This window comes from Geotrypetes seraphini, chromosome 4 (assembly GCF_902459505.1).
Source record: "Geotrypetes seraphini chromosome 4, aGeoSer1.1, whole genome shotgun sequence".
Lineage (NCBI taxonomy): Eukaryota > Metazoa > Chordata > Amphibia > Gymnophiona > Dermophiidae > Geotrypetes > Geotrypetes seraphini.
In genome coordinates, this window is record NC_047087.1 from 7,398,174 (window position 1) to 7,459,895 (window position 61,722).

The following is a 61,722-nucleotide window of genomic DNA, read 5'->3' on the forward strand; positions in this document are numbered from 1 at the left end:
TGCCATCGCTCAGACCTTATGTCCCGTTACCCGACCATGAAGCGCGAGACCAGCCTGAGCGTAGCAAAAAGAAATACAAGCAGCCAACCAGTTGGACAAGGTGCGCTTGGAAACAGGACGTCCCAACCGATTAGGGTCGAAGGACAAAAATAATTGAGGAACCTTCCGATGAGACTGAGTGCGTTGAAGATAAAAAGCCAACGCCCTCTTACAGTCAAGCGTGTGAAGCGCCACCTCGCCAGGATGCGAGTGGGGCTTCGAGAAGAACACCGGAAGAACAATGGACTGATTGAGGTGGAAATCAGACACAACCTTTGGCAAAAATTTAGGATGGGTGCGAAGAACCACCTTGTCATGATGAAACACAGTAAAAGGCGGGTCCGCAACCAAAGCCTGCAGCTCACTAATCCGACGAGCGGACGTGAGCGCAAGTAAAAAGATCACCTTCCAAGTGAGAAACTTAAGATGAGATTTGGCAATAGGCTCAAAAGGAGGCTTCATCGGCTGAGCCAAAACCACATTGAGATCCCAAACTACAGGAGGAGGTTTCAGAGGAGGATGAACATTCATAAGACCCCGCATGAAACGAGTCACCAGAGGATGAAGAGAGAGAGACCGACCCTCAAGATGCCGATGGAAAGCAGCAATAGCACTAAGATGCACCCGAATGGAAGTCGTCTTCAGCCCAGACTTGGACAAATGCAACAAATATTCCAGAACCGAAGACACCGGAACCGAACTCGGATCCAGATGGTGCGAGGAACACCAGGATGAAAATCTGGTCCACTTCTGGGAATAACAAAGCCGAGTCGAGACCTTGCGCGAGGCTTCCAAAACCTCCCTGACAGACTGAGAAACAGAAACCGAAGTCAAGGGGAAAGGAACCAAGCCGTCAGATGTAAGGACTGAAGATTGGGATGCAACAGCGAACCCAGACTCTGAGACAGCAGAGAGGGAAAAACAGGCAGAAGCAGAGGCTCCCTGACACTGAGTTGAAGGAGCAGGGAGAACCAGTGCTGACGAGGCCAACGAGGCGCAATGAGAATCATAGTGGCTCTGGACGATTTGAGATGAACCAACGTCCTCAAGATCAGAGGGAAAGGAGGAAACGCATAAAGGAACCTCCCTCCCCAGTCGAGAAGAAAGGCATCGGCCTCGAGACGGTCCGGGGAGTACATCTGAGAACAATAGAGGGGCAGTTTGTGAGTCTCCGGGGAGGCAGTCAGATCCACCTGAGGAGTCCCCCAGCGGTCGAAGACCTCGTGCAGAAGTCGGGAGTTTAGCGACCACTCATGCGGCTGGAGAAGCCGACTGAGTTTGTCGGCCAGACAATTCTTCTCTCCCTGAATGTAAACCACCCGAAGGAAGATGTTCTGGGAGACCGCCCATTCCCAAAGGTGCAGGGCTTCCCGGCACAGGGACCAAGAGCCCGTCCCCCCTTGCTTGTTCACATAGTACATTGCCACTTGGTTGTCCATCCACACGAGGACTACCTGATCGTGCAGCAGGTGGCAGAACGCTCGAGCGGCCAGAAAAATGGCACGAAGCTCCAACACATTGATGTGACAAAGACGGTCCTCCGCTGACCATAGACCTTGAGTCCGCAGACCGTCGAGATGAGCCCCCCACGCGTACTCCGAAGAGTCCGTGGTCAGGACCTTGCGATGCAGAGGGACGAGAAAGAGCAAACCCCTGGAAAGATTGGAAGAGTTGGTCCACCAACGGAGCGAGCATCTCAAGGAAGGAGTCACTGTCACAGGAAAGGAGAGAGGGTCCCGATCTTGACGCCACTGGGAGGCCAAGGTCCACTGAGGGAGTCTCAGGTGCAATCGGGCGAACGGTGTGACATGAACCGTCGACGCCATGTAGCCAAGTAGAATCATCAGACGGTGCGCGGAGACGGAGCGCTGCAGCGAAATCTGACGGCACAGTCGAAGCAGAGCCTCCAACCTCGGAGGGGGGAGGAACGCACGAAGGTGAACCGTGTCCAGCACGGCCCCGATAAACTGAAGGGATTGAGCAGGGCCTAGCTGAGATTTTGGAAAGTTCACTTCGAACCCCAGACGTTGAAAGAAGATGATAGTCTGTTGGGTCACTGAGATAACCCTCTCCCTGGATGATGCCTTGATCAGCCAATCGTCCAGGTAGGGAAAGACCTGTAGCCCTTGAGATCTCAGGGCAGCCGCGACTACCACCATACACTTCATGAAGACTCGAGGCGACGACGCCAGCCCGAAAGGGAGGACCCGATACTGAAGGTGCAACTCCCCCACCTGGAACCGTAAGAACTTGCGGAAGGCGGGATGCACCGGAACGTGAGTATACGCTTCCTTCAAGTCCAGGGAGCACATCCAATCCCCTTCCTCCAACAGAGGGTAGAGAACCAGAAGCGACAACATACGGAACTTCTCTCGGACCAGGAACTTGTTGAGCTTCCGGAGGTCCAAAATGGGGCGTAAGTCCCCGGTCTTCTTTGGGACCAAAAAGTAACGGGAGTAAAACCCCCGCCCCCGTTGGTTTGGGGGGACCGGCTCCACCGCCCAAAGGCTCAACAAGGCCCTGGCTTCCGAGAGGAGAAGAGGAAGCTGGGCTCGATTGCAAAGAGATGCCCCCGGCGGTTGTTCTGGCGGCGTGGCTGAGAAGTGCAGCGAGTAACCCTCGGAGATGAGACGGAGCACCCAAGTGTCTGACGTGATCATAGCCCAGGCCGAATGAAAGGCCCGCAGCCGGCCCCTGATGGGCAGGGGGTCCGGCGAGAGTGCGGAGGGGGCCCGCCCCCATCCGCTCATCACGTCAAAAAGACGGCGCCGGCTTAGACGCCCCTTGCGCCTGAGGTTTTGGTTGGCCCGCTCTGCCCTGCTGCGGGGGGCGCCGGGGCGGAGGCCTAGAGAATGCCGGTGTAGACTTTTGAGGGTATCGCCGCGGTGGAGGTCTGAACGGCTTCTGCGGCGGTACCCGGGGTTTCGGACGGACCAAGGAGGCGATGGAGCGCTCATGTTCAGACAGGCGTTTGGTCGCCGCCTCCAGGGTCTCATCGAACAATTCCGACCCAACACATGGCAGATTGGCCAGGTGCTCCTGCAAGTTCGGGTCCATATCAACCGTTCGGAGCCATGCGAGACGGCGCATCGCTACCGCAAAGGCGGAGACCCTGGAGGCCAACTCAAATGCGTCGTAAATGGCATGAAAAAGGTATAGACGCAGCTGTGACAAGTTGGCCATAAAATTACCAAAGTCCCCCTTATGGGAATCCGGCATGACCCCATGATAACGGGGTAACGCCTTCACCATCTGCCTCAAATAGGATGAAAAAGTGAAAGCATAATTAAGGACCCTGGCCGCCATCATGGAATTGGAGTAGAGGCGGCGACCAAACTTGTCCAGGGTCCGCCCTTCCCGTCCGGGAGGTACCGCAGCCGAGACCCTAGAAGGCTGGGACTTCTTCAACGCCGACTCCACCAGCAACGACTGGTGAGACAGTTGTGCTTTCTCGAAGCCCTTGCATGGGATGGTACGGTACTTCGACTCCATCTTCGACGGAACCGCTGTGACCGTAAGAGGGGAGTCCAAGTTTCTCAGGAAGGTCTGATGGAGAACTTTATTGAGAGGCAGACGAGGAGTCTCCCTCGGGGGAGAAGGCAAATCCTGCTCCTCCAAAAATTCCTTCGTATATTGAGAACCGGACACCAGATCAAGGTCCAAGGCCCTCCCCATATCAAGCACAAATCTCGAAAAGGAGGAGGGTTTGGAAGGCGGGGAGGGAGATCGAGAAGCCCGCGCCGCCAAAAAGGAAGGGGAAGCCTCACGGGAATACCGAGGTTCCCTACCCGTGCCAGACCCCGAACCCCACGACGCCGCACCAAGCGACCTCGACGGGGTCGGGGACCGCCTATGCCCTGAGGAACCCATGTGGGAAGTCCCCGGGGTACGAGGCACCGAGGCATGCCCCTTCCGTCTCGGCGAGGAGTCTCTCGATAACCCTCCCTCGGAGGAACGTAAAAGCCTCGGATTGTCGAGGCGGAGCTCCGAGACACGTAGCGTCTCAGCCCCGGTCGGCGAGGAGCGACCGCGTCTCCGAGGAGAACCCCGAGGATGTTTGGGCTTCCTCGGCCGACGCTTCGCCCGAGGCCGACCCGAGGGCGAGGAGCCCCGGGAGGACCTCGACGAGGAAGAAGTGGTAGAGATCCTCCTAACCCTACGCACCTTGTCCCGAGGCCGCACACTCCGCTCAGGCTGGTCAACCGAGGTCGAAGGCAAGGTCGGGGTCGAGGCCGGAATCACCCCGGGGGTCGAAGCCGAGGGAACTGAGACCGAGGCCACCGAAGCCGAGGCAGTCGAGGCCGAAGCCGGCTGCAGCTGCGCGAGGGCGCCGGACAGCTCCGAGGCAATAAGCGCTCGGAGCAAGTCCTGAAAAACAGGAACCCCCATCATGGCCGGTAGATCCGGGGCCGGCGGGTGCTCCCTCGAGGGCGACCTCGGTCTCGAGTATTCCCGCGGGGCACCCGACTTCGACGCTCGGGGCGGGGCCGAGGACGACCCACCCGCCCCCGTCGAGGAGCCCGAGGACGGCTTCTTCGCAGACCCTGGAGTCAAGGAAGGAAGTGAGGACTTACCCTGGGCAGGCTTTGTCGCCGAGGTAGGTTTGGACGAGGAAGACATCCGCGGCGAGGTCGAGGGAGTCGAGGTCAAGGCCGGGGCCGAAGCCGAGGCCGACGTCGAGGCCTTCCCCGCCGCGGGGTCCACAGCAAAGAGCTCCGCCATTCGGGCACGACGGCGGCGGAGAGCTCTCGGCTGAAACGTCGAGCACCTGGTACAGGAGTCAATCGGGTGCTCAGGACCTAGGCACAATAAGCACCACCGGTGGGGATCGGTAATTGAAAGCAACCGATCGCACCGGGTGCACTTTTTAAAGCCCGTCAAGGGACGGGACATGAACTCAAAAATGGCCGGGAACGAACGAGGTCCCGCGGCCGCGGCTACCGGGAGCCCCCGGAGCCGAACGAAAAACCTTTTTTTTTTTTTTTTACGATAACTAACACACGAACTAATAAAAACAACAAATCACGCACAGCGACCGAGAAAACACACTCAGCCGCGGTGTCAGAAGGCAAAAGATATAGAGCCTGCAGGGCTTCTGGCTCCGCGGAAAAAACTGAACTGAGGACCACGAGGTGGGGATGCGCCCTCTAGTGGGCAAGAAGGCATGCACATGCATGGTGCAGCATAGCAAACTTGAAACTTCAATCAAGTTTGCTTGAAAAGCTGTCCGCGCTGGGGCTCCGTAGATGACGTCACCCACATGTGAGAATATGCTGCCTGCTTGTCCTGGGATAAAGAGTTTTACATAGGGCATTTTTTTCACAAGTACAAGCATTTCATGCAGGATTAGTTAATTCTTCTATTTGTATCAAATGTGAGAAGGATTCCAATACTTTGTCTCATGCATTTTGGAAATGTCATCTGATCAAATCTTTCTGGTCTGCCATCCTATTATTTTTGGGGTCATTATGGAATTATCAATTGGTTGAATCTCCAAAAGGTGTGTTGTTTGGTAAGGCAGCAGCTTGTGGGGTTTTTGGACATGAAAGATGTATTCTTTTTCAAAAAGCATGTATGATTGGTCATAAATGCATATTACAATATTGGTTACAAAAAGATCCTCCAAATTATAGGCAATGGAGGAATCAATTCCATCGTTTAATTTTATTTGAGGTTCGTAAATTCCTAAAAGAACATGATTATTTTTAAAAATCTGGGATCCTTATATACAAAAATTATCCTCGAAAGCTAGAAGTATGATTCTTAATACTTTATATTAGATTTAAATAAATGTGTTTTTAAAAAAATTTATTTATTTTTGTTTATTTGGTGTTTTGTGTCGCCTTTCATTCTGGGGTAGGGAGGGAAATTGGAATGATTTTAATATATATGTATGGTAGGTCACGTGACGCTATGAGCCAGTGAAGACGTGTCTCACATCGGCTCCGGGCCCCAATCCGCTAAAATCAGCTTCAACGAGTAAAAAGTTCATCCTGGCCGGGTCCCCTGGAGATGCCTAGCATCGGGCTTCTATGGATCAATATTTGACCCGGTCGCAAGAGACGGCGCGCTCAAAAACAGTGCGCGCTGGAAAGCAAAAACTAAATTTGGGCGCGACCAAAATGGCGGCCGCATCGGGAACGGCGGTGTCAGAGTTTTTGGACACAGCGCTGACCGAACTTAAGACGGCGGTGGCTCAGGCGCTGGGACCGCAGTTGGAGGCCTTGGCTACCAAAATGACCCGCCTGGAACAACTATTAACGGATACAGCAGCCCGCACAACAGAACTAGAACACCGGGTGTCTGCGACAGAAGATACTATAAATTCCCATGAAATGGACATAGCTACACTACAAGAAACAGTGCATCGGCAGGCTGAAAAAATTGATGACCTGGAAAATAGGTCGAGACGCAGTAACTTGCGTTTTCTGGGCATCCCAGAATTGATTCCTGATGCGAGCTTACCTGCGGAGCTGGAGGGCTGGCTTGAGTTGGAATTCCCGGATGCTATGGAATCCAGCACACTATGTCTGGAAAGGGCCCATCGCTTGGGAAGGAAGCCTTCTCAGGACGACAGACCGCGAGTGGTGATAGCTAAATTCCTGAACTACAGACATAAAGCAGCAATTTTGCGCCAATACCGGGCTAAAAAAGACACCTTAAGGATGCGAGGATCAGCTATTCGCATTAGCCAGGATTACTCGACGACCCTTACTGAAAAAAGAAAAGGATTTTATCCACTTTGTAAACGTCTGGTAGAACTTAAACAGCGATTTTTGTTTCTTTATCCGGCTACCCTGAAAATACAGCATGAGAGGGCTTGGCATTCCTTTTCAGAGGCTTCTGACGCAGCTGACTTCATCAACACCCGACTGGATTCTCCGGGAGACCCTCCTTGAAGATCATAGCACGTAACTGTATTGGGTTATGGCTGGAATGAACTTTATTGATTCTAGGTTAGAATATGTTGTTATGTTGAGGCTTTCACTTATGTAAGTATGTTCTGGTTTGTTAGAGGATTGGGGTTCCTTTGGTGTCTCTCCGGGCCTCTTGCATATACCACAGGGATATGCTAGTTGGGAAATTTGGGAATATGGGGGGATGGGCTGGGCTAGATGGGAGGGGATGGGAACAGCCTAGGAGGAAAGAAAATGTTTCAGTTTTGTTTTTCTTTTGGGTCAGTTTAGATATCTCTACACTATATTTGAAACTGCTTTTGCTGCAAGATAATTGGTTCTCTGTACTGAACGCTTGGGGGAGGCTGGGCACCCGGGCGCGGTTTTGGAATATAATTGTCAACATGCAAACTATAGTGGGTGCCCATGGGAGATAGCACACTTCGAATCATCTCCTGGAATGTTGCCGGTATAACATCACCGGTAAAAAGGTCTAAAATCCTGCAACAATTGAAACACCACAAGGCGGATTTAGCCTGTTTACAAGAGACTAAATTAACTGCTGAGGAGCATGAAAAATTAAAGCGGGGATGGGTAGGATCTGTTTTTTATGCCTCCTCCTCCTCGGGTAAGCGGGCTGGAGTTTGCTTGCTGATTCGCAAGGGTTTGAAGTGTGCTGTCACTTACTGTCATCGAGACACTCAGGGTAGGTCTTTACTATTACATATCACCTTACATGGTACTGACTTCCGATTATTGATTACATATGGGCCCAACACTTACTCATCCACTTACCTTAATTCTTTGATTACTCTAGGACTTATAGACACTTCAGTTCCTCTTCTGATGGTTGGGGATTTCAATCAGGTCCTGGATGCTTCCCTTGACCGCACTAGAACATCTGGATCTCCAACTGCAACTGATACTAAGGGGTTACCCTTTTTGTGTAAATCGCTGGGCATGGTAGACCCTTGGCGTCTACTTCACCCGTTCGAACGAGACTATACTCACCAATCTCGAGCTCATGGAACTTTTTCCTGACTGGACTATATATTGATAACAGAATCCTTGTTCTCTCGAGTAACAGAGGCGACTATAGGTCCATTAGCCATTTCCGATCATTGTCCTATTTGGTTGGATATATCCTGGAATGTTCCCCCTTCGGGGAGCTTCCGGTGGCGATTTCCCTCCTATCTGAAAGACGATCCTTCTTTCCAAGCATATCTACATTCTTGCTGGGAAGACTTCTTAAAAACCAATGGACAACACATAACGACCCCGGATCTATTTTGGGATACGGCCAAAGCAGTACTAAGAGGGGTGATAATTTCTTATGTATCAGCTCGCCGCAAAAGAATTTCCCAAGGTATTATTAGACTAGAGAAACAATATACACAATTGAAAGCCCGATACATTAAAAATCTGTCTCGTCTGCTCCGTGAGGACATGCATTCAGTACAGGTAGCCTTGAATGCATTGTTACATGATAGGGTCAAGCGTTCGCTGTTTTATAGAAAATACAGGTTTTATCGTTATGGAAACAGAACCGGTAAGTTGTTAGCCACGCTGACTAAGAACTGGCAGGACGACCGCTATATTTCCCGGGTAAAAACAGGGTCTCATTCTTATCATACTAAACCAACAGACATAGCTGAGGCGTTTTATCAACACTTCTCTAAATTCTATGCTAGCCCTGATGTCCTAGATTATTTGGAAGACGCGGGTATGCCTAGATTCACAGACCTGCAGAGATCAGTGTTAAACGGACCCATTCAGGGCATAGAGATACAAAAAGCAATCAAACATCTAAGCTCTTATACTGCCCCGGGGCCAGACGGGTTTTCCACTGAATTTTACAAAATGATGTCTGTGCAGGTGTGTGACTCTCTCCTGGGATATTATGTAGTGGCATTGGAGAAGGGCTCCTTTTCATCACATGCCAATATGGCTACCATAACTTTGATCCCCAAACCGGGCAAACCTAAAGATGAAGTTGATTCTTACCGTCCAATATCCCTCCTTAATGTCGATATAAAAATATTGGCTCGTCTGTTGGCCAACAGATTAACTCCTCTCTTGCCACATGTGATATCTCATGCTCAGGCTGGATTCGTCCAGGACCGCCACTCGGTGGTGAATGTTCGGAGGGTATTGTTGGCAATGTCCAGAGCCCAACTTGCATCTACTCCGGACATACTGGTCAGTCTAGACGCGGCGAAGGTTTTCGACCAAGTAAATTGGTCTTATTTATTTAAGGTATTGGAATACATGGGAGTGGGGGGCTGGTTCTGGTCATCTTTGCGGGTGTTATACTCTTCCCCAAAAGCTTCTCTTTTAGTAAATGGCATTTTGACACGACCGTTTGACATAGGTCGGGGCACTCGTCAGGGATGTCCATTATCCCCACTACTTTTTCTTCTTTATCTAGACCCTCTTTTACGAACTATATTGAGGGATGATGTCTTGGTCGGGTTGACGGAAGGCTCCTCTCAGCTACGAGTGCTGGCATTTGCAGACGACCTCTTACTTACACTAGCTCAGCCACATAGTTCCCTGAAGCGTGCTTTGGAAATCCTGGATGAATTCCACATATATTCTGGACTGACGTTGAATAAACAGAAATCTCTAGTACTTCCTCTACAAACCTCACTTTGCGACTCTTGGCCAGGCCCATTTCCTCTAGTATGGGCCCCATCATCTATTCGATATTTGGGTATCCACATACCAAGGGATTTGACCACACTCTATTCACTTAATGTTATACCATTGCTCACCCGAACTACACAACGGTTGCAGGCCTGGAGATCCTATCCATTGACACTAATGGGCAGGATTGCCCTGTATAACATGATGATGATTCCACAGTGGCTCTATGTTTTACAAACTTTACCAATTTTTTTGTTACACAAACATATCCGGCACCATCACCGTACTTTATCACGATTCTTATGGGGGGGCAAGAGATCCCGGATCACCCTACACAATTTAACTCTACCTATCTCTCAAGGGGGTCTGGGTCTATTACACCTGGGGAGGTTTAATGAGGCTTGTTTGTTGCGGCATTTGAATGATTGGTTCTGTGACACATCCTACTTTACGGCCACAGAGGTGGAATGTTTGGCATTTGCCCCCTACCACTTCAGTTATATGCTACATGTTAGGTGCCTTCCTAAACGGGAAAATAATTATGGTGATGTGTTTCTCCTTCCCCTACGTAGGCTTTGGAAGACTCTCTGCCGGAGTTTGGCCGTTAGATCTGATATAACCCCATATCTCCCGGTGGCTGGTAATGGAGATTTTCTTCCGGGTATGGATCTGGGTGCACAGGCCTGGTGGACTGGGAGGGGACTATATTATTTGTTTCATGTATTGCAATCCAATGGACATTTACAGTCTTTCCAAACATTATGTGATTCTTCTGTGATAAAGCCTGCTGACTGGTTCAAATATAAACAGCTACATCATTATGTTAGTACTTTGTCGGGCACCGCATTGACTGGTACTATCCAGGACAGATTGTCAGAAGCCTTTTGCTTAACTGCTCAGGAACCCATACCATTACGTTTCCACCACAGATTTCTACAGGAATTGGCTGGAGAATTGGACTATGCCTCATTGGCCTCTAAATGGACCCAAGACTTGCAGATTACTATTTTGGTGGACATGCTAAAACGGAGTTTTTCAATGGGTATGAAACTATTGCTATCAGTAGCAGAAAAAGAACGATATTACAAGTTCCTAGTCCGGGCATATTTTGCCCCAGTCCGGGCATTTCGGGCACATGTAAGTCCTACTGATTGTTGCCCGAAATGTGCGGCCCCAAGAGCTTCTTTGGGCCATATGTTTTGGCAATGTCCGGGCATACAGGCTTACTGGAAACGTGTTTGGTTGCATATTCAATCCATCTGGAACTGCACTTGGCTGCCTACAAATACATACATATTCACGTTAAAACTTACTTTGAAACCCATCCGTCCAGGTGCTGCGGCGTTTGCTCGAAAGGCTATCTTCATGGGACTTAAAACTATTCTTCAATGCTGGCTGTCTCCACACACGCCAACGGTTTCCCATTGGCGCACGCAAATGATCCAGTTGGCAGGCTATGAACGTTTGTCCATTGCGAACATGAACTCTAAAGCTGGTTTATTATATTTACGTTGCTGGTTGCCCTTCTGTTATACACTAACACCGGTTGTACGCAGTAGATTGTTAAATTGACCTAACTCCAGTAGAGGCTGTTCCCATGGGAGGGTGGGGGGATTAAGGGGGGATAGGGGGGTTGGGGGGAGGATTCCTTGGGCTCTGTAGTGCTGATTGGGTAACCTGCTTGATGGTCTGGCTGATCTTGTTTCTGTTCTATATATGAAAACCTAATAAAAATGATTTAAATATATATATGTATGGAGTGGTTAGGGGGATATAGGGGAAAAGTGGTTTAGATATATTAAAATATATTTTGGAGGAATGATAAAATGTTTATGCAAATGTTTTATTGCAAAGAATGTCTTTTTGTATCATATTGTTGTATATTTGTTTGATTCCTTCAATAAAATGTTATATAACATAAAAAAAACAAAAAGCAAAAACACTATGAATCCATTCTAAGAGTTGCCCTTCCAGGCCATATTTACCTAACACCCAAAAAAAGACATTGCCAGGATATGCTTTTGAAAGCTTTTTCTATATCTAGTCCCACAATAGCTGCTTGGCCACCTCCCCCTCATCTGGAGTATAGCGCCTCCCTCCTGTAGTCTCAAAATCGGCCCCTCTGTGTTCAGCAAATCAGCAATGTCCTGACGAGGAGGTCTCTTGTCCTCCCTGGTGACCTTTTCTGTCTGCTGTGTTCTATACTTACAGAAATCAGGGGTGGATGGGCTGCGTTAAATATCATGTTACTTCTGTACAGATGTGTCTGCATCACCCTGTTACAAGTCAAGTTTTGTTTTTCTTGGATTTTTTGGTATGCATTAGATGGAAATTTCTTTTTTTTTCCAACTGGATTTTAAGAAACCAAACAAGTGCCTTCTCACTGATGTAACTGGAACATACAATTGCATAGCTGGAAAGTTTTCTTTAAAAACACACATTTCCGGAAGAGAGAACAGGCAGCACAAATTAACCACAGCCAAAACCTCAGACAACGTGCACAATTCTGGGAGATATTATTGTTTCCTCTTTCTTCACTACTTAAACTCACAGCTCCAGTGCTGCGTTGGAGCAGCAGAAAATGGATAGAATAAATATTACGGAAACATTTGCAGGTATCAGCTACCCTGGACATCTCCACACCAGGGAATCCCTCAAGCTGGCTCAGGACTTTCAGTTCCAGGACACAGACATTGTTATCTCCACTTTCCCCAAATCAGGTAACCGCAGGGCACTTGTCTTCATTCATTACCAAGTTTCAGGCTATAAATGTGTCATAGTTAAAGCTTTAGACTTGCATGCAAGTGATGTACCGCTGCTTTATAGAACCTCATGGAGCTGGCCTGCTCTCCTGCTGCTAGTCAGCTTCATCTGTCTGTGCTTGTGGAAGCAGAGGCAGCTCCTATGGAACTGTCTTTACTCTCTCTAGTTTCTTGTGTTCAACATTTTTTTAGAAACCCCCCCCTCTCTTTCTTCCCCAGGCACTGTCTGGATGCAGGAGATCTTGACTCTCATTTGCAGTAAGGGAGACTCACTGGTTGCTGAAACTGTCCCCAACTGGGTACGAGCGCCCTGGCTGGAGCACACCTACTTCAGGGAGACGGTGCAGGAAAATGGGGGGCTGCGGATTATCACCACCCATCTCCCCTATGACATTCTGGCCCCTGCACTTAAGAACTCCAAAGCAAAGGTGAGTTCTGATGGGCTGCACTAACTGACGGGAATGGAAAATGGGAAAAAATCCTCTTAGTACCTAACTTTAAGCACCATTACTTTACTAAGGGGTTTGGGGTGGATTTATTACTGCTTTGTATAAACAAAAACAGTAATAAGAAAATATTATACAATGCAACCTACAAGTTTCAAGTTTATTTAAAATTTGATTAAAATGCTTATAAAAATTTCTCAGCGATGTACATAATAAAATTAGGGGATGCAAGAGTTAAAAATACGAACAAAACAAAGAGCAACAAACAAATAGGAATATGGTGGAACTAAACTAAACTAAACTAAACTAAGCCTTAAGTTTATATACCGCATCTTCTTCACGGAAGTGGAGCTTGGCATGGTTTACAAAGCTTAAAAATATAAGAAGAGAAAGGAGAGAGAATTACAGGAGCATATAAATAGAGGGAATATAAGCAGGGAAATAAAGTTATATGTTAGAGAAAAGCCAGGTTTTCAGTTGTTTGCGGAATAATTGGAGGGAGCCCAGGTTCCGCAGCGGGGTAGTGAGCTCATTCCAAAGGCCCGTGATTTTGAAGAGAAGGGATTTTCCCAGTTTGCCTGCGTAGAGAATACTGTGTAGAGAGGGGAAGGATAGTTTCTGTGGGTGGATCTGGTGGTAGCAGGCCTCGAGGCGTTAAAGGATAGTGGGATTAGGAGAGGGAGGATGCCGTGAATGATCTTGAAAGCCAGGCAGGAGCATTTGAAATGAATTCTGGGAATCACCGGGAGCCAGTGAAGGTTGGTTAGGAGTGGGGAGACATGGTCAAATTTGCGTTTTGCAAAGATCAGCCTGGCCGCAGTATTCTGGATAAGCTGGAGTCTTTGAAGACTTTTTTTTGTTAGGCATAAATAAATGGCATTATAGTAGTCGAGTTTAGAGAGGATGATGGATTGGACAAGGATGGCGAAATGTTTTTGGCGAAAGTAGGATCTTACTTTCCTCAGCATGTGGAGGCTGAAAAAGCAAGATTTTGCCAGGGAATTGAGGTGATCGTTGAGGGAGAGAGAAGAGTCAATAATGATGCCGAGGACCTTGCTAGAGAACTCAAGATGCAGAGCGGATCCTGTGGGTAGTGTGAAGAGGGTGGGCAGGTATTCTAATTTTGGGCTGAGCCAGAGTAATTTTGTTTTTGATTCATTTAATTTCATCTGTACCGAGAGGGACCAGGTGTGAAGTCTCATTATGCATGAAGTAATGTTCTCATGGAGGTTTGTGAGGTTCTGGTCTGTTTCAAGGAGGATAAGGATGTCGTCAGCATATGTGTAGATTGTTTCAAGGGGGGAAAGTTTGAGGAGCTTCAGAGAGGTCAGATAAATGTTGAAGAGAATAGGGGATAGGGGAGAACCCTGTGGGACACCGCAAGATGGAGTCCACGGAGTGGACCTGGAACCATTTGTGTTGACGATGTAGGAACGAGAGCGAAGGAAGCTTGAGAACCATTTTAGGACGATGGAGTCTATTCCTATCTCAGAAAGTTGGTAGATTAGTATGTCATGGTGGATGACGTCAAAAGCCGCATAGAGATCGAATTGTAGCAGAACAGCGAATTTGTTTCGGGAGTGTAGTTGTTGCACCTTTGAAATTAGGGAAACTAGGAGGGACTCGGTGCTGAAGTTGGATCTGAATCCGTTTTGGTAGTGTTGGAGAATGGAGAATCTCTCTAGGTAAGAGGAGAGCTGAGTAGCGACTATGGTCTCTAGCAGTTTAGTTAGAAGAGGGATATTTGCTAGGGGGCGGTAGTTCGATGGTAAGGTAGGGTCGAGATCGGCTTTTTTCAGAAGAGGGGATAAGAGGGGAACTACAGTGTTTAAGGAAAGATAACTATGGTGGAAGATTGTGGGACACAAATAGCAATCATAGTTTCATTGACGCTAGAGAGGTTTTAAATCAGATCATCACTGATCCATTTAAATTTATTTTATTTTTACTCTTTTATATTTTCTAAATAAGTACATTTTGTATATTTTTATTATCTCTATTTATGCAATGTATTAGTGCATAAAGTGCAAAAATTTAGCTTATTTCCAGTTGGTAAGGGAGCTCATTCCACCGACAATTCACATGTTTCGTTTTCGCTGTCTCAAGGTAAGACCCCCCTCTTTTTCACAGCGCCACAGCCACTCTCTCGCTCTATTTCAGCATTTGAAATGTATGAGACAGTAGCATGGGTCTGCATTACTGTCTGCCAAGCAGTAAATCTACTTTATGTAGATTAGTAATATGGCCCCTAAGTAATGTATTTGGATCGTTTTGTCATATTCTGGCAAGCATGAATTCTAATGAAGATAAGGTTTACATGACTAACGAATAGTGATTAAGCAGTGGCACAATAATCGTATTTTGCCACAGAATAATTTACTGCGTGGGCTGGTCATCTGCAGTACCTGAACACTGAGGATTATGAAATTGTGCAATAAATTAATTTTTGCATTGAAGCAGCTGGAAATAGTGCTCACTCCTGGTCACAACAATGCAAAGACAGCGCTTCCAAAATCAAGCCCACTGGTGAAATAAATTAACTTTCCACCAATTGAAGAATCTTGCTTGTATAACTTCCCCATATCCTCGCCTCCCTCAATTCTCCACAACCAGCACCTACTAAGGGCCACTGTGATATCTAATTGTATGTAACTAATTATTTACAAAGATGCTTTAGTTAGATTGTGAGTCTGTTGGACAGATAGGGAAGTTTCAAGGGATTCAAGACAAGGTTTGATAAGTTCCTACTGGAACAGAACATACGCAAGTAAGGCTAGACTAAAATAGTGCACTGGTCTTCGACCTAAGGGCCGCCATGTGAGCCGCCATGTGAGCGGACTGCTGGGCACGAAGGACCACTGGTCTGACCCAGCAGCGGCAGTTCTTATGTTCTTAAGTAGAGGAGGGTTAAGGATTAAACGTTGTACTGTTTAGATAAGCTAAGACTAATGATTTTATGATTCAAATGCGTCCTTAAAGAGAGGTTTTTAAGGAACTCTTAAATCTATCTAGTCAGGATTCTTCTCTAAGATGAGCTGGGAGTGAGTACCATAATTGGGGTGCAGTGATTGAGAAAATTTCATTACGTCTAGTGCTAATTAATGAGGGTACTGAAAGAAGATTTTGGTTACTTGAACATAAGGCTCTTGGAAGGGAGTGAGGATGTTAATAGTCTGTCTAAGAAAATATGAGTAGGATGGTTTGTGTGTTGAATCTTGAATGATAAAAGGGCAATTTTATAAGAGATGGAAAAGAGGAGACTTAGAGGGGATATGATAGAAACTTATAAGATCATGAAGGGTATAGTGAAGGTAGAGAGAGACAGATTCTTCAGACTGGCGGGGGCTACAAGAACTAGAGGACACTCAAAAAAATTGAAGGGAGATAGGTTTAGAACAAATGCTAGGAAGTTCTTCTTCACCCAGAGGGTGGTGGACACCTGGAATGCGCTTCCAGAGGGGGTGGTTGAGCAGAGTACGGTTTTGGGTTTCAAAAAGGGATTGGACGAATTCCTGAAGGGTAAGGGAATCCAGGGGTACAATTAGAGGGTTACTATACAAGACAAAATGCTCTTGAGTAATAGATCACTACAGGTCATTGACCTGGGGGGCCGCCGCGGGAGCGGACTGCTGGGCATGATGGACCTATGGTCTGACTCGGCAGAGGCCATGCTTATGTGCTTATGCCATGAGGAATTGGCAACCAGTGAGGATGTTTCAGAAGCGGTGTTACATGGTCACATTTCTTAGAATTCATTATGATTTTTATTGCAGTATTTTGAATTACTTGTAGTCACCTTGTTTCTGAGAAACACCTTTAAGTAATCAATTACAATAATCCAGTTTTGATATAACGAGAGAGAGAATAAGAATATTAAGAGCAGATGGTTCAAGAACCTTTGCCAGAGATCTAATCATATGTAATTTATAGAAACAGTTCTTTACTACATGGCTTATCTGATAGATAGTTTTTGGTTTAGGATAACTCCAAGGATTTTAATGCTCGAGACCTGTTGTAGGGGAATGTTGTTTATCTGAATAGGTGTGGTTAAAGATAGACCATCTTTCCAAGGAAATAGAATACTTTGGGATTTGTTGATATTCAGGGATAGCATATTATTCCTAAGAACATAAGAACATAAGAATTGCCACTGCTGAGTCAGACCAGTGGTCCATCATGCCCAGCAGTCCGCTCACGTGGCGGCCCTCTGGTCTAAGACTAGCATCCTAACTGAGACTAGCCCTACCAGCGCACATTCTTGTTCAACAGAAACTTGTCTAACTTTGTCTTGAGTCCTTGGAGGGTGTTTTCCCCTATAACAGCCTCTGGAAGAGCGTTCCAGTTTTCCACCACTCTCTGGGTGAAGAAGAACTTACGTTTGTACGGAATCTATTCCCTTTCAACTTTAGAGAGTGCCCTCTTGTTCTCCCTACCTTGGAGAGGGTGAACAACCTGTCCTTATCTACTAAGTCTATTCCCTTCAGTACCTTGAATGTTTTGATCATGTCCCCGCTCAATCTCCTCTGTTTGAGAGAGAAGAGGCCCAGTTTCTTTAATCTTTCGCTGTACGGCAGCTCCTCCAGCCCCTTAACCATCTTAGTCGCTCTTCTCTGGTTAGAGCTACAGCCTCAGTACCTTGTGACCCTGGGTAAGTCACTTAACCCTCCATTGCTCCAGGTACGTTAGGTAGATTGTGAGCTCACCGGGAAAAATGCTGGAGTATCTGAATGTAAAACCGCTTAGACAACCTCCTTTGATAGGCAGTATATAAATAACTAATAAACTTCAAAGCAATTTAACTAGTCAGAAATAGCTCCTGGCTGGTTAAATTGTTTGTTTGGGGCTATCCGCTAACTTTCTATGCCAATTAACTGTTTAGTACTGCAGAAACTGTCTGTATGCACTGAGCTCAAGATCAACTCTTTTGGGGGCGTTCCAGGGGGCAGAGTTGGCACTTGGCTGGTTAAATTCTGATATACAGAAAGGATGGAAGATACATGGAAAAATCTCCTGGTAGAAGTGGTGGAGACAGAGACTGTGTCTGAATTCAAAAGGGCCGGGGATAGGCACGTGGGATCTCTTGGAGAGAGAAGAGAATGGTTACTGCGGATGGGCAGACTAGATGGGCCATTGGCCTTTATCTGCCATCATGTTTCTATTCAGCACTTAATCAGCCAGGGTAACTGAGAAAATAGGACCTCTTAAAAGTCATCTTTGGAAAGTACTGAGTGAAGTAGGAGTACCTGTACACCTGATCAGGTTAATCAGATTGCTCTACTACGATCAAGAAGCTACAGTGCGAACCAGGTATGGAGATACAGAATGGCTCAAGATCAAAAAGGGTTCAAGACAAGGATGCATCCTCTCTCCTTTTCTTTTCAACCTCTATGCAGAAGTAAACATATGGAAGCTGGACTTAGATGATTCCAGTGTTGGAATGAAAATAGGCAGAAGAATCATCAGCACTCTGCTTGCAGAGAGTGAAAAGGACCTCAAGAAGTTGATCCTGAAGCTAAAAGAAGAAAATGAGAAGATGGGACTTTACCTGAACATCAAGACGACCATAATCATCACTACTGCCAACAAGAAAGTCCATAAAGATCAACAATGAAGAAATAGAACTGGTTGATAGCTTTATTTTTCTTGGGTCCCTCATTGATCACAGTGGTGGTTCGACAACAGAGATCAAGCGTCCATTAGCACTGGGGTGTGCAGCCATGGTGAGCATGGACCAAATATAAAAATGCAAGGACGTCTCAGTCACCATCAAACAAACACTGATCACTGCCATTGTTCCCAATCGCAACATGTGGCTGTGAGACATGGACACTCATGAAAGCAGATAGAAGAAAAATCAATGCCTTTGAGCTGTGGTGCTGGAGACTTCTACGAATCCCATGGACAGCTAGGATCACCAACAAAGGTGTTCTTGATGATATAAACACCACCAGAAATCCAACAGGACATGAACCTACAAAAGTAAAGCAGTCGAGGAAAACAGTGGGAACGGACAATGGACAATCCACAGGAACAAGCAGGATAAAATAATGCTTGTTTATTTCAGTCCAAGATATACAGTAAAGTGGATCCGACACAGTACTGTGTTTCGGTGAGCCAAACTGCCTGCACCGGGGGTCACTGTATTTTAGGACTCAAATGAATATAACATCACAATTGAAGTGAAAGGCTGCTTACTTTACCTCACCGGAGATACGTTGTGAAGGAAAAGAAAACCCAAAAATAAAAATAAAAAACAACAAGATTACATTGTATATTCCAAAGCAAATAACTTAGTAATTAGTATTATAGCAGCAATAAATCAGAAATAAATCAGTTTGGACATATACAATGGAGAGAAAAAACCTCATACGAACAGTACCAGTATTTTTTCTGTAGGCATGGCGCAGTCTCTCTAAGGAAACTCTGCCACAGCATGGGGGTTTTATACAGAAAGTATCTTTTTCTTGCAAGACCTTCCCCTAGCTATTATGTACCACCCTATTGGATAAACCAAATGCCTATCTAACCCTCTCCTAGTCCACGCCTCTATTCTTCCCTGGGGGGCCCTGGACAGGCATAGCTTCTAGAACTTTCTTCTTCTTGAAGTTTACATTCTTCACACAGGTACAGCATCACTTTATCAGTTCTTAGGTTCCTGGATGATGGAGTGTCTTGCTGACTTTCCAGCACTGGTTGGTGTCCTTGAGAGACTTCACAGCAAGAAATCCACACACTCACATGCCGCACATTAGCATCTCAGCATCTGAACTGAAACCAGTTTGCACAAGCCCGTGACTTCAGCAACATGTAGGAATAAGTCTCACAACCTGTAAAATTCTCTCACAGGCTCCTGTCATCTATCTCACAATGATGAGATTTAAATCTTTTCACTCCATGCCCTGTTGAGGACGATCAAAATTTTGCTTTCTATCGATATTCTACCACAGAAGTCAGCTGCTGTTAGAAATACCTACTCTTATGTTTTTGTTTTTTTTATTGCTCTTATGTTCAGCTACAACATAATTTTCTGGTTGTCTGGAGTCGTTCTCCTAGCAGTTGGATTTTGGGCATGGAGTGAAAAGATTGAAATCTCATCATTGTGATGTTATATTCATTTGAGTCCTAAAATACAGTGACCCCTGATGCAGGCGGTTTGGTTCGCCAAAACACAGTATTGTGTCAGGTCCACTTTACTGTATATCTTGGACTGAAATAAACAAGCATTATTTTATCCTACTGGCTTCTGTGGATTGTCCATTGTCCGTTTCCACTGTTTTCCTTGTCTTGATCATAGAAACCCAGAGTTGTCAGGTTTCAGGTTTATTTAAAAATTTGATATACCGCCTTATCAAAATTCAAAGCGGTTTTACATAATATATAAAAACAAAGAGTAGAAAAGCATAAATTAAAAACAAATTATAATTATTAAACAGACAATCAAACACATAGACGAACATTAACTTACCGAAACAAAATGAAAAAGGGTAGAAATACATTTGTGTAATGAAAAAGAGAGGGAGAAGGATCAAAACAGAAGGGAGGAGAACATAAAATAAATAATCTAGCACTTTGTAGAAAAGATTAAAATGAATAAGAAATGCAAGGAGCGAAGTTCCATTACAGTCCTTAAAAGGACTATTGTCCCTGGAAAGCAAGATTACCAGACAGAAACTGACTTATTTTGCACATGTGATGAGAGGGAATTCACTAGAAAAGGAGGTGAAACGTGGAATGGTCAGTGGGAAAAGGAATCAGGGGAGACCAAAGGCCCATTGGCTGGATACCATCAAGAATGGCATGGGAATGAACATCAAGCAATTGAAAGAAGCCGTGGAAAACAAGGAAGCATGGCGAGGATGGGCCTACAGAGTATCCAAGGGTTGGACATCACTGAAAGAATAGTAGCAGTAGTAGTAAAGGTCAGTCACTGGCTCTGGAAACCCAGAGATTCAGTGCCAGAGCCCAGACACGACCCAGCATTGAATTTCCGGACATGGTCAGCAAAACACTGAGCACCGATGGCTGAATGTCAGGCCCGAAGATTATAGACTCCTGTCACTTTCATACATGAATGTAGCAGTCACATGATTAAGTCTACGCACGCACTCAGCAGGCTCTGGGTCTTTGGTGGTGCCTTGAAAGTTATCTGGATATGCCCACTATTCGGGGCCAAGTCTGCATTACTAACTGGACAAAGCTGGTGTTGCTATTAAAACAGTATAAGAACATAAGAATTTCCGCTGCTGGGTCAGACCAGTGGTCCATCGTGCCCAGGAGTCCACTCATGCGGTGGCTCTTAGGTCAAAGACCAGTGCCCTAAATGAGACTAGCCTTACCTGTGTACGTTCTGGTTCAGCAGGAACTTATCTAACTTTGTCTTGAATCCCTGGAGGGTGTTTTCCCCTATAACAGCCTCGAAGAGCATTCCAATTTTCTACCACTCTCTGGGTGAAGAATTTCCTTACGTTTGTATGGAATCTATCCCCTTTTAACTTTAGAGAGTGCCCTCTCGTTCTACCTTGGAGAGGGTGAACAACCTGTCTTTATCTACTATCATGTCCCCTCTCATTTGCAGGCTTTCTCTTGTAGGCCTCCCTTCCTGGAGTTTTTTAGGGAGCGGGTTGTACTGCGGCCTGTTTCTTCCTTTCTGCCAAGGGTGGTCTTGCTGTTTCATGTCAACCAGTGCCTGGTCCTCCCGTTCTTGGGTAGTTGGCAGGGTTCCTCAGAACAGAGGCAGTTGCGCAAATTGGATGTCTGTAGGGTCCTTTGCTCTTATGTTCAGCGACCTCAGGTTTTCCGGAAGTCGAATCATCTATTTGTCCTCTTGGCGGGTCCTCGTAAGGGGGATGGTGCTTCCGAGGCTACCATTGCTTGCCTAATTAGATCTGAAGGTATCACCAGTGTCCACATAATTCTCAGCTCTGCCCACCTCCACCTCTGAGCACTTGGCACCCCTACAGTGGGTCAGAATGAATATTCTGCAGCAGTGTTGGTTAAATATAATTGAATATCTCTCCTGACCCACTTAGCACAATTTAACTAGTTAAATTGTTTTGTCTCTCGACTCCTAAATGCATAAGTCCTTTGAATATTGACCTGTAACTTTCTAACCAATTGCGAAATGGAAGAGCCCTACAGCTTCCAGAAAACATTGGATAAAGGGGTGTGAAGAATACTGGGAAAAGTGTCCAAATTACAGTCACAGGGGTTGGAATATGAGCTGCACAGGCTCCCTTACCATCCACTCAATGACTGCAAAACAAAGAAAGTCTTACAGGGGATCAGAAGATCTTAGTGCAAATAAAACCTGCTTCTCCACGATCATTAGGTACTAGTCTGCTTCTGCTCTAGTGAGTGACCCTGGGGAGCTGAAAAATGCTTGAAATTTAAAAAAAATATGTAGATGGTTATGCTCTTTCAAGTACGACAACAGAATGGAGAATTGCAGAAAGCTGTGGGGAATACGTATTACTGAATCTATAAATGTCTTTCTGTCTACTATGTCGGCCAATCTTAATATTTCTTTGGCTCTCTTGTTTCCCAGGTGATTTACATGGCCCGCAATCCTAAAGATGTGGCTGTTTCTTATTACCACTTCCACAAGTTTGCAAAGTTTCTGCCAGAGCCAGGGACCTTTGGGGACTTCTTGGACAGATTCCTGAATGGCAAAGGTTGGTTTCTCAGGCCTCTCCCAGAGGCTGAAATGCATTATCAGAGCTACAAATATCAGTTTGGATGGATCTGTGACTTAGGGTTACCAACTTTTCTGCATAATGTAACTGGATGGAGGAAGAGGAAGGAAGGGGTGGGTATGAGGGTCCTTTCTGAGACTTAGGATGGGACATATGCCTAGAAATATAGAAAAATGAAGGCAGATAAAGACCATACAGACTATCCAATCTGCCATCCATGCCATTTACTATCCCTTCCTCTCCCTTAGAGGAAGGAATGTATTTAATTCCGATTCAGCTCCAACCACCTCCATCGAGGGACCGTTCCACAAAATCGTCATCCTTTCCAGGAAGAAATCTTTCCTCAGATTACTCTTGAATCTGTCCCCTTTCGCCTTCATCCTATGCCCCTCATTCCAGAGCTTCCTTTCAATTTAAAGAGACTTGCCTCATGTGCATTTATTTAAGCCATGTAGGAATTTAATATCTTCCCTCTGCTGCCTTTCCTTTACATATTGAGATGTTTAAGTCTGTCCCTGTATGCCTTATGACAGATCACTGGCCATTTTAGCAGTTGTCCTCTGGAGACCAAAGCGGCAGCCAACTTCACATCCATGTTCTCTTTCTTTCTATCAATTGTAGTTCCAACCCTTCTTCCCCATTTTCCCTGGTTGTCTTTGTTCATATTGTATTTTAATTGGCGCATTGTTTTGGTGTTTTTTGTAAACCGCCTAGAAGGCTTAATTAGGCAGAAATTTTAAATAAAATAAACTTGAGAGGAATTGAAGCAAGATGAGCATATGCTCAAGACCCAGTATGACAGGAGGTGGTCCCCATATGCTGGGTGCATTCTGCTTACCTAGTCCAGAGAGATTCAGCACATGAACAGAAGACAGGAGAATGAAGTCTAAGCACAGGGTGAGAGGAGACAGAATAAGCGCAGAAAAGGGAATAGCTGTTTGTATGAACTCTGTCTTATTTTTATCATTGTTCTGCTTTTGTATATTTCTTATTCTCTTGGGAAGAGCCCGATAAATGGTTATGCTTACACAAATCTTTCTCAGCCTCCCCTAATGATTTTTGACTTTGCAGAGAACATTCAGCCACCATCAGGGACTCTTTAAACATGTTTTGTATGATCAGGTTGAAAATAGAAACATAGAAAAAAGCAGCAGAAAAGGGCTATAGCCCACCAAGTCTGCCCATTCCAAGTATCCCCTCCCCTGAATTTACTCCCTTAAAGATCCCACGTGAGTATCCCATTTTCTCTTAAAATCCGTCACGCTGCCGGCCTTTATCACCTGGAGTGGGAGTCTGTTCCAATGATCCACTACTCTTTCGGTGAAGAAGTACTTCCTGGAGTCGCCATGAAACTTCCCTCCCCTGATTTTCAGCGGATGCCCTCTGGTGGTCGAGGGTCCCATGAGCCAGAAGATATCATCTTCTGACTCGACACGTCCCGTGATGTACTTATACGTTTCAATCATATCTCCCCGTTCTCTTCTTTCCTCAAGTGAGTACAGCCGCAATTTTTTAAATCTTTCTTCATACGTGAGATCCTTGAGCCCCAAGACCATCCTGGTGGCCGTTCGCTGAACCGACTCGATCCTCAGCACGTCCTTTCGGTAGTGTGGTCTCCAAAACTGAACACAGTACTCCAAGTGAGGCCTCACCATGGCTCTTTACAACGGCATTATAACTTCAGATCTCCTGCTAACGAAACCTCTGCGGATACACCCCATCATTTGTCTTGCCCTGGAGGAAGCCTTCTCCACTTGATTGGCAACCTTCATGTCCTCACTAATGATCACCCCTAGGTCGCGTTCCGCCGTGGTCCTAACCAAGGTCTCACCATTTAGTACATAAGTTCTACGCGGGTTTCTCTTACCCAGGTGCATTATCTTGCATTTTTTAGCATTGAAGCCTAGCTGCCAAGTAGTTGACCATTGTTCCAGCAACAGTAGGTCGTGTGTCATATTATCAGGTAATAAGCTTTTGCCTACTATGTTGCAAAGTTTGGCATCTTCGGCGAACAGTGATACCCTTCCTCTAAGTCCTTGCGTCATATCTCTTATGAATAAGTTAAATAGAATCGGGCCCAGGACCGAGCCCTGCGGCACTCCACTGATCACATCCGATGCTTCGGATGGGGTACCGTTCACCACCACCTTCTGAAGTCTACCGCTCAGCCAATCCCCAACCCATGTAGTTAGAGTGTCTCCTAATCAGTGTTCCCTCTAAGCGGGCGGGTGTTGTGAGCAAACTTTTTTCACCGTGAGCCAAAAATATCGGGCGCCAGCAAGTTATGAGCCAACTCGCCCGATTCTCCTCTCGCCGCCCTGCCATCTGCCGTACGCCTCTTCCGATCGTGCGCTGTGACGAGAAACGTGTGCGCTGCGATGTAATATTTTGTGCGCCAGCGCACGCCAGCACAGCTTAGCGGGAACACTGGTTCAAATGGTTTTATTTATTTCCCCAAATTTATTTTTGTTATACGCATTGAAAATATTTGATATTGCGTTTAAATCAAAATCTCAATAAACTTGAAACGAGTGCCCGTGAGATTGTGGGAGGGTTAAATACTCAAAACTTAGAAGTTTTTGCTACGCCAGCTTTCTGGTATCTTTACATACAGTGGCGTACCTAGCATATGTAACATCCGGGGCCCATCATTTTTTGGCACCCCCCCCCATCTGTAAGAAAAACATGATTTTTAGTAACAAACCACACGTCACACATGAGTACCTAGGAAAAGGCAGCATCTTACATATTGCAGTGAGCAGTACATCAATACACCCATTGTAAAACTAAACAAGCCAGACCAGCACAGATCAATCCTACACCGTCAATCCTAACAGAAAACCATGTCTTTCGAACACACAGAACACAGAAAACACCTTCGCCTAGTAAGGAATATGTAATCACAAACTAACCCCTCCCTCTTTTACAAAACTGTAGTGTGGATTTTAGCTACGGAGGTAACAGCTCTGATGCTCATAAAATTCTGAGCATCAGAGCTGCTACCACCAAGGCTGGTGCTAAAAACGCTTCACAGTTTTGTAAAAGGGGGGATAAAATAAAAATACATAGACAAAGGTTAAATTGAACCAGCAAGAAGCTGGACTCTGCATACAATGCTTCACAGAAACAGTGACACATGTCTCCTAAAGCAATAAATAAATAGAAATTTTTTTCTACCTTTGTCTTCTGTGGTTTCTCCTTTCCTCATCTTCTTGTAACTCTCTTCCTTCCATCCACTGTCTGCCGTCTCTCTTCCCCTATATGGCATCTTCTCTCCTTCTATGCCCCTTCCAGAAACTGTATGCCTCCCCCTTCCATCTCTCCTTTCACCCCATTGGTCTGGCATCTCTCTCCTCGCCTTCCCTCTCCCACACCTCTCCTCATAGTCTGGTATCTCCCCTTCCCTGATTCTCTGGCATCTCTCTCCTTTCCTTTTCTTCCATCTTTCGCTCCCCCTCCATGCTCTCACATCTCCCCCTTCCTTTTCCCTTAGACTGGCATACCTTCCTCCTACGCTCCAAGCCCTGGCATCTCCTTTAATTCCCTCCCTCATCTTCCTTCTCCCTCCAGCTGGGTACCGCAACACTCTTCCCTGCAGCTCTGCACTTCCCCACAATTGCCATGCTTCGGTTCCTCTTCTTCCTTCCTTCCTCCCCCCCCCCCGCGGGACCCTGCGGCACCATCAACTCTTACTCCCTCTAATGTCGGCCCTGCAGCTCCAGACTTCCTCGCACCTTCTCCCCTCCCCCTATGGATCGCTATTATTTTAAATGTTATAGCCGCGGAGCTGTATCCATCAGTGGAGATGTCTAACCTCGGCCTGCCCCGGAACTCTTACTGCAGCAGACGCCCGTCTAGGCAGGAACAGGAAGTCACTGTTGCAGTAAGAGTTCCGGGGCAGGCCGAGGTTAGACATCTCCACTGATGGATACAGCTCCGCGGCTATAACATTTAAAATAATAGCGATCCAAAGGGGGAGGGGAGAAGGTGCGAGGAAGTCTGGAGCTGCAGGGCCGACATTAGAGGGAGTAAGAGTTGATGGTGCCGCAGGGTCCCGCGGGGGGGGGAGGGGAGGGGGAGGAAGGAAGGAAGGAAGAAGAGGAACCGAAGCATGGCAATTGTGGGGAAGTGCAATCCCCCCAATGCGTCCCCTTACCTTACCGACGCGTGTGTGCGCTGTGAAGAGAAACTTTGCGCTGCGATGTAATATTTTGTGCGCGAGCGCAGGCCAACGCAGCTTAGCGGGAACACTGCTCCTAATCCTATCGATTTCAGCTTGTTCAGTAATCTTCGATGAGGGACGCTATCAAATGCTTTACTGAAGTCCAAATATACCACGTCCAGTGACTCTCCGGCGTCCAGTTGTCTAGTAACCCAGTCAAAAAAGCTAATCAGATTAGATTGGCAGGATCTATAGCCCTTTTGGCAGGATCTATAGCCCTTTTCTGCCGTCATCTTTCTATGTTTCTATGATCTACCCTGGGTGAACCCGTGTTGGTGTGGATCAAGCAGTTTTTCTTCGTCTAGGATTGTGTCAAGATTCTGTTTGATCAGTGTTTCCATGAGTTTACACACTATAGACGTGAGACTCACTGGTCTGTAGTTTGCTGTCTCTGTCCTGCAGCCCTTTTTGTGGAGTGGGATTACGTTGGCGGTTTTCCAGTCCAAGGGGACCCTTCCTGTGCTTAGGGAAAGATTGAAAAGAACAGATAATGGTTCTGCCAGGACTTCCCTTAACTCCCTGAGCATTCTGGGGTGTAGGTTATCCGGTCCTATGACTTTGTTTACTTTGAGTCTTGATAGTTCGTCATAGACGCTACTGGGCGTAAATTCGAAATCTTGAAACGGGTCTTTCTGGTTATCTCCCGTCTGCAGCTGTGGACCAGCTCCCGGCGCTTCGCGGGTGAACACTGAACAGAAATATTTGTTTAGTAGTTCTGCCTTCTCAGAATCTGATTCCGCAAAGTTACCGTCCGATTGCTTCAGGCGTACTATCCCATCTTTGTTTCTTTTTCTGTCACTAATATAGCTGAAGAAAGATTTATCCCCTTTCTTAATTTTCCGTGCTAGCTCTTCCTCCATTCGGAGTTTGGCTTCTCTGACTGCTGTTTTGACAGCTTTAGATCTGTCTAGATAGTCCTCTTTCGCCCCCTCTCTGCCTAAATGTTTGTAGGTGATAAATGCGTCTTTTTTCTGTTTAACTAGGTCTGAAATTTCTTTACTGAACCATTGGGGTCTTTTGTTTCTCCTGCGTTTACTTACTGTCTTTATGTATCGGTCTGTTGCTTCGTGTAGGATGGACTTCAGAGACGACCACATATCCTCCACATTGTCAGATATTGCTTGATTATGTAGCTCCTGATGGACAAAATCTCCCATGCGGTTGAAGTCTGTGCCTCTAAAGTTGAGAACCCTTGTTGCTGTGTTTGTCTTAGGGAAACCTTTCTTGAGGTTGAGCCATACCATATTATGGTCGCTGGAGGCCAGTGTGTCTCCTACTGAGACTTCCGTGACGCTATCTCCGTTGGTGAGAACTAGGTCTAGTAACGCCTGGTCCCTGGTGGGCTCCAATACCAATTGCTTGAGACATGCACCCTTTATGGAGGTTAATATTCTTTTGCTGTTACCCGTAGTCGCGGAGAGTGTGTTCCAATCTGCATCTGGCATGTTGAAGTCTCCTAGCATTACTGTGTCCCCACGCAGTGTGATGTTCTCTATGTCCTCGATTAATTCCATGTCTTTGTCCTCCTGTTGCCTGGGAGGTCTATATATCACCCCAAGGTATAGGCATTTTTCATTCCCTCTGGCCAGGTTCACCCAGAGGGATTCCCTCTGTGTATAGCGCTACTCCTCCTCCCAATTTACCCTCTCGGTCGCAACGAAGTAGGTTGTACCCTGGTATAACCATATCCCACCCATGCGATTCCGTGAACCAGGTTTCGGATATCGCTATCACGTCAAGATCGGTGTTTATTATCTCAGTCTCTAATGCTAGAATTTTATTGCCCAAGCTGTGTGCATTAACATACATAGCCCTCCATATCTGTGAAGAGATTCCTTTACGAGCTAGTGTGGCTCCTAAATTATCAGTGATATTTCTCCCTAAATTATTGTGGATATCATTGGTACTTACCTTAGACTTGGTAGTGTAAGTGCGACTTGCCTCCTCAGGGTGGTTTCTTACTGCTCTGGGATATAAGTATGTACCCTCCCCCAACTTACCTAGTTTAAAGCCCTATGGAGTAGGCGGGCCAATCGATGTCCAAATACGTTTCTACCTCTTCTGGTTAGGTGGAGTCCGTCTGGTCCTTGTAGTCCCTGGAGCGTCTCGCCGTGGTTTAGGAATCCAAAGTTCATTTCTATGCACCATTCTCGGAGCCATTCGTTAGTCCGTTGAATACGCTCTTCTCTAGCTCTGCCTTTGTTTCTTACTGGAAGAATTGATGAAAAGACCATCTGTGCTCCTATCTGCTTCAACTTCTTTCCCAGCGCTCCAAAGTCTCTGGGGATGTTCTCTGTGGCATTCAAGCAGTGTCGTTTGTGCCTACATGGATGAGAAACATGGGAAAATGATCATTAGGTTTTAGAATTTTGTCTAGGCTAGTGGTAATATCCTGGATCCTGGCTCCAGGGAGACAGCAGACCTCTCTTGACTGCAAATTAGGCCTGCAAATTGGTCCCTCAGTGCCCCTTAGCATGGAGTCACCAATGACTACCACTCTTCGTTCCTTCCAAGAGGGCCGGTCTGCGTGCTCTGGATTTGACATTTTTTTTAGACTGGAACAGGGCCTGGGGTGGATGGGTTGGGCCAGACTGCATATGATCATGAAATGCAGGGCTGTTCTAAGTCCCCTGTTACTTATGGTGCTCATAATCAAAACTTAAACACGTCTAAAGACCCGCCCAAATCAGCACTTGGACGTCCTAAAAGACAGGTCGCCCAAGTGCCGATAATCAAACCAACTTTCTGGACATGCCATGGACTTTATATACCTTTGAATGCTGTGTGCCCAGAGCTGAAAGGGGGCATATCTGGAAGAGTGGTTAAGACAATATGTGGGCGAGATGGGGGCCGACCTAGACTTTGTCATCCAGCAGGGATAATCGAATATTTTACTAGACATTCTGGATGAAACTTAAACGTTGTGAATTAGATCAGGGTTCTTCAACCACCTGTCCATGGACCGGTGCCGGTCCACAAAGATTTCCTGCCGGTCTGTGAAGAATTAGTGTCCCCTACAAGTGTGTGTTCATCTTCCTTCTGGCTTGGCTGGTCCTTATCTTCAGCGCCAGCTGCACTTGTTTGCTGGGACTGCGCACAGTGGCTCTTGCACGCTGCACATGGCTGACCTGGGATGGTAAGGGGGGCTGAGTTCACAGGGATTGAGCTGTGGGGATGGGGCGGAGATGGGGTTTTTTATTTCAGTCTTAGTAGTTTGCCGGTCCCCAAAATTATTCTTTTATTTTCACCGGTCCATAGGTGTAAAAAGGTTGAAGAACACTGAATTAGAAGATGGGCAGACTTGTACGGTCTGTGTCTGTGCATGGCCGTTTGGAGGAGGATGGGCAGGGGAGGGCTTGAATGGCTGGGAGGGTGTAGATGGGCTGGAGTAAGTCTTAAGAGATTTCGGCAGTTGGAACCCAAGCACAGTACCGGGTAAAGCTTTGGATTCTCGCCCAGAAATAGCTAAGAAGAAAAAAAAATAATAATAATTTAAATTGAATCAGATTGGGCAGACTGGATGGACCATTCGGGTCTTTATCTGCCGTCATCTACTATGTAAAAACAGGCAAAAGTGCCAAAAAGGTATCCAAAGTGACCAGATAACCACTGCAGAGAGAAAGTAAAGACTCACACATACTCCCCTAGTGTTCACTAACCTCCTCGCACCCCCTCAAAGATCAGAATAAAAAAACATACATAACTTTCTCCAGAACATCAGCACCTGGTATAGGAAAGCCTAGTAGAGCTGCACAGATGTCTTAAATAGCCTGATGGGTGTGAACCATAGAGAGGAGGACCCAGGCCCATAAGCCACTCTAACCACTACATTAATGGTGGAACATGTGCACCCACCAAAACCCTACTCTACTGCCATTTAGGTGCCACCTGCAGCCATAAGGGCTATTGGGGTTGTAGACAGGTGGATATGGTGGGAATAGTGGGTTTTGGGGGATTCGCCATAACCTATCAGGGAGTTCTGGTGAGATGTTTATGGGGCACCCTTTTTGTGAAGTTCACAGCAGTGCCCTGTAAAGTGCCCAGCCCATTACAAGATTTGCCCCTCCCATATCCAAATAGTCTTGTTCTGTGCGTTTGGGTATAGAAGTCCTGGTGGTCTGGACTGATGAGATATATATTTTTATTTTATTTTCAAAAATCATCTCTCTCTCTCTCTATATATATATTCTAGACGTATTTTTCAAAAATGGGCATTTTCCCACTGCCGACTTTGGGCGTCTAGCACCATACACTCAAATTGGCCTTGATTATGCCCCTCCACGTGTTTTACCAGCAACTAGGCCCATAAGTAATTCATCCTCCTTAATGCAAGTGGGGTTGTCAGGCTGAATTTCATGAAAGACTCAAAATGGAGAAATTCCAAAGATTTGCCTAAAGTCTCTGTTTAAAGTTCTTTTACTCAGTGTTTTCCAGCCATGGGATCAAAAGGAGACCTGGATCTTCTGTTGTGAGAAATGCATGCTCAAGAAAAGTTAATGAGCATCAAAACCACAACAAACAAATAAACTTCACTGTATATAAATGTAGTGTATCAGCCATAGCCCATGGAGTGGCATTTTCAAAACATACGTCTGTCTGATTTGGATATATGGCGCTAGACGTCCAAAATCAGCAGTAAGAAAATACTCTTTTCGAAAGGCAAACCACTACACATCTAGAAATAGTTTGTTTGTTTTTTTTAAATCCTCTATCTGGATTTTCAGGCCATTGGGACACCCAGACCACTAGGTCATCCATCTTTATACCACATTTTCGACCAAAATTTAATCTAAGTCCCAAATGTCCAGAACAAGATCATTTGGATGTGGAACGGGCCAATCTTGTAATGGACTGGCCACCCAGATATGGCAACAGAACAGAGGGGCACCTTAGAGGGCACTGCTGTGAATTTCACATAAAGGGTGCTAGATGAACATCTCACTAAAATTCCTTTATAGGTTATGGCGAGCCCCCCAAAACCCACCTGTCTACAACCCCATTAACCCTTAGGGCTGCAGGTGGCAACTATATGGTAGTAGAGCAGGGTTTTGGTTTTTTTTTGATGGGCTCACATTTTCCACCATAAATGTAGTGGTTAAGAGTGGCTTATGGGACTTGCTACTCCTTTCTATGGCTCACTAGCCCACCCACCAGGCTACTTGAGATATCTGTGTCAGACCAATGGTCCATCAAGCACAGTAGCCCATTCTCACAGTGGCCAATCAGATCACTAGTACCTGGCCAAAACCCAAGGGTGGCAACATTGCATGCTACTGATCCAGGGCAAGCAGAGGCTTCCCCCATGTCTAGACTATGGACTTTTCCTACAGAAATTTGTCCAACACTTTCTTAAAACCAGCTACGCTATCCGTTTTTACCACAACCTCTAGCAATACGTTCCAGAGCTTAACTGAGTGAAAAAATATTTCCTCCTATTGGTTTTTAAAAAGTATTTCCCTGCAGTTTCATTGATGTAGTGTGTGTGTTGGTGGGTCCTCTTCTGCTGCTACCCCACTAGTGATTGGTGTACCCCAGGGTTCTGTCTTAGGACCTCTTCTCTTCTCTCTCTCTACCTCTTCCCTCGGTGCCCTGATCTCCCAAGGCTTCCAGTATCACCTATATGCTGATGACTCCCAGCTCTACCTCTCTACACCTGAAATTTCACCAAATGTCCAAGAAAAAGTCTCTGCTTGTTTGGCTGACATTGCTGCCTGGATGTCCTGCTGTCATCTGAAACTAAATATGTCCAAGACTGAGCTGCTCCTCCTCCTCCTTTCTCCATCTCGGAAAATAATACTGTTAATGTTCCAGTCTCCTCTGCTCACAACCTCTAGGAGTGGTCTTCGATTCTGACCTCTCATTTTCTACACATATCCAACAAGCTGCTAAGACCTATCACTTCTATATCTTCAAGATCACCAAAATTCGCCCCTTTCTCTTTGAGCATACTACCTGGACCCTTATCCAAGCTTTCATAACCTCAATCTTAGATTACTGTAATCTACTCCTAACTGGTATCCTGCAGTGTTCCCTCTCCCCCTTGCATCTGTGCAAAACTCTGCTGCACAACTCTTCTACCAACCTGTATGCTCATGTCACCCCTCTCCTTAAGTCACTTCACTGGCTTCCTATCTGCCATCGCATACAGTTCAAGATCTTATTGCTGACCTACAAGTGTGTTCATTCTGCTGCCCCTCAATCTCTCTCCTTTCTTCTCTCTCCTTATACACCTCCCAGAGAACTCCGTTCCTCAGATAAGTCACTCTTTAACATTACCCTTCTCCTCCACTGCCAATTCCAGATTTCGTTCTTTCATCTAGCTGCACCCTATGCCTGGAATAAATTACCTGAGTTTGTCCGCCAAGCCCCTTCCCTTGTTTAAAAGCAGACTGAAACCCCATCTTTTCTATTTAGCCTTCAATCCTTAATCCTACTCCTCTGACCTCCAACCCAGCCCACTGATTGACCGGTCCCCTTAACTGTATCCAAGACATCCTGTTTGTTTGTCTTGCCTGTTTAGATTGTAAGCTCTTTCGAGCAGGAACTGCTTTCTTATTCTTTGTGACTCTGTGCGGTGCTGCATGTGTCTGGTAGCGCTATAGAAATAATTAATAGTAGTAGTAGAGTATCCCCTAGTCTTTGTAATTTTTGATGGACTGAAAAATCAATCCACTTGTACCTGTTTTACTCCACTCAGGTAGATCACTTACATCTTCTGCAGTAAAGACTGGAGCAAAGAATTCATTCAGTCTCTCGGTTATGGCCTATCCTCCCTGAGTGCCCCTTTTGTTCCTGGCCTATCCTCCCTGAGTGCCCCTTTTGTTCCTTGATCATCCAACAGTCCCACGAAGTCCCTCCTAGGTTTTCTGCGTCTAGGTGTGCTGTGAGACGTCAGGGGGTGGAGAGGCGCTGGCCTACTGCCCACAAGATGTGCCTCTTGTGGCAAGAGGCACATCTTGTAGTCAACTGACACCAGTGCCTCTCTTTCTCTCCACATCTCTTACCTTCCAGCACCCCCTAGTGGCAGCTCAGGGCCCTGTCTGGAGAGCCTTCACACATGCGCAGACATTGACGCAATGATGTGCATTACATCATCGCGTTGACATCTGTGCACTTCTGGATGACCTCGAGGCACAGCCACCACATTTCGTGTGCTGTGGCTTTGCAAAGTTTGTGACACACTGATCTAGTCCATGAAAGGTAGCTTATAAACCATCACTGTCTCAGCCAATCGCTCTCAAAAAACCTCCCTGTCTTCTCCAAAGTTAGTCGATATGAGAGGAGCTGCTCCAGTACTGCTCAGACTCTTGTCTCTCGTTTCCTCTTCCAGTACATTATGGATCCTGGTTTCAGCATGTGAAGAGCTGGTTGAGGCACCAGGAGAACGCATCATTCTTTTTCATCACATACGAGGACATGCACTGGGTAAGGACATACAAAAGATGGGATTTGCCACACAGAGTCACATTTTCTCAGTAGTGGCCCCTACATAACATAACTTTATTCTTCTATACTGCCACAATCAAATGATTTCTAGGTGGTTTACACAGAAGAGAACTGGACAATCAGCGAAATACAAAATATTAGTAGTAAAAGTACATGTTACCTAAAGTATAGACAGTGTAAAATTTTTGTTATGAATAAAACTTCAGTTAAGAAATGAATTTATCAAATAATTAATTTCTTTTCTAAATGCGCCATAAGACAGCATGGCTCCACTGATATAATTATCCAATCAGGACTGTTGTTTATTTGCTTGAAATGCAAGCATCCTATCCAAAAAAGACCAGTATCTACAGCCAGTGATCTTTGGGTAGGCAAATAAATTGAAATTCCTTATTATCCTCGTAGGGCTTGTGACAATCCTGCAACCCTGAGGCTTGTCACGGAGAGATTTGGTAAGAGTTACAAGCCCAGATGCAGGAGGGCGAACCAAGTAAGTCAGCTGACTATCCTGTGGACTCAGAGGGAGAAAGGGAAGTAGGACCAGAAAGCTGTAACTTCCCTGATAAGGTCCTTAAGTCAGACATTAAAGTTTGGCCTTACTGGTTTCCAGATACTGTGGGACAGAAAGCAGAACAGCAGGGAGCAATTCAAGCAGAGGGAAGGAAACTTACACCCCTGCAGGTAAAGGGGAGTGGTTTCTTCCCTCAGCTTAAACTGAGACTCTGAAATGAGCTTGAGAGGAGGGGAAGCAGGCAGAGGAACGGAAGCCAGAACGAGGAGGAGCCTCAGAACGGAGGAAGAAGCGCTATGGGTGTCTGTGTTGACTGGGAAGCAGTCAGAACCACTGGCAGTGAATGACTGGGACATGGAGGAGGACCAGGTTAGAAACCTTCCTGTAGATCCATGTTTGCCTGAGCCTATGATGATAGAAGCCAGTTATACTCCTTCTGAGATCCAGCCTGAACTGATGGAGATTTCATAGCGTCTGTGAGTCTTGGGAGAAGGGGGTTTTCACTTCCCGTGTCTATCTCCTTTTGGAAACTGTGAATTGGTAGGACAGAAGTTGGTCCCTGAAAGTGTGCCTGTGTAAACCATAACAGTAATGTATGTTGCTTCAGCTGTAGCTCTGCTCATTCAAACCCTGAGTGAAGAAACAGCTAGAAGACTCTGGTGTCATATTAGCAACCTCCGTGCCTGCTTGTATCTGTTAACTGAACATCTTAAGTAAACTGTGAAGCACAATTATTCCTGTGTGCCTTAGGAACTAGGTGAGATTAACTTAAGACCTGCTCCATTTGCCATGCTGGTTAACTGCAATGCTAACTTGAAGAATTATGGCATATAACTTGCTTTAACAAGTCTGTTGGAATTGGAAGCTCTTTTAGGACTGTGAGGGCTGAATGCCTGTTCCAAGAGTAAGCTCTGGTGATGAGAAACACTGGGACTATGTGACACTTGGGGTAAAGTACAGAGCAGGAAGAATTATATTTTGAGTTTGTGAAGAATCTTTATTTTTGTTCAAATCTGCATGCCAGCACTGAAACCAGTATCATTCTGTGTTGGTGAGGCCAGACGCCTGAATAAAGTTTATAACTTTTATTTAAGCCATTCAGTTTCTTGGACTGTTGTATGAAACACACTTCAGTTGAACCAGGGACATTCTGCTTGCAAGGAAGCCCTACTTTAAAGGGGAACACGCCAGGTGTTAGAAGGGTGTCACTGCCTAGCATTGGAAAACCGCTCAGCCAGAGACTAGGTGGTGACAGGCTGTATAGCACAAAATGAGATAGAAGGTAGGTAGGAGTCAGTCCCCAAACCAGCTTAAAGTAAATACAAGAGAATTTAAATATTACTCGTGCTTCTACTGGCAGCCATTGCAGCATTGGAACATGCTACCCATTCTTTTGAGAGAAGAAAAAAAGCTGAGACCGCTTTAAAGGTCTTCTCAAGACTCATTTATTCAAAGCAGCATTCAAAACTTAAATCTGGAATTTTCTTTCTTTTAAACTTCCATAAGAAACAATTTTCAGCAACCCTCGACCTTTTCTATTTTCCTTTTTTGTTGTCCTTGACTATTTCTATTGTATTTCCTCCCATTTAGCTTTTGTTTCATGTTAGTTAAGTTTTGCTCATCATATGTTAATTAAGCCATTTGTTTTAAATATTGTTTTTAAATGATTATGCCATAAATCATTGGTATTTTATTGATCTTTATTTTATCCCCTTATTTTCTTGCTTAGAAATCCTGATAAGCAACAGAATCAAATTTTAAATAAAACTTGAAAACCTCTGCAGCTGTTAGTCTGGCAGGTCCTTTCCCTGAACTCTCTGTCAGGCATACTTATACCCAGGGGTTTAGAGGTGCACAGCTAAAAATTTGCTTCTCTGGTACCAGTACCAGAGGGGCTGGATGGGATCCATCAGGTGGCTCCACTATCTAATCTTTTCAATGCATCTTCAGAGTTGGGAGTGGTTCCAGGGGGCTGGAGAGGGGCAGATGTAGTCCCTCTACACAGGAATAATCTAAAGAGTTGAGGTACCAGGTGTTTAAGGAGTTGGAGGACGTAGAGAGTGAGGGGGGGGGGTGGTTGTGGGCATGGGGAAAATTTGGTGTTCACCCACTTTGCGGCTCAGGTCCATCCAGAACTGACTACACTACTGCTCCATGAAAGAGTACAGTACTGGTCTTGGTTCCGTAGAAGTTTCCAAGTTGATTTATTTGCTATACTGTCTATCATGTAATAACTACATGGTTTACAGTAAGTTTTAAAATAAAATATAATGTAAAAGGAAATAAAGCAATAAAATAATAAGTGAGGATTTGAGGACTAACATGATCAGAAGGAAAAGGACACTGGGGAATAAAATTACATCGAGATAAAAATAAAAGAAAAATGAGGGGGAAGAAGGGAGTTGCTCCTTAGGAAGCATTTGTCTATAGCTGATGGAGAAGAGAAACTTCAGGTGTTCAAGGCATCTTTAAAACGAAAAGTTTTGATTTTAGATCGGAATTTTTCAAGGAAGATTTCTTGTTTGATGTCTATTGGTAGAACGTTCCAGAGCGAGTGTGTGTTAACTGAGAAGATGACCTTCCAGGTGGTATTGTAGAATATTTCATGGGTGAAAGAAGTTACTAGTAAATTCTGATTGTTGGATCGTATGGAATCAAATGTTTATCAATGAAAGCAGGAGTGTTTGTGTGTTTTTGTTTTGTAGGTAAAAAGTATTTTTAATGTGATGCGGTGTGTAACAGGTAGCCGGAGGCAGTACTGGTCCTGGCTTCATGGAAGTGTGGAGTGCCAGGGGCAGTATTGATCTTGGTTCTATGGAAGGGAGCATTAGTTCTTAGGACTGTTTCTTATACACTGTTATGGAAGCCTTAGACAACTTTATTCTGTGATTTCTGCAAGGGGAACAAACCACCAATGACCTTTGGTTGTTTCAGCTTCATGTATAATGCTGTAATTTGAGATTATGATTTAAAGATGCTGTTTGCTTCAATGTTTCCTTCTAAAGATGTTTTAAATATACTATATGGCATCCAAATTTCACCATGCTTGCTATTTGGGATATTTGTCTAGCTGGATGCTTAGATGGTCTTGTCGGGCAGCCTATTTACACTTAATTCTTGCATAACTAGCAGAAATTGCACCTAAATTGCAGACTTAAAGGTTTGTGTCTGAATTATTCACGTATGAGTATAGAATAGTTTCAAGTTTTATTTTGATTTGATAATTTGCTTATTCAAATTTATTAAGTGAGTTACAATAGAATAAAATAAACATACTTTTAGATATACTATTTAAAATTAAAAAATAATGGGTTGGACCGACAAACTTACAAACTAGTTGATATACGAGGAATGGAGGAATAAAGTTACCAATCAGTGCTTTAAAGTAGAAAAAAAGAACCATAAATGGAAAAAAACATTAGGGAGGGAGTAGTATAATCCTGGAGGGTAACTACTTTATAATTTGAATATAATTTAAAGATTAAAAGCATCTTTAAAAAGGAAGTTTAAGTTATTTTTAAAACGGCTGAGATCATTTTCCTCCCTTATGTATTGAGGCAAAGTGTTCCAGAATTGCAGGGCCATCACCGAAAACATATCATGGCTTCTGGTTCCGATGACTTTCAAGGAAGGGACTACTATGAGCTTTTGGATTGTAGATCGGAGAGAGCGTGGTGTATTATAAGGAATAAGCATTCAATTAATATATTGTGCTTCATTGGTGGACAGAGTTTTAAATACTAGGAGTAATATTTTAAAGGTAATACGGTGGTTGATTGGAAGCCAGTGTGAGTTAATCAATAAAGGAGTAACGTGGTCATAGTTTTTACTGTTATGAATAAGTTTAACAGTTGTGTGTTGCATTATTTGAAGAAGCTTCTTTTCTTTGTGTGATGTTTATTAATGAGTTGCAATAATCAAGTTTAGCGATAATTAAAGAGTGGATTAGGATGTTTAGTGATTTTGGCTCGAGGAACTTAAGAGATCAAGCGAATCATTTTAATAATCTATTTACACATATATTTGCAAACTGCCCTACCACAAAGTTCACACCATCATCTCTTTGTGCACTGCAATACACTGACCAGTTTTATGAGACAATTTACACAAGTACGGTATGTGGCCACATATGCAAGAAAAAGGCTTGATAAAATTCATGCCAATATGACAGACACTGGGAAACAGGCACTTAAAAACTGAGGGAAGGGATTAGTTCAGTGGCTCACTGGTTGAGCTGCTGCCTCTGCACCCAGAGGCTGTGAGATCAAATCCTGGGCAAGTCACTTAATCCTCCAATGCCTTCAGCTTTGAAATGCCAAAGCCACCAAAAAGGTCCCCATTCCCTTTTCCTACTACTAGACATAAGCAGTGCTCTGCAAGAAAACACAGAGGAGACAGTCCCTGCTCAGAAGAGCTTACAATCTAGTCAAGACAGACAAACTGGACAAGAAGGTGCATCTTTACACAGGTGGGGGAATTACAGAGGGAATGAGAAGACAGATATTGGTGGAGTTTGGATTTGAATACTGAGAGCCTGATGTAACAGTGATATTTATGCTGCTTCTAGCAAATGGGACACCTTGCAGGTTCTTCATATGCAGGAGACTTCCAGTTAGCCCAAATCCTTCCCGAGGTGGTTCCTGGCCCTGAGATCTCTCATTAGCTGCAGCATATGGGGTCTAGTTACAATTTTCACTTGTTCTCAGTTCTTGGCCTCTCTGTTTCTAGGACCTGAGGGGCTCCATTGAGAAACTCTGTGGCTTCCTCAACTGTTCCCTGAGCTCTGAAGAGTTGGACAGTGTGGAGCAGCATTGCAGCTTCAACAGAATGAGCCAGAACAGCATGGTAAACTGCACACTGATCTCTCCAGAGATCATGGATCACAGCAAGGGCAAATTTATGAGAAAAGGTAAAGAACCCTGTAGAGCAAGTCATTGAGCCATATGTGCTAGCATAATATCTTGATCCACAGTGTCAAAAGCTGCTGAGAAGTCTAGCCATACTAACACCAAAGCAAATCCCCTGTCTCGGTTTCTGTGAAGATCATCTAGTAGGGATACAAGGAGCGTTTCTGTTACAGAACTGGGTCTGAATCCAGACTGATGTAGATCTAGCCAATCGCCGAGTTCTAGAAATTTTTCTAGAAATGGGATAGTATAGTTGATGACGTCAGCTAAAGACCTGAATGTCCATCCAGTCTGCCCAACCTGATTCAATTTAAATTTTTTTACATTTTTTCTTCTTAGCTATTTCTGTGCAAGAATCCAAAGTTCTACCCAGTACTATGCTTGGGTTCCAACTGCCGAAATCTCTGTTAAAACTGACTCCAGCCCATCTACACCCTCCCCAGCTCATCCTCCCCCAAACGGCCATATACAGAAACAGACCATGCAAGTCTGTCCAGTACTGGCCTTAGTTCAATATTTAATATTTTCTGATTCTAGATCCTCTGTGTTCATCCCATGCTTCTTTAAACTCAGTCACCGTTTTCCTCTCCACCACCTCTCTCGGGAGCGCATTCCAGGCATCCACCACCCTCTCCATAAAGTAGAATTTCTTAACATTGCTCTTGAATCTACCACCCCTCAACCTCAAATTATGTCCTCTGGTTTTACCATTTTCCTTTCTCTGGAAAAGATTTTGTTCTATGTTAATACCCTTCAAGTATTTGAACGTCTGAATCATATCTCCCCTGTCTCTCCTTTCCTCTAGGGCAGGGGTCCCCAAAGTCCCTCCTTGAGGGCCAAATCCAGTCGGGTTTTCAGGATTTCTCCAATGAATATGCATTGAAAGCAGTGCATGCACATAGATCTCATGCACATTCATTGGGGGAAATCCTGAAAACCCAACTGGATTCGGCCCTCAAGGAGGGACTTTGGGGACCCCTGCTCTAGGGTATACATATTCAGGGCTTCCAGTCTCTCCTCATACGTCTTCTGGCACAAGCCTCCTATCATTTTCATCACCCTCCTCTGGACCGCTTCAAGTCTTCTTAAGTCCTTCGCCAGATACGGTCTCTAAAACTGAACACAATACTCCATGTGGGGCCTCACCAACGACCTGTTCAGGGGCATCAACACCTGCTTCCTTCTACTGGCTACGCCTCTCTTTATACAGCCCAGCATCCTTCTGGCAGTAGCCACCGTCTTGTTACATTGTTTTTTCACCTTTAGATCTTTGGACACTATCATCCCAAAGTCAGCTTCTCACCTCCCAGCATATACAGTTCCTTCCAATTATTAATTCCCAAATGCATTACTCTGCATTGAATTTTAGTTGCCAGGCATTAGACCAGGGGTGTCCAACCTTTTGGCTTCCCTGGACTGCACTGCCCCCCCCCCCCAATTTTCTGGGGCTGCACAAAAACTAACACTAGCTGACGAGCAAAAAAGAAGGTTGAACAGGTCCCAAATTTGCAATCACTAATATAGATGTACATATCTAATAATAAACCTTCATTAAAGGGACACTGGAGAGGAACCCAAAAAGCAGTAATACTTACCACTCCCACACTCACTCTTCGGGGAACACTTTAGATTTGATCTTCATCTTAAAAGGCCCACAAAATGATTATACATCTACTCCATTAACCATCCTGCAGGTCCCTTGGACTGACCACCACAATCATCTTCAGACTACAAATTAAGAGCAAAAAAAACAGCAACACTCGACCCAAAGTCAGTAAACCTTCACGCTTTGTCCCTTGGCATTTCCCAACTAGACCTAAATATAGGTCTCATGGCCAATTCATTAGACGAGAAAGCACAGATATGGCACTCTACAAGAAATTAGCAAAAGCCAAAGATGTCAAAACCAACGCAAGATCCTTCACATCACCCTGGTTCACAGAAACTGAGAGGCCTAAAAAGGAAAGTTAGGAAAGCAAAAAGGACTTGGTGCAGAGCACACAGCACTGAGGACAAATCCACTTGGAAAAGCTTTCTGAAAGAATACAAACTAGCGATACTCAAAAGCAAAAAGGCACATGGAACTAATCTAATATCTAAGTTCCCGAGCAGATCAAAGGCCATCTTCTCACTGTTGAAAAATTTGTTGTCCTTCTCCCAAGGACCACCTCACAACCAACAAACAAACTTAGACAGTGAATCCCTTTCAACTTTCTTCCATGACAAGTAGATATAAAAAATAAAAGACACACTAGACTTGGAGGCCAAAGCTCTGTCAAACAGCCCAAAATCTTTCCAACAGAACAACCTAACAAAAGACAGAAACCCTTAGCTTCAAACCAGTTTCCATAGATGACCTGAAAAATTCAAGATTCCATACATCCCACAACCTCAGTCTTAGACCCATGCCCATCCACAACACTTCTAGCTACCAATGAAAACTTCTTGACCTCCATCCTACATCTATTAAATGAATCACTAAAATCAGGCATAATACCAGTGTTGGAAATCTGCTGTAGCGAGACTAGTTCTAAAATAAAAAAACAAACCAACCCACCATGGACCTGGAAAATCCAAGCTGCTATAGACCAGTCTCAAAACTTCTTTGTCTCAAAAATACTTGAAACATAATACTCGCACAACTAAGAGACTTCATAGAAACAACTGCCATCCTCTCCAACTTCCAATCAGGATTTAGGAAACACCACAGCACAGAAACAGTGCTACCAGACATAGTAGACGACTGCTGGAAAATTCTAGATAAGGGGAAAGATGCATTGTTGATACTATTAGTCCTAAGTGCCACCTTTGATACTATCGATTACTCGCTTCTTCTATCGCACCAGCTTGGCTCTCCTCCTTAACGAAAGATCGCAGAGAGTACTATTGGGACACTCCCTATCTGAGCCAAAAACACTCCGCTACGGATTGCCCCAAGGTGCATTGTTATCCCCACTCCTATTCAACCTTTGTCAGACCAGTACTCAAAATCACAAGAAAATACCAAATCAAAATCCACTCATTCGCGGACGATATACAGCTCTGCCTTCCCTTGGGCCAACATCGTGACACACACAAAAAACTCTATAGCTGCCTAACAAATAAAGAACTGGATGACTGCAAATAAACTTCAACTTAATTCTTCAAAGACTGAACTCCTCTGGATACACAAAGACACCTGCACATACCCCCGCCCATCCTTCTCCTGGGGAAATGACACCCTTACAGCCAAAGATAACGTCTACATCCTAGGAGTGATCTTGGACTCATATCTATCACTCTTAGATCACGTATCCAACTTAGTGTCTTCATCCTTCTACTACCTCCGTTAACTGAAGTGCATCCGTGCTTACTTTTCAGAAAACGATTTTGCCCAACTACTGCATGCGTTATGTATTATCCTGCTTGGTTTATTGCAACGCACTACTAGTGGGCTTACCCGCAAAAACCCTTTCCTGCTTCCAAGGTGTGCAAAACACAGCAATCCATCTCCTGAAAAACCTAGGCTTCCGAGACCATGTCACCCCAGCACTAACATCCATGCATTGGTTACTTATCTAAAAACGCTGCGCCTTTAAAGCCTTGGTCCTAGCCTTCAAGACCTTCCACAAGTTGACACTGAACTACATGACATCGAAACTACAAATTTATGTCCCAAACAGATCACTGAGATGTCAAGCAGAGAGACAGATGGCTATCATTACCACCCGGCCGTCCACTCATAACTGAAACAGCCCGCAAACACTCTTATTCACAGTTTATACCCAGATTTTGGCACATCATCCCCAAGTCCATTAGATCGCTAGATAGTCTATGGAACTTCAGGAAGGCCGTGAAAACCTTCCTCTTCACAAATCCAGCTCCTTAATGACCGACGCTATTCACGGCAACTTAACTGCCGATCACCAATTTATGTCCTCGCTTACAACACTAAAGCTTTATTACCATTGTTATGTTAGTACAGTGAATGATGTCCTAAAACTATACTATGCCATGTAATATCTTCTATGAATGCTGCAAATTCTTCTAAGCTATGTCTACCTAATAAGTCTCACAACAAAGAAAATGGGGAGACCCAATGATCCACAGTGAAAACAATCCACCAATGAAAACAAAACAAAAACTGTGGCTACAGATGTTCTGGAGATAATTTATTAAACACTGGCATATAAAACCATGAAAATTCAATGAAAAAAGTACAATGATAAAAATACAGTGATTAAAATCCAACCGGACCCTACATGGTCCGTTTTTCGGCGAACACGCCTTCCTCATTTTTTTTGCTACTTCAGCTTGTCTGGGGTGTTCTTTGCTCATATGTTTAAAGACAATAGACTGTTTTCAGTCCAATTCTTTATATGTGAATTTGCAAACCATTGGGCCCCTGAGGAAGGCGTGTTTGCCGAAACACAGACCGTTTGGATTTTTTATTGAATTTTCATGGTTTTATATGTCAGTGTTTAATAAATTATCTCCAGAACATCTGTATCCACAGTTTTTGTTTTCATTGCCTAATATGTCTTTCACTAATTTTGTTCTGTCTATACTCTGAATGTACCTTTGTAACCTGTGGACGGGCTAAATAAATAAAAACTAGTCCTTTTTGTCTAAGTCAGGAGGGAGCGAGTTTGGGCACTCCTAATTATAGCTGATTGGTGACTGGGCGAGACTGCTTGTAAATCCTGGTGGAGACTTTTGTTGATAAAGTATACAGCAAAATCTACTGCAGTTTAGTTTTAACTGGTTAGGCTAGTTCTGCTTTAGGGGGGTTGCAGTAGGCTGTTTACTATGCTGAACAGGTGCTTGGTTGAGCTGGCAGCCTGTTCAATGCATCACGTGAAATATTGTTTTTTGGCTGCTGTAAAGGCTTTGTCATATAGCTATAGTTACCATATGGCTCCAGAAAAAGGAGGACAGATTGAGACATCCGGGTTTTACTTCCATTAATGCGATCGTGATGGAAGAAGAGGGGGAGGATTAGCAATTGTCGCCAAGGAAGGATTTGTAGTTGAACTATTGGATTCCAAAATGACCAACCAATTAGAAATATTAGCCTGTAAAATTAGCAATAAAGAACTAGAAGATTCCCTTTCTTGTATATTATTCTATGTTCTGCCCAAAAGCTAGAGAGGACTTCTGCAAATTTGTCCTACATAACTCAGTCACTTCATCATATAATCTAATTGCGGGAGACAAACTTACATCTAGATGAAATAGACAATCTAGAAGCGAAAGACTTTAAAAACTTTCTTTCTTTACTCAATTACAATCTCCCTTCACCAACTCAAACACATGAAAAAGGCCATCATTTAGCTGTGGTAGCGATGTCCATAAAGGAGATCATAAATCCTCCCATCTCTCTTACGGACGGTACTTGGTGTCATGATATCTGGTCCGACCATTTCACTTATTATTTCAATCTATTCTGGACTCGGCTAAAATCTAAGACACGCCCACGGACAAAAAGAGAACACCTCACAAGGGGCCATATCAACCCAGAGGAATATTGGTCACAATATGATCTACAAACGAAGATAGGAGTTGATTTCTATGATCACTGGATGAAAACTAGCACATCCATTTTAGATAAAATTGCCCCTAAACGAAATAGTAAAAGCTGCTCAAACAAATACAACAAATGGTTTGACATCGAATTCCTAACAATGAAACAATCAGTAAAACGATTAGAAAGAATCTGGAAAAAAACGGGAAAGCTGTCAGACCGGGACAACTGGAGATCCAATATAAAACTCTACAAACAGATAAAAAGAAAAACGTAAAACATTTTGCTCATCCATAATTAACTCATCAAACACTAGCTCAAAAGGAACTAACACTAAAGAACTGTTCAACATAGTTACAAATTTATTTGACATCACACGCTACACTCAACCCATGCATAACATCAAGTTACCCTCAGCAAATGATCTAGCACAAAATTTCGATTCAAAAATTAAAAACCTAAGAAATAACTACTTGATAATTGTCAAATACGAACATCAATCAACTGATATACAAAGAAATGAAATACCAGCGGACATGATTTGGAGTTCCTTCCCCAATTTAGAATAGAATAACTACATCAAGTTATATAACAAATACTCTAAATCAGGGGTGTCCAACCTGAGGCCCGAGGGCCGCATGCGGCCCAGTGAAGTATTTTGTGCGGCCCCGGTCGAGGGCGATGCAGTGTTTTCCTCTGCTTCCCCTGGGTGTTTGCCTTCTCCTTCCTCTGTTTTGCTGCAGCGTTTGCGTGTTTGTGCAGCCCCAGAAACATTTTTTTCGGCCAATGCGGCCTAGGGAATCCAAAAGGTTGGACACCCCTGCTCTAAATCATACTGTGTCCTGAACTCATGTCCCCCAGATATTATGAAAGCAGCTCCATTAGACTTTAATCTCTATTAAATTACCTAACCAATAACCTAAACAATGGAAAATTCCTCACTAATAACCCCAATCCCAAAAAATCATAAAGAATCACCAACATCAGTAACCAACTATAGATCAGTAGCATCCATCCCATTTATTGTAAAAATCATGGAAGGAATGGTACACACCCAACTGATGGAATATCTCGACCAGTTCTCTCTTGCATGAAACTCAATCTGGTTTTAGGCCTCTGTTTAGCACTGAGACAGTAAAGCACAGTTACTTACCGTAACAGGTGTTATCCAGGGACAGCAGGCAGATATTCTTGACTGTTGGGTGACGGCACCGACGGAGCCCCAGTACGGACAATTTTAGAGTGATTGCACTCTAAGAACTTAGAAAGTTCTAGCTAGGCCGCACCGCGCGTGCGCGAGTGCCTTCCCGCCCGACAAAGGCGTGCGGTCCCCAGTTAATATAAGCCAGCTAAGAAGCCAACCCGGGGAGGTGGGAGGGACGAAAGAATATCTGCCTGCTGTCCCTGGATAACACCTGTTACGGTAACTGTGCTTTATCCCAGGACAAGCAGGTAGCATATTCTTGACTGATGGGTGACCTCCAAGCTAACAAAATGCGGGATGGAGGGAAGGTTGGCCATTAGGAAAATAAATTTTGTAAAACAGATTGGCCGAAGTGTCCATCCCGCCTGGATAATGCATCCAGACAATAGTGAGATGTAAATGTATGAACTGAGGACCAAGTAGCAGCCTTGCAGATTTCCTCAATGGAAGTGGAGCGGAGGAAAGCTACAGACGCTGCCCATAGCTCTAACTTTGTGGCCCGTGACGGAACCTTCCAGTGTCAGGCCCGACTGAGCATAACAGAAAGAAACACAAGCAGCAAGCCAATTGGATAGAGTGCGTTTAGATATAGGATGACCCAATTTGTTAGGATCAAAGGACAAAAACAGTTGGGGAGATGATCTGTGAGGTTTAGTGCGTTCAAGATAGTAAGCCAAAGCACGTTTACAGTCCAAGGTATGCAAAGCCTGTTCACCTGGATGAAAATGAGGCTTTGGAAAAAATACAGGTAGGACTATGGACTGATTATGTACTAAATGGTGAGACCTTGGTCAGGACCACTGTGGAACGTGATCTAGGGGTGATCATTAGTGATGACATGAAGGCTGCCAATCAAGTGGAGAAGGCTTCCTCCAGGGCAAGACAAATGATGGGTCGTATCCGTAGGGGTTTCGTCAGCAGAAGACCTGATGTCATGATGCCGTTATACAGATCCATGGTGAGACCTCACTTGGAGTATTGTGTTCAATTCTGGAGGCCACATTACCAGAAGGATGTGCTGAGAATCGAGTCGGTCCAGCGAATGGCCACCAGGATGGTCTTGGGGCTCAAGAATCTCACGTATGAAGAAAGACTGAATAAACTGCTGCTGTACTCACTTGAGGAACGAAGAGAGAGAGGAGACATGATTGAAACGTTTAAGTACATCACGGGACGTATCGAGTCGGAAGATGAGATCTTCAGTCTCATGGGACCCTCGACCACCAGAGGGCATCTGCTGAAAATCAGGGGAGGGAAGTTTCATATCGACTCCAGAAAGTACTTCTTCACCGAAAGAGTGGTGGATCATTGGAACAAACTCCCACTGCAGGTGATTGAGGCCAGCAGCGTGTCAGATTTTAAGAGAAAATGGGATACTCACGTAGGATCCCTAAGGGAGTGAATTCGGGGGGTGGGTATTTGGAATGGGCAGACTTGGTGGGCTATAGCCCTTTTCTGCCATCATTTTCTATGTTTCTATGATTAAGATGAAAGTCAGACACAACCTTAGGGAGAAACTTTGGATGTGTACGGAGAACCACCTTATCATGGTGAAAAACAGTGAAAGTTGGATCGGCCACTAGTGCATGTAACTCACTGACCCTCCTGGCAGAAGTGAGAGCTATAAGGAAGACCACTTTCCAAGTAAGGAATTTGAAATGCGCTGTGGCCAAAGGTTCAAAAGGAGGCTTCATTAAAGCGGAAAGAACCACATTGAGATCCCAGACCACAGGAGGAGGCTTGAGGTGGTTTCACATTGAAAAGGCACCTCATGAACCTAGAAACCAAAGGATGAGCCGAGAGGGGGTTTTCCATGAATTGGCTCATGAAAGGCAGCAATAGCACTAAGATGAACTCTGATAGAAGTAGATTTGAGACCAGAGTCAGACAAGGAAAGAAGATAGTCCAACACCAGTTCCACTGCTAGAGACATGGGATTATGGTGATGTAAGAGACACCAGGAAGAAAATCGAGACCACTTCTGCTGATAACACTGAAGCGTGGCCGGTTTCCTGGAAGCATCAATGATAGAACGGATAGGCTGAGAAAGGAGTGAATGAGCCAAAGTCAGCCCGAGAGATACCAAGCTGTCAGGTGCAGAGACTGTAAGTTGGGATGAAGTAGGGATGCTGAGTAAGCAGAGAAGGAAACAGTGGAAGAATTATGGGTTCCCTGGAACTGAGTTGAAGTAGAAGGGAGAACCAATGTTGCCTGGGCCACCATGGAGCGATGAGAATCATGGTGGCTTGTTCCCTCCTGAGCTTGAACAATGTCCGCAACATGAGCGGTAGAGGAGGAAATGCATATAGGAATAGATTGGTCCAATTCAGGAGAAATGCATAGGGTGCCAGACGGTGAGGAGAGTAGAGTCTGGAGCAAAACAGGGGCAGCTGATGATTGTGAGGAGCTGCAAAAAGGTCCACTTGAGGAGTGCCCCATTGGGCAAAAATGGACTGGAGAGTCAAGGGGTCGAGAGTCCATTCGTGAGGTTGGAGAATTCTGCTGAGATTGTCTGCTAATGAATTCTGTTCTCCTTGAATGTAGACAGCTTTCAGGAATAAATGACGAGCTGTCGCCCAAGACCAAATCCGTTGGGCTTCCTGACACAACAGGAGAGAGCCCGTCCCTCCCTGTTTGTTGATGTAGTACAATGCAACTTGATTGTCTGTGCAAATGAGTAGTACTTCTTCACGGAACGAGTGATAGAGCATTGAAACAAGCTTCCAGTACAGGTGATTGAGGCCCGCAGTATCCCAGACTTCAAGAATAAATGGGATACCTATGTGGGATCACTGCGAGGGTCATACCAATGAATAGGGTCGCTAGGATATTGTCTTAATAGAGCAGATCAGTAGAGTTAAGGGGGCCAGTAGACTTATAAGGGTGGGTCAATGGTGTGGGCAGACTTGATGGGCTGTAGCCCTTATCTGCCATCATCTTTCTATGTTTCTATGTTTCTACTTGAGGAAAGAGAAGATGTTGAAATGCCTTGAGGGCATAAAACATCGTTCGGAGTTCCAGGAAATTGATGTGGTGTTTCTTTTCCTGGGCAGTCCAAAACCCTTGAGTTTGGAATTCGTTCAAGTGAGCTCCCCAGGCATAAGGGGATGCGTCTGTGGTGATCACAAAATGATGAGGAGGTAGATGGAACAGTAGACCTCTGGATAGATTTGAAGATGTCAACCACCAAAGAAGCGACTGTCGAAGAGACGAGGTCACAGATATGTGTTGTGAGCAAGGATCCGTCGCTTGCGACCACTGGGTTGCTAGGGTCCATTGAGGAGTACGCAGGTGGAGACGTGCGAAGGGGGTGACATGTACTGTGGACACCATGTGCCCCAATAGCACCATCATGTGATTGGCAGAGATGGTAATCTGTTGAAATACCTGCTGACAGAGATGAAGGATGGTCTGAAGGCAGTTGGATGGAAGAAATGCCCTCATCAGAACAGTGTCCAGAATGGCTCCAATGAATTGAAGTCGCTGGGTTGAAATGAGGTGCGACTTGGGTAGATTGATTTCAAAACCCAACAGTTGAAGAAAGTGAATGGTCTGGTTGGTGGCAAGCAGAACTGCCTGAGGAGAATGAGCCTTGATCAGCCAGTCGTCCAAATAAGGGAAGACTTGAAAATTGTGAGAGCGGAGATAGGCCGCTACCACAATCAGACACTTGGTGAATACCCTGGGAGAGGAGGCCAGACCGAAGGGTAGCACCTTGTACTGATAATGATTTTGATTGATGAGAAAGCGTAGATATTGCCTGGACGTCAGATGGATAGGAATATGTGTGTAAGCCTCTTTTAGATCGAGGGAGCATAGCCAGTCGCCCTGAGTGAGAAGAGGGTAGAGGGTGGCAAGAGAGCATCTTGAACTTCTCCTTGACCAAACATTTGTTGAGATCTCTGAGATCTAAGATTGGTCTGAGGTCTCCGGTCTTTTTGGGAACTAGAAAGTACCGGGAGTAAAATCCCTGACCTCGCTGATCTTGAGGAACTTCTTCGATGGCATTGAGAAGAAGGAGGGATCGAACCTCTTGAGCGAGAAGGAGGGACTGAGACTTGTTGTAAGCAGACTCTTTTGGCAGGCCTAACGGTGGAGGAGTCTGAAAATTGAGGGAGTAGCCGTGGGCTATGATAGAGAGCACCCACTGGTTGGTGGTGATTACTTCCCATCGAGTCAGAAAAATGTTTAGTCGACCTCCTATGGGCTGTGGAAGAGGACATGAGGGAGGAAGACTGGCAATGCCCTGGAGAAGCGAGTCAAAAGGGCTGAGCAGTTTAGGCTGAGCAACAGGCTTCATGGCAGGCGGCTGTTGTTGGCGAGCCTGTTGTTGTTGCTGCCTTTGCCTCCGAGGCTGAGGCTGAATCGGCCGAGCAGAAAAACGCCTCTGATACGACGTCTGCTGCCTAAAAGGAGGAGGGGGTTTCTTTTTGTTTTTCAATAAAGTATCCCACCTCGTCTCATGGGCAGAAAGCTGAGTGGTGGTATCCAGAGATTCACCAAACAGCTCATCACCCAGGCAGGGAGCATTGGCAAGGCGGTCCTGGTGGTTCACATCAAGGTCTGAGACGCGAAGCCATGCCAATTGTCTCATCGCTACAGACATAGCAGTAGCTCGGGATGTCAGTTCAAAAGTATCATAGATGGAACGGACCATAAACTTCCTGAGTTGCAAGAGACTGGCAGTGCATTGTTGAAAAGCAGAAAGCTTGCGGTCAGGAATATATTTTTGAAAAGTGGCCATCTGCTGGATAAGATGTTTCAGGTAAAAGGAGAAGTGGAACGCATAGTTACCTGAACGGTTGGCCAACATAGCATTTTGGTAAAGCCGTTTACCAAATTTGTCCATGGCCTTGCCCTCTCTGCCAGGAGGGACAGAGGCATACACACTAAAGCCTGCAGATTTTTTGAGGGTTGACTCCACCAGCAAAGATTTGTGTGGAAGCTGAGGTTTGTCAAACCCTGGAATAGGAATAACTTTATAAAGTGATTCCAATCTCCTTGGAGCTCCTGGAATGGTGAGAGGAGTTTCCAAATTTTTGTAAAAAGTTTCCCTTAATATCATGAAGGGGTAACTTTAAAAATTCTTTGGGAGGTTGGTCAAAGTCCAAAGCATCCAGGAATGCTTTTGACTTTTTAGAATCAGACTCCAAGGGGAGAGAAAGGGTGTCTGACATCTCCCTCAGAAATTTAGTGAAGGAAGAGTGCTCTGGCTTACTAGCAGGATCCTGCACCGATGGGTCAGCCTCATCAGATGAAAAATCCTCCTCGGTACCGAGGGGATCCTCGGAATCATCCCATAAATCAGGGTCACATACCGATGGAAGACGGCCCTGAGATATAGGAGTAGAGGATTCGGTATGCCTGGTTTTGCGTACCGATTTGCCCAGGGGTGTCCAATGTCAGTCCTCGAGGGCCGCAATCCAGTCGGGTTTTCAGGATTTCCCCAATGAATATGCATTGAAAGCAGTGCAAGCAAATAGATCTCATGCATGTTCATTGGGGAAATCCTGAAAACCCGACTGGATTGTGGCCCTCGAGGACCGACATTGGACACCCCAGGATTTGCCTGAACGCATCGACACCGTACCCTGTGACTGTAAAGCGGTACGGGTGTCAGAGCGGTACCGGATCAGAGGCCGAGTGAGCCGTACATCGAAGAGACTTTGGCTCTGCCGATAAAATAGGCATAGACATGGAAGAGGCAGATTTAAGTGGTGCCGATAACGTCGATGCCGACAACATAGGCTGGTCGACGATCGGTACTGTAGGCTCAGTGGGGACCGACACCGGAAGGTTCGGAGTTAGCAGAGCCGGGAGCAGGTGTTGTAATTGCTCCTGAAGCTGGACCTGAAGGATGGATGCTATACGCTCATCCAGAGACGGTCCCGATGGCACCGGTACCGCTTTTTTCTTGCTCGGTACCTGCGGTGCAGCTCGACGCTCAGGCGAAGTCGATGCCGATGAAGAGGCAGTGACTTCTATGGGAGCTGAGCATTTGCGGGGCCGGCGCGCAGTCTGCAGGACTTGGCTCACTGCTTGTTCAACTGGCGGGCCAAGAACAGTAGGGGATGGCTTCTTAGCCGGCTTACCTACAGGGTGCGACACCGACGATATCTCTTGCGGTGTCGAAACCACCGGTGTCGACTTAGAGGAAGTTGCCGGAATCGATGCCGGTGGAACTTCCATAGCGGCACCGAAAAGAATCCGCTGTTGAATCTGGCGATTTTTCAAAGTTCTCTTTTGAAGAGAACTACAGCGGTGCACGTTTCTGCCCTATGGTCCGGACCCAAACACTGGAGGCACCACTTATGCGGGTCAGACAAAGAAATAGGGCGTGCACACTGCTGACACTTTTTAAAACCCGGTGAAGGGGGCATGAAGGGAAAAACGGCCATAGCAAAATCGAAGCCTGAGGCTTCGATGGTGCCAACAGGCCCTGCCGGTGCCGACCGAAAAAAGTCGAAAAAAAAAGACATTTAAAAAAAAATTTTTATCAAGAAATTAAGAAAATAATAAAACGTGAAGAAATTCACGAGAAAAAATACGCGAGTGGGAAGGCGAAAAAAAGAGAATTCAACAGCCGTTGGAAACACGTGTCTTCTTAGCTCCGCGGAAACTAAGAAATTGGGGACTGCGCGCCTTCGTCGGGCGGGAAGGCACTCGCGCGGTGCGGCCTAGCTAGAACTTTCTAAGTTCTTAGAGTGCAATCACTCTAAAATTGTCCGTACCGGGGCTCCGTCGGTGCCGTCACCCATCAGTCAAGAATATGCTGCCTGCTTGTCCTGGGATAATTGCAGCTATCCTGGACAATGTGCGCTACTTGTTTAGTAAGGGCCTCAATGCCCTAATCATGCAATTTGACATGCGCTCTGCCTTCGATTTGGTGGACCTTGGGAAACTATTACAATGCTTAGACGCAATTGGAATCAGAAATGTATTAAACTGGTTTTGAGGTTTCCTTATATCACGCACCTACCAAGTCCGTTTTAATTATGATATCTCTGATACATGGAGCAATCCATCAGGGATCACCATTATCCCCACTGCTTTTCAATGTTTACATGGCCTCATTGGGTGCGCAATTGTCCCAACCAGGGATAAAACTATTTAGTTACGCTGATGACTTCACGATAATTATCCCATTTACTACCTCTGTCTCAGAAGTCACCCCCAAAGCAACAGAAGTACTAAATCGGATGGAGCAATGGATGACTGAATTCAGACTAAAGCTAAATTCAGAGAAAACAAAATTTTTTATAGCATTGCCATGCCCACTTGACACTAAAGCATCACTGTGCATCAATAACCTTAGTTATCCCATTCAACCCACTATGAAGATATTGGGAGTAACACTGGACCAGAGCCTGACCATGAAAGACTAGGTAGACTCCCTGATTAGAAAGATCTTTCTCACCCTCTGGAAGCTTCGGTCCATCAGAGCTTACTTCGATGTCTCATCATTTAGAATTCTGACATAATCCCTCATACTGAGTCAACTCGATTATTGTAACATCGCCTACTTGGCACTCTCCCAGAAGAGCATGCAGCGATTGCAATTGGTACAAAATGCAGCAGTTAGGTTACTTTGTGGACTGAAGAAGTTTGATCACGTGACACCTTACTATTGACTTCTGCACTGGTTGCTGATGGAGGCACGTGTGAAATTCAAGTTTGGTTGTTTTTACTTCAAGGTACTTTACGGCTTAGCCCCCAAATATAACAGACCTTTTCTCCTTCACAACCAACAGATTCAGAAGAACCTCACATCCAAACTTTGTTTCTCCATCGGTTAGAGGTTGTAAATTTAAAAGTCATCACCAACATCTTTTCTCACATCAAGCAGCATTATGGGGTAAAGACCTGGAGCAACTGCTTGTGTCTACTACTTATAGGGAATTCAGGAAATGCCTAAACACATCTGTTTTAGGTAACTGACCTATACAATCTTAGTCCTCAACAAATGATCTTTAGAACTGTTATTCACTAACTCTGAACTTTGTTTATTCCACTCGATCTGTAATACCTTTTAATCATTGTAAACCACACAGAACTTCACGGTCCTGCAGTATATAAACTGTTGTTATTATTATTATCTTTTGCATGCTATTTGTGCTAATTTCTGGCACGCACATGGTCTCACACTCTACAGCCCTCTGAGCATTCTGCATTCACTAACATTGGTACTAATCGCCGACATTAGATTTTGAGCATTTCCCAATAAAGAGCAGCTGCAATCAAAGCAAAACAGAACCTGACAGAAGCTCAAACTCAATGAACCATCAATGTGTACCTTTACCCACAGGAGGAGTGGATAAGCCCATTTACTTGAGTAAATAACTTTCGGTAACTGCCCTTATTATTAGGGGGGGGGGTATTTATTTCTATACCCTCCACCCAAAGTTTAACATTTAAAAGCATGTTGTTGTGGGCTGGGGGCAGATTAGGAACCTGAAAATTAACTAAAGGCTATATAAGACTGAAGGTTCGCTTATAGTGTCCCATACTCTTGCACCTGGCCATAGTATTATCAGAGTAAAGGCTTAAACAAGCCTAGAATTAAGACAATATCCCCCTCTCCCCCAACTAAAGCAGCACTTTATCTTTAAAGGGAGAGTTTGCCTCCCAGCCAGCTGATCGCTGTGTTGCAACATTGGAGTTTAGAAAGGCAGAGGATGGGTGCTTGTGAGCAGGGTTGGATTAAAGGGTAGGCCCAGTAGGCACATGCCTTAGGCCAATGAGCTGGACACCCGCGTGTCTCCCTCCCTCCTGTGCAGCAGCCACGGTTTTGCTTTCCTCTCCTCCCCCTCCAGACTAACAGTGGCTTCCTCCCCTCCCAACAGCTCTCGGTATTCTAACTTGCCTGCAGCGTCAGAGCAGTGATTCATTTAGGCAGCCTTGGTCGAGGCGGGCACGACCCATCAAAGGACCCAAGGCTGCCTAAGTGAATCGTTGTACTGATGCTGCTGACACTGCTGCAGGCAAGTTAAAACACTGAGCTGCTGCTAATCCAGGGAAGGTGCTGTTGCCACTGGTTGGAGGTGGAAAGGGGAGCTGAGAGGGGGAATAAGAGCTAGAGCTGGTTAGGGGGAAATGAGAGCAGCTTTTACTGGTTGGAGTGGGATAGAGAAGTGCCACACTGGACTGGAAACAGAAGATGATGAAGGGGGAGCTGCTGATGTTAGGGGTGAAAGGGGAAGGGGGCACTGCTTCTGCTGGTCAGGGGAGTTGCCAGACTGGACTGGAAATGGAGGATGGTAAAGGGAGAGCTGCTACTGGACCTGAAGGGATGATGAATTATGGTTGCAGTACACTTTTGTATATGTATGGAAAGGGTTCAGAGAGTCCTGGGCAAGTAGGTGGGAAGGGGAGATGTGTTCAGAGCGGTTTGGGGGTTGCTCAGAAAAGGGGTAGACAATTCCGGTCCTCAAGAGCCTTAGGCAGGTCAGATTTCCAGGATATTCATAATAGATATTGTGGCCACCAGTATTACCCAGAGCAGGGCTCTGTAGAAAATTTGATGGCTACAAACAATAATGCAATCGCGTGTGACCCGGCCTGGAGTCACCCTGCAGGACTGGAGTTTATAGCAGCAATGAAAAATTCAATCAAACACAAATAAAGTTCCAACAATTGTGGCTTGTCAGGGCAAAGTTCTTTTTACTTAATTCTTTAAGGCAGGTAAGTACTTTCTCAGACTTTATAACCTCAGTCAGGATTCCACACAGCCTTAATAACCAAAACTAAAAAACAAACAAACTGCCAAAAGAGAAAAAGGCAGGAAAATAAAGCCGCTCACAATACAGTGCAACTTTCTTTCTGTGTTTCTTAAGTCCCACTTATCCCTGAGACCTCAGCTCAATATAGAGCTTACTCTGCCTGCTGAAAAGCAGGTATTTCACTTCATCAAAAAATACAGTTCAGCATTCAAGATTTCCTTAATTTATAGTCCTTGCAGCAATTGAAGGAAAGCCTCTGGCAATCAGAATATGGTTGCCAGGAAAAAGAGAGAGTCATAGGTTTTGCCAAAAACAAAGGCCTTCAGAAAAGGCTTTCAAATTCCCTCCCAGAATGGAAGCAAAACCTCTCCCCGCTCTCTCTAAGCTTTCTCACAAAATCAGCATTCAAAAACAAAATACACAGCACACAAACAGGTCCAAAACACACTCACTGTTTGTGGCTCAAAGTCAGGTTCAGCTGCATAGGTTCAGGCAAATTACACTCACAGCCAGCACAAGACTCTTGGAAGTCCATAGGTTCTTCAAACAGGTCAGACAAATCCTCTGGCTGTTCAACCTCCATAGGTTGGGGCCAGTCGCCCCTGTTTGGCTCGGCAGGGTCCCTGGGGAGGCAAGGCCTAAACTTCCTCCCTAAGCGGCTTGCTGGTCTGAATGCCACTGCTGGCTTAACTACCTTTGGGGCGTGCCCTGCTCTAGGTGAGTCAGTAGTAGCCCAGGGTCCTCTAGAGCTCCCCTGGTGGTGAGTTGTACATAATTCACCTATCTCATCCCCAGATAAGTCAGGCTCCACCTGGTGGTCACTGACCCTGTTGCTCACAATAAATTCCTGAGAAATCCTGGAATTTTTCTTCCGGGGTTTTATTGTTACTTTATCTTTTACCTTAGCTGGGACCTTGACAGGCCTTGTGTCTGTTTGGTCACAATATACATGAGATAGATTTGCATCTCAATGAGGCAGTGCATGCAAATCCATCTCATATATTCATTGTGGATATCCTGAAAACCTGACCTGCCTGTGGCTCTCAAGGACCGGAATTGCCTAGCCCTGGCTAGGAAAAAAAAAAAACCTGTACACTGGCACTGGTATGGTAATTTGTTGTTTTCTTTTATTTTAAAATTCAAAAACAATCAAAGTGGAAATAAAGAAGTAAATAAATGGGGCAGGGCCAGGGAACCTAGTGCAATTGTACACCTAGGGGTCCTCAAAGAATGAATCCTGCCCTACTTATGAGTCACTTTGGGTTTGAACCAGAACGCTCTTCTTTCTTGCAGGTATAGCTGGGGATTGGAAGCAGCATTTCACAGTGGCACAAAACAGCCTCTTTGATCACATTTACCAGGAAGAAATGTGCCACTGTAAGCACCGCTTCCACACAGCCCTAGACTGAACCATAAGGAGTCATCTATCCATAGAACATCACAGCTAGGCTCTTAACCCTGCTTGTTACTGAGGCAGGCGAATGAAATGGCTAGCAATAAACTGGGAAAAAAAATTGCAAGCTTTTAAGAGGTCAGAGCTCCTAATCCTGGCCTGAGCAAGTGAAGATACGAGTCCCTGAATCTCAGAGAATGTAAGAATGAGTTTCTGAAGCCTGACTGACAATCTGAATCCCTGGCTCCCTTCTGAGGAGCAATTACTTTGTAAATAGATGCATCTCCATCTACAAGTGTTGTGCCAAAGTACTAGGTCAAAGTAATTTAGTAAAAATAAATGCAAGTATTAAGTACATTTTTTTTAAATTTATTAAAATTTGGGAGCCATTAGCATTGTATTGTCAAGATTAAATACCATATTTTCTGTGAATGATACACCATTTTATAGTAGAAGCGGGGTGGGAGGATATTGGAGAGTTATTTGGAAATTAATATCAGGGATGGAGGGAAGGGGGAGGAGGGATTATTATTTATGTAAAGACATTGTTGATAAGCTTTTCAAGTGATTTGCTAATTGTTATGTGTATTGTGCACTTGTTGAAAGATGAAAAAAATGAATAAAGAATTATAAAAAAAAAAAGTATATTTTTAAATGTTTACTTAAGTAAAAGTAATTGCTCGATAATACTTTCTGTGTAAAGTACTGCAACTACAATAACTTTATTGCTCTACAATTCAATCCACTTTGCTTTAATAAAACTAAACCCCTCTTTTACTAACACATAGAGCAGGTTTTAGCCGTTACCAGCACTGCTGGTGCTAAAACCTGTGCTACGCATTAGTAAACGAGGGGGTAAATTTTGAAAATGACTGTTACCCATGCAAGTCATTAATCTGTACAGAGTATCCCCACTAGCAAGAAGTGGATTGTTCAGCTGATGGAAACAAGTCTGAACCACTTGACTTCTATGTACTTGATCATCATTATTGTTATCATCTGCATGAGAAGTGTTAATTCAGCACTTGCATCTTTATGTTTATTTACATTTTGAGATCCTGCAAAATTCTAAGGGCCAATGCAGCTTACAAATAAAACAAAATCAGTCTAAAAATGTTTTAGTCCAATCATCCAAAGAGCTTACGAATGTTAATCCAAATACCCATTTGACCATATGTGCCATCTACTGCAGCCTAAGAAAAAGGCTTTAAAGCAAAAGCTGATTAGTATAAGTGAACTTAAAAAAAAATGTATTTATCATTTAGAAAATTATCAAAAAATTACATGAGCAATTTAAGAGAGAAAATTTGACAAAAAAGAAGTTCAAATCTCAAACAACCTCAAGTCCTCATATTTTAGATCCAAGAGTAAACCAAGGGCTCCTTTTACAAAGGTGTGTTAGGGCTTTAACACGCTGAACTGCATTGAGCTGGCATTAGTTCTAGAAGCGTAGCACAGGTTTAGCGCGCGCTAAAATCGCTAGTACACCTTAGTAAAAGAAGCCCCGAGTGATCTGCAAAAAATAGCAAAGACCATTCTTTTCATCCAAACAGACTGACAGACTACCCCCCTTTTCTGTAACCTGCCTTTGTACCCCTGTATTTAATGACCAACCTCTAACTTAGTCTCTGTGAAATTTCAACAGTTTTCCCCATGTATAATGTCTACATTGTGAATGTCTTGATGTAACCTGTTCTGAGCTTCAGGGAGGATCATCGAAATAAAGAAATTATAAACTAACTCAAAGAAAAACTTAAGTGTCTGCCTGGGGAGTCAATCATTTATCTAACTAGATGTTCCTTCCCAATATAATCTTCTCAGTGCCAGAAAACTAGCAAGTTTGAGATGGTTCGAAGAACACAAATTCCTTATCTTCATATCTTACAATACACTTTCATGGAAAGCAAAGAAAAAATACTCCCCTGACTAACACCTGGTTTCTGAATAAGAAATTGCTTTCTACTATCTGGGAAAACTTGTATTTTCATGCCTAGAAACTCCTTAAATTTAGTCTTAAAGTACATTCTCATTATCCAGTCCTTGTCTGCCAATAATGCCACAGATAATAACGTAGCTGGATTTGCCATTTCTTTGTTAGACATTTCCAAAAATGCAGTCAGATTTAGCCGAGGTTCCTGTTGGGACCCAGCCTGGTCTGCTGCTAGTTGATCTTGAGGTTTCCTAGGAAGATCGTAAACCCATGTTTCAGGGAGGTATAGAATTCTCTAGAACAGTCAAGATACCAATGAAATCTTTACCATCTCCCGAGGTATTATAGAAGGAACCTTAGGAAAATTTAAAAAGAAATTATTTGCCCGATAATTATTCTCCATTATTTCCAATTTCCTCCTAAGGTTCTAGTTATCTTTAATTATAGTTGGCTGAACTTGTTTTAGCGTTGTTACTTCCTTCTCAATGTTTCCTACCAGTTTTTATCACGGAAACTTCTCGTTTAGTCTCTTATTTTGGTTTTCTGAAGCTGTATATTTTTTTTCCAAAACATTAATTCTTTATTCGTTTTTAAATTAAATAATAAGTGTACAAAAGAGTATATTACAACAAATTATTCCAGAATAGCACTTTGATATCTACCATATGAACATCTAGTAAAACCAATAACCCCCCTACCACCCACCCTTCATCATATTTTCAATAAAAAAAAATATACACATTATATATCATAGTATAACATAATATGTAACATTTTTCCAACTCCCTCCCCCCTTTAGTGTATTAATTTGTTTAAATGAGCTTTTAATAATGACTTAAATTTTAGGAAAAGAAAGTTCTGAACGGAGATATGGAGGCAGTCCTAAGGAAAGAACTAGAAAAATTAACAAAATATCATCTGCATTAAATTTGTGGTGTAGTGTAATGTTATATGTTGAGGGCCTTGAATTGAATGGACTGAAAATTCTACAGGAAGAGAAACACACCTTGGAACTCCAATGGCTAGAAATTCCAAGTATATAGGGGAAAGGGATAGTGTGCAATTTTGGTCACCGTATCTCAAAAAAAAAAGATGTAGCAGAATTAGAAAAGGTACAGAGAAGGGCAACAAAAATGATAAAAAGGATGGAATGACTTTCCTACGAGGAAAGGCTAAAGCGGCTAGGGCTCTTCAGCTTGGAGAAGGGACAGCTCAGGGGTGCTATGATATAGGGTAGATGTGAATCGCTCGTTTACTGTCCAAAAATACTAGGACTAGGGAACATGCAATAAAAGCTACTAAAATAGTAGATGTTAAACAAGCCGCGAAAACATGAAAAACAAGATTTTTTTTTTACAAAAGTAAAAGAAACCGAATAACATCAAAAAGTCAGAAAAAAATGCCTTGTGAGCGGAAGGCAGCAAAAAAAGTTCAACAGCTGTTGAAACGCAACTTCTTAGCTCCACGGTAACTAAGAAACTGAGGGACCGGGTGCCTGCATCAGGCGGGAAGGCACTCGTGCGTGCTAGACAGAACTGTCTAAGTTCTTAGAGTGCAATTCAATTTAAAGTGTCCGTACCGGGGCTCTGTCGGTGATAATATGCTGCCTGCTTGTCCTGGGATAAATACTAGGACTAGGACATGCAATAAAGCTACTAAGTAGTAGATTTAAAACAAACCGGAGAAAATATTTCCTCACACAATGTGTAATTGAACTCTGGAATTCATTTGTGGAGAATGAGGTGAAATCAGTTAGCTTAGCAGGGTTTACTACTACTATTTATCACTTATATAGCGCTGAAAGGTGTACGCAGCGCTGTACATTTGACATTTTATAGATGGTCCCTGCTTAGAAGAGCTTACAATCTAACTAGACAGGCAAACATGACATATACAGACCCCAAGGTGAGAAGATTTAAGAGTTGAAAGCGGTCTCCAAGAGGTGAGTTTTTAACCAGGCCTTGAACACTGCCAGAGATGGAGCCCGCAATAGGGATTCGGGCAGCTTATTCCAACATACAGCGCAGCAAGGTACAATGGACGGAGTCTGGAGTTGGCAGAAGATAGGAGGAGCTTACCAGCTGAACGTAGCTCGCAGGAGGAAACATAGGGGGAGATAGTGAGGGGCAATTGCGCGATTGCACTTGTACATTAGTAAGAATAGTTTGAATTGTATTTGGAAATGGATGGTAATGCAGCTTGATCACCTAGCATACTGAATCCGGAAGGGAAGTAACAGAATAAATACTGCCATTAGAGGTTCTGGAAGCCATTTTAAGAGCAGAGACAGCAGATCACTCTTGTCCCGACTCCTCTCCTAGACCACCAGGAATTGTAAGACAGACCCCAAAGTGAAAAGGGGGGCAGGGGGCAAGGTAACTGTTTGAAGAGGGAGGGGGAGAAACA

The 61,722-nt window shown here is 44.6% G+C and overlaps 1 protein-coding gene across 1 annotated transcript; it reads left to right on the forward strand.

Moving 5' to 3' along the window:
• The first annotated feature begins 11,930 nt into the window (after positions 1–11,930).
• On the forward strand, positions 11,931–59,059 carry LOC117358708 (sulfotransferase 2B1-like). The gene is made up of 6 exons (XM_033940259.1): positions 11,931–12,301; positions 12,563–12,771; positions 22,334–22,460; positions 34,034–34,128; positions 39,389–39,569; positions 57,287–59,059. Exons 1-6 carry the CDS (start codon positions 12,163–12,165, stop codon positions 57,400–57,402), a joined length of 867 nt encoding a protein of 288 aa, XP_033796150.1. The 5' UTR covers positions 11,931–12,162; the 3' UTR covers positions 57,403–59,059.
• The last annotated feature ends 2,663 nt before the right edge of the window (positions 59,060–61,722 follow it).

Excerpts from the sequence above, each read along its gene's own strand:
- LOC117358708 (XM_033940259.1), top strand. The coding sequence starts at position 12,163 with ATGGATAGAATAAATATTACGGAAACATTTGCAGGTATCAGCTACCCT. Across the intron at positions 22,461-34,033 it reads CAGATTCCTGAATGGCAAAG|TACATTATGGATCCTGGTTT; the intron begins GTTGGTTTCTCA and ends TTCCTCTTCCAG. Across the intron at positions 34,129-39,388 it reads CATACGAGGACATGCACTGG|GACCTGAGGGGCTCCATTGA; the intron begins GTAAGGACATAC and ends CTCTGTTTCTAG.